The 54,196-nt window shown below is 36.6% G+C and overlaps 3 protein-coding genes across 3 annotated transcripts in view; 2 read left to right on the forward strand and 1 right to left on the reverse strand.

The window, feature by feature from the left end:
• The window catches only part of LOC121426451 (pyridoxine-5'-phosphate oxidase-like), a 12,160-nt gene extending 9,605 nt beyond the window's left edge, over positions 1-2,555 (forward strand). Inside the window, exons 6-8 of the mRNA XM_041622757.1 lie at positions 234-362; positions 927-1,003; positions 1,779-2,555. Of these exons, the coding sequence (XP_041478691.1) occupies positions 234-362; positions 927-1,003; positions 1,779-1,944 (372 nt within the window). The 3' untranslated portion in view covers positions 1,945-2,555. The remainder of the gene's footprint in view (positions 1-233; positions 363-926; positions 1,004-1,778) is intronic.
• A 4,275-nt stretch (positions 2,556-6,830) lies between these two features.
• LOC121426835 (histidine protein methyltransferase 1 homolog) lies at positions 6,831-20,611 on the forward strand. Its single transcript, XM_041623229.1, has 8 exons — positions 6,831-7,063; positions 12,388-12,476; positions 13,463-13,607; positions 14,697-14,860; positions 16,668-16,804; positions 17,110-17,208; positions 17,815-17,930; positions 18,799-20,611. Exons 1-8 carry the CDS (start codon positions 6,997-6,999, stop codon positions 18,864-18,866), a joined length of 885 nt encoding a protein of 294 aa, XP_041479163.1. The 5' UTR covers positions 6,831-6,996; the 3' UTR covers positions 18,867-20,611.
• Positions 20,612-25,125: 4,514 nt separating this feature from the next.
• On the reverse strand, positions 25,126-41,140 carry LOC121426881 (UDP-D-xylose:L-fucose alpha-1,3-D-xylosyltransferase 3-like). The gene is made up of 4 exons (XM_041623285.1): positions 40,961-41,140; positions 35,331-35,467; positions 31,543-31,603; positions 25,126-26,295 (listed from the first exon to the last, which is right to left on the reverse strand). The coding sequence occupies exons 2-4, from the start codon at positions 35,355-35,357 to the stop codon at positions 25,409-25,411; spliced, it is 975 nt and encodes a 324-aa protein (XP_041479219.1). The 5' UTR covers positions 35,358-35,467; positions 40,961-41,140; the 3' UTR covers positions 25,126-25,408.
• Between the last annotated feature and the right edge of the window lie 13,056 nt (positions 41,141-54,196).

The following is a 54,196-nucleotide window of genomic DNA, read 5'->3' on the forward strand; positions in this document are numbered from 1 at the left end:
AGCCATCATCATCTTAGCCATCATCATCTTAAGCATCTTCATCATCATCATTATCATCACTGCCATCATCATCACCATCATCATCATCTTTAACCATCATCATCATCTTAACCACCGTCATCATCACCATCATGACCTTCAACATCATCTTCATCATCATCATCATCATTATGTTTGATATAGCTGGACTTTTGCGTCAAATGTTAACGCATTCACTTTTTTGTCACTGGTAGATTCGTATTGAAGGGCCTGTTGTGAAGCTGACCCCCGAAGAATCAACCGAGTACTTCCATTCCCGTCCGAAGGCCAGTCAGATCGGTGCTGTTGTCAGCAATCAGAGTAGACCTATAGAAGATAGAAATGTAAGTAGCAATAGCTCCATCGATGTTTGTTTAGTAGTACCTAGTTTCCATTGTCTTGTATCATGCCATGACTGAGGGTCATGTGGTCTAGTGGTTAGAGCATTGGACTCATGATTGAAAGGTTGCAAGTTCAAATCCCACCTCTGCCATTATCTCCACTGTAACCAAAAAGGCCCGAGAGTAATTTGTGTCATCTTTAATGTTCAGTTAATGTTTTCTATGTTTGGACTTGTTTTGTCTTCTAATTTCTTTTCTTCATCAAATTCAAAATTTAAGCTAGTAATCAGGTGTTATACAAACTAATGTGAATGGAGAGAAGTAGAAAAAAAATACTGTCAACATAAATATTCATTTATTCCCTGTGTGGAATAAAATGTTGCAGTAAAGATGAATATGTAGCTCCTTTCAACAATCTCAGTGGAGTTGATCATTGGGACTCTATACCGATTTCCACTTTCCGTGATTGATTTGGAAAATTTTGAAATGGTAATGGTTAAAAGTATCAATTTTAGTCATGATGAAAAGGGAAATTAGATTTTTCAATTTTTCCCCATTTTCGGACAGATCCTGACCAACAAAGATGCTGAGTTGAAAGAGCAATATAAAGAGGAGTCTGCTGTTATTCCTAGGCCCGACTATTGGTATGTAATATAAGCATTTCAGAAAGCTACATTATTATTTGTCAAAGGATACATGTTTGTGATTGGTTCTGGGAGTCAGGGTGTAGAATATTATACCAAAATGACATGTTAATTTTGGCTAGATACTAACTTGAGAAAGATGCTGAACTGAAAGAACATATAGATGGGTCTGCTGTTATTCCCAGGCTTGACTATTGGAATAGTGATGTAATAATTTTTAGAATGTCACTCTAGTTTTTTATTTGTCAAAGCTGAAGGGTGCATTTTTATGTATACATTTTATTAATTTAGGGTGTCTGAATGAAAATTCATAACATAATTACATATAATATATGTAAATATTTGCTGTATGTTCAAGAATGGACTTGGGTTGATATCACTGTGTGATTTCAAAGTGACAACCATCTTTATACTCATTAGCAGAGGCTGAATTAAATGGCTAGTGTTTTTTTCATGATCAGCTATCTTTTATTACAGTAATGATTTCAAAGTGATGGCTTTTCGATGCTTGCATAGTGATGATTTACATTTTTTTTTTAGTTTGGTCTCAGAGGTTATTTTTCATTGTACAGATGGTTTCAAAGTGATATCTGTCTTTACACTCCAGTCTCTATGATAGCAGGGGTGGTTTTGAAGTTATATATTGTTCATGCTTTCCTCTTGTTGGTAGATACAATTCAATCTTATTCAGTGTTCAAGTGTGATCCTTTCTCATTGATTGTGTGTATGGTTTCAAAGTGCTAACAATCTTTATTCTGATTTTCATTGATTGCAGGGGTGGTTTCAAAGTGATTCCTGAGATGATTGAATTCTGGCAGGGACAGAGCAATCGACTTCACGACAGGATCGTGTTCCGTAAGCCAAGAAACGGAGAAATCATAGACGGAAAGCTGGTTCACCAGGGAGAGAATGGCTGGGTGTATGAGCGACTTTCACCATGATTACCTCCAATTTAAATGTCATGTTGAACATGTGCTTCTCTCAAATCACTGACAGGGAAGTGTATCAGCTGTATGGGTGGTTTTAATACGTTGTTGATTTGTTGAATACTGGTGTAATATAGGTGTCTCTGTTTGGCGCCAAATAAACACTGGCCAAACCACCTTAATTGAAGTAAGCCTGGTGTGAGGATTAAAGTAAATCGGTAATATTTTCACATTCAAAGTCAGTTTAAGTGTTCAACTCAGCAACCTTATTCACGCTTTCAACACTAATCGTAACCCCCAACAGCTTACTTGCAAGAAAACATTTGGGGATTTCAAATGCTGTGTTGAATTCTGACTTTGGTGTTGAGCAAAATAAACACCAAACCTGATGTGAGGCTCATGCTTGGATTAACACTACCGGATGTTGAGCTATCTTTATTGGGTCTCGTTTATATTTTATGCCCTAAAGTCATTTTGGGGACTCACTTAAGGCTTATTCACGCTCTGAGCTCTAACACCTCCCAACACCATACCGAAAATCACCCATTAGATTGGAAGGCACAGACGTGCTCTTTTATATATCCACTGCCACTACAGGGTTCTCAATTCCAAATACCTTTCATTTGTGTTGTAGTAGGCTTCAATATGGAGCAAGCACCTTTGAGCTTACTGCGTTTTTTGGTATGTGCACTAAACAGTAATTCAATATTGTTATCATTTCTAGATTTAGAAAAAAAATCAAATAAATCCAGATAAAAAAAAATGTGATGACAAAAATTGTAGAGTTGAATAGTCTCTGTATGGTGTATACTAGTATCTATGTCTTTGATCCTCTTGTTATGGACGTAATTTATCTTGCCGTGTATTTACATTTTCCAACAGAGGTATGAACACCATGATTGTGTAACAGTAGATTGATCAAAGAGTTGAAAAAAAATCTCAATTTAATGGCAATTTTCATTGACAAAAAAAAGAAGCATATAGACATGATAGCAGACCAGACCTTGTTAAAACGATTGAAGTTCTTGAATAATTTGTACTAATTGGAGTTTGTTATATATTTGTTAATGTAATCTGGATTGGATATATTCGTGTTTTCTAAAAAAGATTACTGTATGCATGGTACTGAGTAGTGATTATTTTTGATATCACATGAGCAATGATATTTCTCTGAAAGAGAGAGAGAAAAAAGTTATTAAAGGATCCCAGATTGTAGGTATGATATATACTTTTATTCATTTATGTTTCACAATGTTTGATATTCAGGGAATAATTTTGCTTTACAAATTTGAAAAGCATTTTTGGTCATAAGAGAAAAGCTCTCAACTAAGCAATGCACAGTCCTATGTAAAAATATGCTATACAAAAGACTTTGTGCATGGCAGTCTTTCAAAAATATGGAGCAAATTGCGATGCGATACCTGGAAAATTATCCCCTGATTTTCACTTTGTTGACCATTGTTTGTTATCAGAAACACACTCTTTGTTAAAACAGGTCACTTTCACAAATGGACAAATGAATGAAAGTGATAAATGAGTAAAGGAAAGTAATCATTTTTTTTTAAACAAGGAGAGTTATGTGCGAGACTTGTCTATCACTAAATGGAAAAGTCCTATTAATACCCTATAATTAGGAGGATATAATTGAGAGGATTGTCATAATGTGAAATCCATGCTCAGGGATGTCAAAATATTTTTCATTGTGTGTGTACCAGGTAAGTGTGTGTGATTTCTCCTTTATCTTTATATAAGTCATGTATGTTCTGCCATTCCATAATATGGAACTAAAATGCATAATCGAGTTGTTTGTTAATTACATATAATAATTATAATAATAATTGGATTGATATAGCCCTTTATTCAGAGCATACTCATTAGCTATTGTGTTTTATAGTCTATCAGACATTCTAAATGTCTTTGTTGAACTATAATATTGTATATATTACATATTATAAAAATGTGTTCTATTATATTTCCATTATTGTATTACCAGTATCAGTTTTGGTTGTCTTGGGACATTGATTGTATATCACGTTTCTTTTCTTGGACTGGGACGAGGCTTGGGCGATTCCCACCTTTCTCAGAACCGACTCCGGTTCTGACCTAAGGCTTCGGTTCTGAGAGGAGTCGACTCCACCAACACTTAACAATTATGTGGTCAGTAAATAAGAGAAGCCAGACATGTTATATTTGGATTAGTCTGCTTGCACCTGATGTGTGTGTGTTTTTTTTCATATTACATGTACTTGTTTACAATGTATTGACCATTTAGCATGAACTGTTGTGTGTGATGAAGTCATTCTTCTATTTTGATACTCTTCATTTTTTTGTCTTTACTTGTTCTTGTTGATTTATATTATGATAAGTATTTGTACTTTGTCTATTATTAATTTGTGATGTGAAGGCCAACTCCAATCATATTGCTGGTTAAAGAGAGAAAAAAAGGAACGAAACATTAATAAGGAAAAAATTACAGCATTTGAAGCAAAACGTTTTATCATACAGGAATGTTTTACAATTGCATGCGATTGAGTGAGTAAATGATGGAATTGGGTCCCTTCTTACATTTGTATTATTTTACATTATATTATTTTTTGTAAAGATGGGCGTTGAATTACCTGTAGAATCAAGATCTTCCACATTCCATTAAGATTCAATTCATATGTTCTTGCAAGAAAGGTTAATCTGTAATTTCAAATCATATAATACAGAAGTTTGTGAAAAAGTGGGCTTATAGCATCATCAGGAAATTTCCATGTGGATCTGGTAGACAGTCATCATGATCTCAAAAGTATTTCATCAAACTCATTCATTTTCATATCTTTTAAAGCTCTTGTAAGAATATTTTTCATTGTTACAGGTATGTAACAAAGTACTAGTATATTACATCTTTCCACATGTTATTTTGTTTAAACTTTTAACACTTTTAAAGTTAGGATAAATCTGAAAAGGATTCATATTTCAAATTCATAGAGGTAACACCTGTGCTAATGTTAATGTTATTCCGCAGGTCATGGTACCGCATTCGTTCATTTTAATTTGATGTAATTGTACTTTAGTGTTTTCCTCTCATTTATTTGTTCACTGTTTATTGATCGATACTTCATAGCAGTTTGGAATTGGCCTCTTCTCAAATGTTGTAATGATTCCATTCAAGAGAATTTTGATCAATGAAACATGCATGTACCACTCTTGATATCTTGTCTCGTCAGCGCCCATGGCAGCTAAAAGTGTTCAACACTCTAAAATGAATTCAGTATTGGTATTAGGTGCGTGAGGAAGTAGAAACCAAAAATGTATATAAACAAATGTTTACTTATAACCTTGAAGTAATATATCCTTGTTATACTTATTTGGACCCAGAAGGTCATTTCAAATTCAGTGTCAAGATTTTTGGTGTTGGTGTTCGGCCAATATTTACACTGAATGAAACACCATACTTCAATGAAGCTGGTGCTAGTGTCAAGTTGTCAAGCTATCAGCATTGTGATATAGTTTTATGTTTATGTTTGTCAACCCACTTCTGATTGATATTACTGAGTGCTAGGTTAGGTTCATTGATTCACTATCTTTATGTCATTTTGTTAATAGGGACAGATTGGGAAACAAATGAACAAACAAGACAGGTGTGAAAAGATATTGTAGATTAAGAGAAATCATTTTGATCTATGAATAAATATTGATCCATTTTGGGTAGCAAACATGAATTTTGAGTTTTGTTATTGTAAGCTATTAGAATGTAATTATTGTACCCTATTATGCCCTTTTGCCCCCCCCCCCCCTCCTCCCAGGAAAAAAAAATGACTGAACTTGAGGGGATGAATGCAAAAGGGAATATGAGAGGCAGATGCTAGGGAGGGGGAGGGGGCACAGATGATAAAATTATAGAGGCAGACAGAGAGAGAGAGAGTGGGGAGATGGGGTGTATCTGAGTGAAGTTGTTCATATTTGCAATCTTCTCTTACTGAGTACAAGCTTAAGAAAAAAAAATCAGACTACCCGAGCAGGCCGAGGCTTAGACATGAAAGATTAACCCAAATCTTCATGTGACCCCGGCAAAATATACCCTCTGATATTAAGGCAAGCAAATCTCTTCAAGTTTTTTTGTTAACAAGTCCTATTGAACAAGTACATCATTAGGTCAAAATGTATATAGTCTTGGCACCATGATTATGTTTATGTTTGTATGTGCATCTACAACTTTAAAGTTTAGGATTCTGTTGGGGTAGCCGTTATAAAAGGAATCTCCTCCTTTCTGCTACCCCTGACACTCATTATGGGTATGCCTTGTGTTTTGTCATTCTATTTCTTATATTTATCTCACTTTATGTAATACTTGTATAATTTGGTGATGTGTTTGTATGATGAGTGTTGAATAAATTTGAATCGAATTGAATAACTGGAATTACCGGTATAGGTACGGCATGAACACAAGAATAAATGTAGGTTCTTACTTCTGTTCCAAAATGAAAACATGATCGGACCAGAAAGCAGGATGTTAGTCCTTAGAACTTTTAGGGTAGATCCATGGATGTCGATCCCTGGGGACTGGGGGGGGGGGGGCGGGGGGTATGTATCCTCTCCAGTATTATGGGGAGGGATGGCCTGTGTTATCACCCCCCCTCCCCCCCCCCGCCATAATTTAAGGTTGAACATGATATTTTTATATAATGAATCATGGCAAGTATGATCATAATACTATTATTATTATCATTATTATTATTATTATTGTTGTTGTTGTTATTATTATCATTATTATTATTATTTTCATTATCATTACTATTTATTATTATTATTATTATATATTATTATTATTATTATCACTAATATTATTATTATTATCAATTTATTATTTTTATTATCATTGTTTTTATTAACTACCGACACTCATAGGCCCACGGGTCGCAACTCTCTGACTCGCAGCTCGCTAGATATCCGCGTGAATTTCTAGTTTATATAATTTGGAATCGGCGGCACTTCATAGCATTATGCTGACGGCTGCTGGGACGGTTCACGAGGAAGTTCGAGACAGTTACGAGCATAATTAGCCCTCTTTGTGGTTTAAATATGGGAGATTTCAAATTTAGTTTTGAATTAGATGCAGAAGGTGCCGATGTTGAACCTGAATCTGATGGTAGGAGTCATAGAATTGTTTATAAATCATGTGCTATACTGTATACTAGCTAGGCGGCTAGATCTACTAACGCCAAAAGTAGTACATGGGACACAAGCAATCAGCAGCATAATCATTTTTAGCAAACGATGCTAGAAATAGTCTTTATTCTATATTCTTTGAGTGATGATAGCTCATCAATATAGTTTCTTAAGAGACATTCATTCTTCTTGATTTCATAAATGTAAACTTCATGGATTTTCTCGGAGAAAGTTCTAAACATCCTGTATAAAACTATAATAGTTTTTTGTACTGATTGTATGGAATGCCAAATGTAAAAGCAGCACTGCCTGCTCCAATTATAATAGTGTATCCTATTGCTGGACACCTTTATTTCAGTGCTTTATAAGTGACATCTAGAGGAAATACAATAAAAAAAATTGCACTTGCTCTTCCAAATATTATGAAACTTATGATAGGGTGTCTGGAGAAAAAAATTATTTTTCTTATTTCAAGAAAATATCACATTTTCTTTGTGAATTTGAAAAGAAATGACCTTCAGACTTACAGAAATGTAACATTTAAAAAAAAAAATCCAATTATTGGCTGCAAAAAAGAAGAATGAAATAAGGTAATTTTTCAGCATTTCTCTGCCATAGACTGTGTAGTTAAGAAATGGACACACACAAATCCAAATTTTTAGCTTCCGAGGGCAGTTAAAAATTTATTATTAATGCCAAAAACTTGTCCATAAAGAGTCAAATAGGATTTTTTATACTCTTTCTGATGGTATGATTTTTATAAAGATTTGGAAACCAGGGGCGGTATTCTGAAAACGTTCTTATCTTAATTTTGTTCTTATCTACGTCACTTTCTTAAATTGGTATTCTGAAAACGTTATTATCTTTTTCTTATCTTTTGTTCTTATCTTTGTTCTTATCTTGCTCTCCACCCAATGCTGAGCGCGTAAATTTACAACTCGCGCATAAATACCAAAGTGCGCTAAAAGATAAGAACAAAATGAAGATAAGTGGTATTCTGAAAACGTTCTTATCTTTTTTCTTTCTTATCTTTCACGATATTTAAGATAATATTTAAGATAGCTAGAGGGTTATCACATCTCACGATGTCCGCGTTTTTTCTTGCTCAAAATCGATGGCCTCTAGTAGTAACAAGTACCCACAAGTATTCCTCCCACCATTTATTTCATTCACCCTTTATTTTGCCCGTCTCTTTTTTCTATCCCTTTTTTCTTTTCCATTTTTTATTCCTTTCTATCTGTCTGTCTTTCTTCCTTTCTATCTGTCTGTCTTTTGTCCTTTCTATCTGGCTGTCTTTCTATCTGTCTGTCTTTCTTCCTTTCTATCTGTCTGTCTTTCTTCCTTTCTATCTGTCTGTCTTTCTTCCTTTCTATCTGTTTGTCTTTCTTCCTTTCTATCTGTCTGTCTTTCTTCCTATCTGTCTGTCTTTCTTCTTTTCTTTCATTCTTCATTTATATCTTTACTTTTGTTCTGTTTGAATCTTTTAATTTCTTTTTTTTTCTTTTGCTTTGTTTCATTTATACTTCATCTTTCTTCATTTTATATTATCCCTTTTTCTTTTAATCCCTTCCTTTTTTTTCTTTACTGAGTCTTTTTTCTGCTTTCCCCCCGTTTCTCTTCCTTTTCTTTCTTTTTTCTTTCTTTCTTCCTTCACTTGTTTGTAATCTTTATTTTTCTTCCATTCTTTCGTTTTTATACATGCTTTTTCTTTTTTTAATCATTCATTTCATCTTCCCCCTTTTCTTCCTTCCCTTTAATAATTCTTAATTTTTCTCATTTTTTTATTTCTGCTTTCTGACACTTTTGTGTCTTTTTTTACTTTCTTTCTTTTTTTTCTTTATTTTGCTCATTCTTTTTTCGTTCTTTCTTTATTTACTCTTTTTCTTTACTTTCTTCTCTCTGTCTTTCTTCTATTAACTTTTTCTTTATTCTTAATTTTTGATTTTTTTTCGGGTTTTTTTTCCCAACTTTTTATTTTTCCTTTCTTTCTTTCTTTCCTTCTTTCTTTTTCCTATGAATTTACCTTTCTTTCTTTATCTTTTTGTAGTCTTCATATTTACGTCAAATTTCCTTTCATTTTTTTCTCTCATTTTTATTTCTTTGTTTAATTTTCTTTTTTTCTCTCTTACTTCACTTTTTACATATTTATTCCCTTTTTTCTCTTTCTTTTTTTTTCATTCGTTTTTTTTTAGACTTTTTTTTCTTTTTCGGTTCCTTGTTAATTTATTTTATCTTATATTAGTTTGACCTTTTTCTTTTTTTGTGTGTATTCCTTTTAGTTAATTTCTTTTTTTCTTCATTTTTGTTCCTTCATTTTATCATGGATAATTGTTCTATTTTTTTCTTCCTTTTCCTTCTTTTATTCATTCTATTTTCTTTCTTTTTTATTTTTGAATTCTTTTTCCTTGCTTTCTTTCGTTTACTCTTTATTTTTTCATTATTTTCTGCTTTGTCCCTTTCATTTTTTTTTCTGCTTCATTCTGACCCTTTTCTGTCTTCTTTCTTTCATACCTACTTTCTTTCTTCATATTTTGTTCTTTATTCGTACCTGCTTTATTTACTTTTCTTACTTTTTTTGCACGTGGACGTCTCGAAATAATAAAAACAGTCATTGCGTATAAAATGCCTATTTCGCGCAATGCGCCAGAAACGGTGAACGCGCAGCGCCCATGATATTCTCTTCACATAAGGAACGCTTCTATTGGTTAAACTGCCAATATAAAGCGCATTTTGATTGGTAATATCTTAAAAATGGGCGTGTTGAAGATAAGAAGGAGGTAGTCCTTACAGAGATAAGAACGCGTTAAGAAGATTTTCAGAATACCGATTTGCAATGATTTTAGCGTCTTCTTATCTCATTGAGATAAGAACAAAGATAAGAACGTTTTCAGAATACCACCCCTGATCACAATGAAAAATTGCGACAAAGTGAAAAAATTGTGCAAAACAGAAATTTCATTTTCCCATAGAAAACGCATGGGGAAATGGCAATCTCAACACACACAAAAATAAGGGTTTGGAATTTATCTCTAAATCCTTATTTAGAATGATCATATAAACTTGTCCTTACTGTCAAAAGAAGCCCCTGAATTTTCTCTTTCCATACATGCCAAACACAAGTTAATAATCAATTCAGATCACATTTTTCTAATAGCCTGAACTTCCCAAAAAATATGTGCCATATTTTCCCCTAAATCAGCCTGTTTTATGCTGACACTTTTCAGTGTGGCTTCAGACACCCTACTTATGAATACAGTATATATAATAAAATTGTTTTAATATATTATGTTTTTGTTGCATCGCACTTGCCGCATACCCCCGGGGGGGGACTTACATTGACGAGTGGATACCATGCGCGGCCAAAAAAACAAGTGAAAAGGATGTCCTTTTCACGATAGGGCACGTTACGTACGTAACGTGATAAGGGTGTCAAAAACACAAAAATAATGACAAAAGGGTATCTATTTCGATAGGAAAATTACGTGTTTAGGGTGCTTTTCGAGACCCCCTGGTCGCGCATGGTATCCACTCGTGAATGGAAGTGGCCCCCCCCCCCGGGCGCATACCCCTCCACGAAAAAAAAAATTAAAAATTTTGCATGACAAATTATATTGTGTCATGATTCCAGATGCGCACCAGAGGGGTAAAGATATTCTTAATTAAAATGATGTAAGAAAGAATTGGTGTGCATTTTTCTTCATATATAATGAGTAAATTGAAAGTTTTCTTTGCTTTTTTTATATAGAATCTGGGCAGATGTTTATGTGTTTGCTAACTAATTTAATTTTGTTTAACTGCATGATTATGTTCTAGTTCCATGCCCTTGTGGCACTTTTTAATAGTATGCTCATTTGTATCAGGACGCTCATAAAGTTCTATCGATGCGCTGTCGAATGTCGACGGCTCTAATCATGGTAAACCTTGCACACGGTACTGTGAGACGTGAGAACGAGCCGTCGATGATCACCCACAATACACTACTGTACACCTCAATTCTCAACATTCAAATGAAGGAGCGGACGAGATTGAAAATTGGCAAATCAGGCCCATATTTCCTTCAGAAGATATATCTATTGTTAATGCAAAACTAGTATGTTAAGCATGTTCTGTCATTTTAGAGATAGATAAGTTAAAAGTTGGATTTTTTCGCCTTGTTTTTGCAATCTTGTTCTATGTATTCCTCTGTGAAATTGAACTGTAGATGTACGGTAAGCAGTAATATGCGTGTCCAGAATCATGATAGTGTCAGGTAATACAATACGTGAATAACGTGACTATACCAGCAGGTGTATTACGGCAGATGGACATTATGTTTGATAATCCTTTATCATTTTATTTAGTTAAGATACCAAAGCTTTGCATTTAATCAAAGAATATATTCTACGCAAGATGTAGGATAGTTAGTACATGTAGCTTATTAAAGTATGTATTCAACATTTATTCATTTGTATACATCATACAGTTTTCTCATTGTTGTGCTACTTACATGTATATGTGTTGATGGTACCAGAGACACACTTAGCATTTCATGCTATTTTCTGGTCCCATTTATCCTTTTAGTACCTTTGTAAAACTTTCAGTTTCGCAATGTTTTGTTACTACTTGTTTTTATAATTAAACATCAAACTCAAACTCAACATCCTCATCATGACAGATAGTGTATTTATTTTGTTGACTTTCCCATACAACATTTGCATTCTTTCCTTGATCCGACAGTGTCTCCTGCCAAAATTCAGACACAAGAAGTCTTGGAAAAATGAGGACGAAATTTTCAACTGGTACTACTAACACTAGTACTACTACTACTACTACTACTACTACTACTACTACTACTACTACTACTATTACTACTACTACTGTAATACTATTACTACTACCACCACTACTACTACTACTACTGCTACTACTACTACTACTACTGTACTACTACTACTACTACTATTACCATCTTTTGCTTCAAACACTCAAATCATTTCAAAAATGTGAATTTTGTCACAATGTCAGGAAATATGATATGTCTGCCTTTCAAATAAATGCAGCAAGTTCCAACAAATATTTATCATACACATTTCTGTTATACATGTAGATCTAAATCCAATATTTTCTATTTTTGGACCTCATTAATTCCAATGTTAATTTTTTGATGAAAATTTTAAGTATTTTGCTATGTCTGATTTTTCTTTATCTATTGAAATCATATAATTTTTAGCCTGGAGTACCCCTTTAAACTTAAAGGAAGGCATTGGACATCAATACATGTTTGACAGTTTTTTTCTTCAAATTTTTCTTTTGCTTTTCTTGCAGTTCAAGAATCTAAAGAAAAGAATGATGTACGTGTGACCCTTAGACCAGCAAGAGAGATCTGCATTCCGTATGATCAGATTAAATATGAGGTAAATGATGGCATACACTGGATGAAGTCCTTTGAGAGGTTATAGGTTTGTTTGCTTCTCCATGTGGATTCAGAGGGGTTTATATTAACCCCTTTCGTACTGGAAAGTTGGAGAGTCAATGTTCAAATCCGATGAGAATCAACAAATTCAATAGTCAATAGGCTTACAATGGTCTACAAACAGTTGGTCTACTTGTGACGTAGCCTCATTACACCACATGGATTAAACCCATTTAGTCTTTTAGAACTTTGGTCTATTTTCCATTTGGTTTTACGTTTGGTCTGATATGCCCTTAGTCTAATTTCCATTTAGTCTAATCGGGTCCTGTCGGTCTCTAATGATTAGGTGGTGTGAATTCCGCTTTTTCAAATGTAAACTCAGTTCATAAGCATTTCAATGAAAGGAAAATAAAACACTTGGAACAAGTATAAAGCTTGTGTGATTACAGAACATGAGTCAAGGAAACAAGTCGGTGAAAGCTTGAGAAAAATTGAACAAATAATAAGAAAGTGATGAGCATTTGAATGTTCAGATCAATAATGCAAGAAGATCCTCCCATAAGGTGCAAGAAAGGTCTACTGGTGGTATCATGTCGTTTGTCTGTGTTCACCTTTCTAGAATATTTACTGAGTGCAATTGTTGACGTTTGGATTAAGAGATTACTATTGAAGTGAACATTGTGGGGATATTAATCAGGTTGACCTTTTCCTTGACCCAATTTCATGTGTCAAATGTGGTTGACCTTGAACTGTTATTAGGATGATGAGTTTTGGTCAATGTAACTGAACTTTATCCCCATTTTGGGGCTCTGATACTTTTTTATCCATTTGTTGAACTCTATCATTGGATCATGGTGGTAGACTTAAATAGTGTATTACTCAGTAAGTCCATGGTTGAATTGTGTTACTGATCTTTCACATTTTTATATGATAAATCATTTTATATCGATTTGCTTGTCCTTTGATCCTTTTACCTTCGACTCCTAGGATAAGAGAATACTGCAAGTTTCATGTGGTGATTACATCATCTCTTACCTGCATCCTCAAGATGTTGAAGGTTTGATTGATGAAAAGAGTGAAATCAAGGAAGCCATTACAACTCATTCGGATCTACTGCCATGCATTTATGAAGGTAAGTTGTCGGAAAGTAGACCAAATGCTTCAGTCTCCGTATTTTGGTTGTTCCACTGAACTGCGTCAGCTTATCACCAATACATGACATGAAAGAGTGAATGGGGATGATAGCAAAATGTCAGAAATTGTTGAATAAATCCCCAAGAAACAACGGTTATTCCTGTCTAGTCAGAAAGCCACTTTCAGTTTTTTTTTTTTTTTTTTTTTGGGGGGGGGGAATTCCACCTAAATGTTCACATCCAGTTCCATTTTGATCTAAAATTGATTATATACTATATACATGTATGCCTGCTATAATTTCATGCATCTTTTCAAGATCATCTCATTAACATGAAACTTGCAGTCAATCTTCAAAAGTCTAGACGACACCAGATTATGTAAAACATGTCATCTTAGTCAAATTTTTTCTATAAAGTGGAATAAATTTCTGTGGTCCCAATAGCTACTTATAGGCAAAGACACTTTACTACAGTGATTTTTACTACAGTGATTTCCATAGAATTTTAATCTATATTTGAACGGGTGTATTTGGTGAATTCAAATATTCTGATGGTGCTGGCTTTGATGTCAAAAGCACAATTCAGCTTGCTTTTCCTAGCTCAAATATCTAATCTGAGTTTACACCATTGATGGAAATTATATTAATGATAGCTAATGAGTGAGTGAGATTTGCGACTGGACTGTCTTCATTTTGAAGTTTAGTGCTGTAAGGTAATTGTCTTGCTGTACACCAAAAAATCAACTCAAAACCTATCACCCAATATGTGTTTAAACATCTTTTTTTACCTTTGCACCCCCCCCCCCCAGTACATTCAACCTTTTCTCGCAATTTAACCGTAAGAGCTCCAAGGGGGAACTCTTATATATCTGCAAATGCGATTGTGAGTTTGATAGATTTGTGCACAGAATAGAAATGGGCGAGAGGTCCGCTTAGTTATTATTTATGTGTGCACAACCATTTGGAATAGGCAATATTTTAAGGCTATACAATGAACTTATTTGATATGCAGAATTTGATTGCAGATTCTGCTATATTTTACAACCATGTGAAAAGTTGACTTTTCGACTTATTTTTTGGGACATACAGGTGGACTGAAAGTTTGGGAATGTTCCTTAGACTTGGTCCAGTATTTGCAGGACCTGGACCCAGCATCTTTTTCTGGTCAAAACATCTTGGAGCTTGGATGTGGAGCAGGTCTACCAGGAATCTACTCTCTACAGAAAGGAGCTACTGTCCATTTTCAAGACTATGTATGATTATCAGATTATTTGATACACCCTTTTATTATACATATACATGTAACTCTCCATCATCAGGCTCTGTTATTACAAAGTGGAATCATCATCGTAGAGGGGCTTTTAAAATGGACTTAAAACAAGTACCGGTGGTCATCCTTCCATACAGTACCTTCAAACAAATATCTCGTCATGCTCTCCCTATCCTAAATAATGCTTCTAATATTTCACCATTGTGAGAGGGTTGAAGAGTACACTTTGCTGATTTTGTCAATTTCATATGCTTACATTGCCTGTTCTTGAAAAAAATTGCCCTTTACATGCTTTTGGTTGGTTACACTTCGTAATTGCGAAGGTTCCTAATTCCGAAACACGTAAATTACTTATACCTCGATGTTCGTTAATCCGAAAACGAAAAAGGGTTTGTTAATCCTAATATTTGTGGCATAATTCCGAAGGTTCGTTAATCCGAAAAGGAAATGAGAGTCGTAATTCCGAAGGTTCGTAAGTCCGAAAACAGAATGAGGTTCGTAATTCCGAAGGTTCGTTAATCCAAAAAGGAAATGAGGTTCGTAATTCCTAAGGTTGGTTAATCCGAAAAGGAAATGAGGTTCGTAATTCCGAAGGATCGTTAGTCCGAAAACGAAACGAACAACGAACCTCATTTCGTTTTTGGATAAACGAACCTTCGGAACAACAAACCTTATTTCATTTTCGGATTAACGAACCTTCGGAATATCCGAACCTTTGGAATAACGAAGCTTCGGAATTACGAATGTATACGCTTTTGGTCATGAGCATTTCCTTCACCTTCAACAGTGACCCTTGTATTTCTGCATAAACAAAGTAAAATTATATTATCTTTTGTTCAATGCCTTGTCTAAATAGAAATAATTATCTATTTTTAATTAGCAACATGATGGAAGCCACTGTTTTCACATGCAAATTGACAAATGTGTAACTTATTAAAAATATTTTATTAGTCTTTATTGATTTCTGATACATGAGATTTAAAAGGATTAATGAAAGCTGGCATTTGTAGTATTACCAAAATAAATATTCAAAATTGTGGTACTTTAAAAGTCTCCCGGGGGGGCCACTTACATTGACGAGTGGATACCATGCGCGACCAAAAAAACACGTAAAAAGGATGTCCTTTTCACGATAGGGCACGTTACGTACGTAACGTGAAAAGGGTGTCAAAAACACAAAAATAATGAAAAAAGGGTATCTATTTCGCTAGTAAAATTACGTGTTTAGGGTCGAATTAGCGTGGATGATAAAACAAAATTAAAATGTTTTATAAGGATGTCCTTTTTGCCCCAACACTACGTGTTTAGAGTCCGATTTGCGCGAGGTGTAGAAGGTGGGGTCGTACTAAACCAAATAAGGTAAAGCCGACAACCAAAGGACCCATAACAATAAAACATTCCTGTACTTGTTTAGGGGTTCATTTCAGGGAATACTTGCCAAGAGTATCGTTTTGTTTCCAATACTTGTTAAGGGTAGGGTTTCACACGCCAATACTTGTTAAGGGGTGCATTTTCAGAATATGGAAATTACGTGTTTAGGGTGCTTTTCGAGACCCCATGGTCGCGCATGGTATCCACTCGTGAATGGAAGTGGCCCCCCCGGGAAAAGTCTAAAACAAAAAATGAAGAGTATGGACTCAACATGCTGAAGCTTTTCCACTTAGTCTTCAGAGGGAAATGCAAGTAAGAAATGAATTTTGAAAAAAGGGATGATATTTCCATTTTCTTTACATTTCAGCCCCAAAGTTCAGCGATTTTAGTATTTGCTTTTGTTTTTTTTTTACTCATAGAATGAAGAGGTCTTGGAACTTTTGACCATTCCAAACGTCCAACTGAACACCAAACCAGAGGTCTACAAAGAAAGATGTCTTTTCTTATCTGGGGATTGGAGTTTAGTGCAAGATCTATTACTGAAGGGAGCCACCAGGTAACATATGCACAATTTCTATAACAGATTTACCATCAGCCAGTCAGATTGAAGGATTTCAGTAGCTTTTAACTGTTATTGCAAATTTGTAACGAGTTTTATGAAATGGATCACTGGTCGGTATAGCCTAAATTTAGATAAGGGAACCTTCACTAACGAACTGTGCTTACCAGGTTTAGTATGTTTTTCCAAATATTGGCTGTTGCTATTCCAAAGATCAAGGTTCGGCCAAACCTAATTGATTGCTTTAATTCTCATTATTTATATGCCACAATTTGTATTCTAATCTCTATGCACTGTGGTAGGTATGATGTTATTCTGACTTCAGAGACCATATACAGCTTAGACTCACAACCCAGGCTTTACAACATTATCAGAAACTTACTCAAACCAAATGGCATAGTGTATCCTTTGAATAAATTAGTTAAATTTATTGGTCATTATACTGAGAAGTACACAGTGTATGTATTCAATAAGATTTGATTATTCATGATGATGATGATGATGATTATGGTGATAATAATGAAGGTGAAGGTGATGAGGATGATGATGGTGATAGTGACGCTGTTGTTTATTATGATGGCGATGATGATGATGATAATGATGATGGTGATAGTGGTGATGATGATTGATAATGATGGTGGTGATGATGATGATAATAATGAATTCCCAAAGAAATGGTGGGATCAGCTAAGAGAGTAAGAGTTTGCGATGGTGATTTTGATCTCTATTGTCTGTATTCCTTTTCTGCCCTATGTCTTTATCTAGGGGGGGGGTCATTTTCTTTCAAGACTCAAAAATAACATACATGGAAAGAAAAGAAAAATAATGAAAAAGGCACCAAGAAAGCTTGTAAGGTTAATATTAAATGAAAAAAATAACCAAAGAATCTACAAGCCCCAACAGGTGACTGGGGGCACAGTGATATGACGAAAAGTAACTTTGTTACAAAGACTTTCACATGAAATTATTTGCTGCAACTGTTAGTTTGGCCTTAACTTTAGCCACAGATATCTTGCTGCTAAGACGCATTACTTTGGTGTAGGAGGCGGAACAAGGCAGTTTGAAGAGTTTGTAAAGGAGAAGGGAGAGTTTGAGATAGAATCTGCTAAAGTTATCAGGCAGGGTAAGAGCAAAATATGATTTTCATTTCTTTGTTAACCATACCTGTTAATTACAAAAGCACTCTGGCCCAGTGGAGTTGTCTTCTGACTTCAAAACAGAGGGCCATGGGTTCGAATCCCAACCTTGGCGTGATTTTCTTTAAGCAAGAAATTCATCCACATTGTGCTGCTCTCAACCCAGGTGAGATGAATGGGTACCTGGCAGGAATTTATTTCTTGATATGCCACCGTGTTGTAAAAGTCTGCAGGGCTTAAGTCAGGGTAATAATATCCAATTGCTTTGGAAGTGCATAGGGACGTTATGACATGATGTGATATGATACAAGAACTGCATTAAGTTGAATTATATAATTTTATTAAAATTGGGTGAAGTTCTTTGCAGGTGCACCATGTTACAAGTCTTCATTAAAGTGAACTGTTTTTATTTTATTTTCAGTAAAGTTCTGAAAAAATATAGGAAACATGATCAGTCATTGCTTGACTCACAAAAAAATCTGTGAAATCATCCTTACTTTGAATTATTCTGATTTATTGAAAGCCACTCATGCACACCTTTCAAGGTAATGAAATATTTTGTGTTTATTACATTCTTCCTAAACATTTATTCATAATCAGGTAAGAACAATGATGATCTCACAGATTGATTTATTTGAGAGTTCTGTATTGAGAATTTTTTTAATTAAGAAGAGAGTCTACCAAGATACAAATAAAATATTAACAAATAGGAACATTATTTTAGCAGGCATGACTCATATTAAATGAGAGAAAGATGGGGGAAAGAAATTGTGTATTGGTCTGTATGAAATGAAAATAAAATGGATTTTTCTTCTCAGTGAAACTGATTTCATTTTTCTCCAAATTCTTTCGCAGGAGTGCAGAGAGAGATACTCGAAATGCGATTATTACAGCCGGAGAGGAAGGAAGTCAAAACTTCATAGCAGGTTGTTATTTGTTTGCTCCTTGAAATTGATATTTGGTTGTCTTCATGCTTGCCCATGATGAATGAGGAGGCATGATATCTCAGTCAGAAGATGGGGTTGGTACGTATTGCAATCCACTTAGATTTCAACACAGTGCACTAAAGCCAATTCGTTTATTCTCATTTCCAAGTCCCTCGGAGCTGATCTTAAACCTTTGATCCTCGGGTAGCTTTCTTAGAAGTCGGTTGATGAATCATTACCACCCTACTAATACTCATGTGAATGTGTAGATGCAATCTGCGTTTCAGGAGGACTGTGACTAGACTGCACATGATAAGATTCTCTCTGTCAACGGTCATGTGACTCTCCTGGGCCGTCACATCTGAAAGTGAAACAACCCGAGGTTGATGATCTAAATACATTTCTAGGTTCCATTTCATAAAATTGTTATAAGAACGAATATGCAATAGCAGTTAAAAGCTACTGAAATCTCTCTGTCTGATTGGTTGACGTTAAATTTGTTATAGAAATTCTGCATTTGTTACTATAGCAAGGCGTTATGAAACGGCAACCTGGCGTACACCCTGTAAATGAAATGGCATCTTCGATCTGAAAAAAAGTAAAAAAAATCTTGGAACCAGCAGGATATTGAACCTGCCATTTAATGCTTGCAGGACAGTGACGCAACCACCAGGCCATCATCACTGGTTCTTGGGATGATCATGATGCCGTATCCATGAACACATCTCCTTGACTTTTGGAATGAGGAAGCCTGAGCACAGGCTGTCAGCGGGTGTTCTGTCGGAGATTTAAAAAGAAAATGTTTGAAGGACAGTCTCATATCGAGTTGAAGCAGTGCCAGATTTGACAAAGAGTAATGGACTGTGACTGTGCCAAGGATAAAAAGAAATGGAGATCAGCGGTGCATTTGAAACTCAAAGAAAGAAGCAATGTGATGATTAGACAGGATAACCTTTTTTTTCTGGGGATTTGCCAAAAAAAATTCTGACATTTGACTACCATCCCCACTAAATCACCGGAACAACTGATGTTGCTGTCAGAGACTGAACTTTTTGGTTAAACACAATCTTTCTGCAACGGGACCCACATAGGTTAAAAGATGAATACCAGTTTTGATTTGATCTCAAAATGTGTTTGAACAGAATCCAATGAATTGACCACCCAAGTTTTGTATGTATAAAATAATGCAAAAAAAAGGGCGAAATGGCTCTGGAGAAAAAGTAATTTCTGATAAATGAGCAAAATAAGCACGGAATTCCATATGTCAGGTATTTTTCCAAACAATATTAACTCACTCGGATATATCCACGCGCTCTTTTCAGACCACCGGAAATATTGGCAAAGTACTCCCGACCAAAAGGTCAAGCGCGCACAGAGTTCCACACTTTTTTTAATTGCGTGCGAGCGTGCACACAAGCCCCATCCAGCTCATGGATATCGATGGTCTTAAAGGGGAAGCTAACCCTGACAAAAATTTTATTGTAAAAATAGCAGAAAAGACATAATGCGGAAGGTTTTAAATAAATCCATCAAAGAATTAAAAAGTTATTTGAATTTGAATCATTTGATTTGTGACGCCATATGTGAGCAGCATTCCTACAGTTTTATCGACAGTGCCTTTTTATCCTACATAAATAATATATGTATTTAAATGCCATATGGTATTTGTGTGCATTTATTAAAAAAAAACTGTTTCCCCTTTTCCAGATTCTTCCTCCGTGAATGCATATCTCATAATCCTATTTATTTTAGCATTGAATATTTTCTCTTTCTGCTTTGGTGTAATGTAGAAAAGCTGGGGTGGTATTCTGTAACTCTGTCATAACTTATCATAAATTTTGTCATTTCTCTCCGAGATGTGACACCGCTATGATTGTCACAAATCGGTATTCTGAACATTGTCTTTTCCCTGTCATATCCCTCAAAGTTCCCACCCATCTTTTCGGAAGCAAACCAATCAAAATCATCGTTAGTTCCCAGTTGGAGCCCTTCTAGCCAATAGGAAAGCCCCGTGGCAAGTAGGGCGTGTCCCCAAAACACTTGCTGGCAACGCGCAACTACGCGTATATTGATGCGCTTAATTACAAAGAGAGACAGGGAGCTGTGAAGAATTTTAGAGGAGAAGTATGCAAGTAAGGAAAACAGAGAAAAAAAGGAGGAATAAATATGTAGGGCCTAACTAATTGTAGCATGAAAAAATAATTTTGAAAATTGTCATGGAAGATGAGTGAAACTAATACCACAATCTAATCTAAATAATATAATTGTTTGCTTGACATTCAGTCGGCAGGGTATCGGGATATTTGGTACTAAAAGATATGACAAAATTTATGACTGCTACCCCCTGTCATAACTTTTGTCAGATCTTTTGCTTGTATAAAAGGATTACGCGAATTTAAAGCCGCGTATTTTTGCTGCGCGCTAAAGAGAAGAGACAAAATTTATGACAATTTTTGTGACAAAAGTTATGACATCCACCAGAATACCGATTTTGTCATATCTCAGAGATAAGATAAAATATGGAGAAAAGACAATGTTCAGAATACCGCCCCTGAATTAAGTTGTGGTCATTCAATATACCATTCGAGATATGACACCCATTGTGTTGGACATTTTGGTTCATTGAGTGATACAGGAAGTTGGGGGGTGTGCACAAATGTGTTGGTGCGTGTGTGTGCGTGATGGGTGTTTGTGGGTGAGGGTTGAGGGTGTGTTCGTGAGAGTGAGTGTGTGTGTTAAGAGATCGAGTTACTGAGAAAGTGGGGATGCGCGGATGGCAGTGCATGAGGGTGCGTGTGTGTCGCAATGTGTGTGTTAGAGCGAGAGGGTGGGAGCAAGGGAGGATGGAAGCACTTCTAATACTTCTGCTCGCTCACATCCAGTGGAACCGCTGTTACGATCTTTAAGCGAATCGTGCTTATAGTGTAACTCGTCGGGTAAGTTCGCGTAAAAGTGTTCTATTGCAAATATAATGTACGAGCGCACAGTGAATGGGTAGTTTATGCGAAAAATCACTTCAGTACAAAAATATTCCAGCACAAACACTCTGTATATTTCTTTTTTCCAACTACTTAAGTTTGGGATGGGGGTTGTAGTCCGTTAAAAAACACATCTTTCTCATCACAAAATAAAAGAGATCTAAGACATATAATAACCTTGTAAAAAACTGCAGCATATTTTTCATTTAGAGCAAATCATAGGCGATCGTGTACGTTGTGCATGCAGTGGATCCTATGCGTGCATCCGGTGCGTTGGTGTACAAACAAATAGTACCAAGCAACACAGAGGCAGTGCGTGCATACACTGGACACATCTTCAATAAGCTAGGGAGCGAGTTACACTATAGCAGGAGTTTACAGTTTAAGACCGTAACAACCCCGCTATCAGTCCCCAGATGGATTCCTCGCATTCATATTGAATACCGGGGTGGGGCGGGGGGGGGGGCACTTTGTATGTATAATACCTACGTGCCGCGGTCGAGACCCCCATTTCCAGCCTAAATTTCCGTTCCAGAGCCAGGGACATATCTACGGGGGGAGCCGGGGCACGCCCCCGGCCCCCTCCCCCAAAAAATATTCTGCTGGGAAAAAAAAGAGTTACAGCACAATTTCATTTTTTGCTAAAGTGTTATATTTCTCTGACAATGAGAGCACAGATGATAGGTAGATCCAGCCCCCTCCCCTTTTTTTATTGGCGGAACAAAAAAAAAGAAGGGGAAACAGAGGAGGAAAAAGAAGAGAGAAGATGAGTTAAAAAGATAAAGTGAGAGGAAGACTTGCCCCCCCCCAAAAAAAAAAATCTTTATGTCGCTAAATAAATGTTTGCTCGCGCTCGCATTGTCTGTTTGATATTCATATCGTGCTCTATAGGCTGACATGGAGCTTAGAACATCAAGTTTTAAAGTCAATATACAAAACATATTTCAGCTCGGACATCGAGCTTTCATTATTGTCTTTCATTTACAAATTGATTTTTTAAATGCTCTGTAAAATGTCAATTTTATGGTCTAAATAATTTCTTTAAATTCTCTCTTCTTTCATATTGTATATTCGTGTATTTTACATGTTCTTATTTTAAAATCATTCATGAAATATAAAACATTTTTTGTACTACATAAAGTATATATTTCAGTAAAAGATTGTAGTAAATCATGTGTTGAAAGTAATTTTCAAAAATTGCAACCAAAAGTACAAAATCGAATAAATTGTCTAAAACAATCACGATTTGTTTGACTATATCAACATATTACAAAGAAAGCTTGAAGTCAGATATGAAATTTTAATGATGAAATGTTATGATGGTGAATGACGATGATGACGAGGGTGACGACGATGATGATGACGATGATAACTATGACGACGATGATGATAATGATGAAGAGGAAAAAGAGCACGACGATGGTAATACTGATGAAAGGGGAATAAAGATCAAGCCTACATTCTTTGATTATAAAAAAAAATCATGTTATAATTTGAAACATCGACACAGAAAGTTTACTCCTGGGGCCCGTTGCATAAAACTTTTTACCTGAGAAAACTCAGGTTGTTTTTACCTGAGTTTTTCCCTGTGTTAAAGTCAATGGCAGAAATTAGACTAACCTTAGCATTCAGTTTTTACCAGAGTTTTCTCAGGTAAAAAGTTTTATGCAACAGGCCCCAGATATTCTAATAATTAAAAAAGGTACGTTTTATGTCGGTCGTGAACGAGTAAAAGGATATATATATTTTAATATAGGTATGAGGTCCTTAAATATTGACAACGGTGCCTTGGATCTCTTGGCAATAAATACTAACGAGATAACTTGAAGAAAAAATGAAGATGTACTGGAGAGGCCTTAGAAATATACACTGCGTCCCCCCCAAAAAAATTCCTCTGACATAGGGCTGAATTAATTCTAAAAAGTGGTAGTATTCTCAAATTAATGTTCATGAGTGGAAAACTCATCTCGTGATCTAACTTTTATGAAAGTTTCATTGGTCGCGCTTCAGCGAATTTTAATACACACTCTGTTACATAAGAGTGGTGCAATTTAGCCCATTCCAAGTTTGCAGCATTGATGCATTTATGCATTGTCTATGAAATATTAACCCCCATTTTTACATCCAGGATCTAAGCAGGGACATTTCCTTAATCATATCCAAGCTTGTTTTATGATTGATAGGGGGAATCAGTGCACCATCTTGGAAAGAAAATGTGAATGATGGATGAGTAAAATAAGCTGAAAATAAGGGGAATCCACAGGTTAATCACCCTTTGCGAAAAGGAACTTTACCAGAGAAATATTTGACTTTTTTTCTTTTTAAAAGGTACATTGAATAAACTTAACCACAGTAGCTTATTAACTAAAAAAAGGTAATGAAAACAAAAATGCAGTATTGAGGCATGAAACAGACATGACCTGTTGTCCTATTGTGCATCTCCTGTTATCAAACACGAAATGGACTGTCAAATATTGTTTTTGCCCGACTGAACATGCTCAAGGTTTTGATTGGATGAGCCTGGTTAGATCATGGAAATTTCCCTGGTCAGATCAGGGAATTCCTTGGTCAGAATGTTCAAAGGGGATTGATATCCCAGAAATAAAAGTGCAGAACAAACTTGGAATGAGCTGAAAAACACCACTGTTACATAATAGACTGTGTATTCAAACTACTGAAGCGAGACTAATGAAATTTTTATAGAACTTAGAACATGATATGAGCTTCCTAGTTCATTTCATTGAGAATAATTTTCACTTTTTTAAGTAATTTAGCTGCATACTAGAGGGGCATTTTTTGGGGGGACGCACTGTATATACTACTAGTAATGTATATCATGTGCAGATCTCGGACCACACAGGACACGTGCCCCTACCACAAGTGACCCTAACTCGAACATAGAGATTTTTCGCATTTACTATACGGAGCTGCTCTCTACAATGCACCAATACCTTTGAAAATGCAAGTCAAATCACAATGGAGAAGGCTTTTGTCGAAAGTTGGTTGACCGGGATAGCAGATCATCCGAATATTTGCACCGGACGAACAATTGCCCGTATGTCGTTGTTCAGATCCTTTGACACTACGCTGCTGTCGTACGGTCCACCAGTTTTCGACAAAGCCTCTCAGATCTCCATTGTGATTTGACCTGCATTTTCAAAGGAATTGGTGCCTTGTCGAGAGCGGCTCCATAGTAAATACGAAACACTCCAACAGTTACATTACCCTGTTGTTTACAGCTCCCTGTCCTCTTCTACCCCACCCCCCCCCCCCGGCCCCATCCTCTCCCTCCTCCTTGACAAGTGCATTATTTTGCCAACAACTTGCCCACTTCTATAAAATCCTTGATAAGTCCCTGTTGTATGCCTTTTTGGCGTGATTCTCTTCTTGACAAAATTGAGTTTATTTACCACATCCCATCATGCCTTCACTAGTCTTCTAAACCCTTCTTCTAATTAATGTGTCAACCCGGATTAAATACATAAACTACACCAATAATTCTTTTTTCTTTGAATACTCCATGAATACACGATGCTGTTTCGAAACCTGCATTTCTTCACATCATAAATACCATAAGCTAACATTCTTAAACCGTTTTATCTTGACATCGTGTCCTTTAATCCAATTGTTATGAACCACGATAGGTTCGACGTCGGCGTTTTTCATCCTCCATTTTGCGTTGAAATAATCATTTCCGTTTGGGAACTGTCTTTGATCCAGATACTTGACATTGAGCGTCTGGCGAGTGGCATGGTTACGTAACCAATGATTCAGGAGTTCTTGGTCAGGTACTCCTGGCCTATCGTGAATGCTACGAATCCATTTTAAGAGCAGATCAATGGTAGCGTTCGTGGCGGAATAGTATACGAACCCTGCGCACGCCACGTCTGGTGCCTTTGGGTTATCGTATATATCCCTTCCGATATACAAATCGTAGTCGCCCGTGAAGAATGACAAAGGGTTCTTCAGCCAAACTGTATCTACATCAGAAAAGAGGACATCTACGCCTTTTTCTAGGTAAGACAGGATGTAGCTTGGTCTTTTGTTAACCAGTCGGATGTAATCGCGAGACCCGAAGGATAGGAATTTGGAAGGGAGATTCGCATTATCCGTCAGCAATATTTCAAGTTTGATATCCTTCCGATTGGCGAGGGCTTGACGCGTTGCGTTGTCTTCAGCTATTATAGTCACATGGTCAGTGATGTTGCTTCGCTTCAAACTCTCGAGCCAGTTCTCCGTGAAATCCAAGAAGGCTTGATTAGTGGTTGCTAGTATCACCCAAGGTCTTGGTGTTTCCCTAGATTGGGATGAAGTGGGCTTCACCGTTTGCAAGTGCTCTTTAGACGTACTATTCCGCCGTGGTGATTTGATGAGAAGTGCTGTCGTCGGTCTTGTTGAAGGTTGGCTTACGTAGCGCAGGTTTGGTACCTTTCTATTCGAGTCAGCACCTTTATGATAAGCAACAGATAAAAAATAAGAATAAATTAATGAATAAATGATAACAGTTAATGGAGAAACGGAATACAGTTAAACGTACTCCAAAAGGACGTGCGCGCACAATTATTCATGTTGTTTGTTACGTGTTTGTTATGCCTCCATATACTGTTAGTGCCATGGAGTACTTGTCATGTAGCTTCAAAGTTGTTTGTGCAGTCCAGTTCGATTAGGTTTACGATGTACTTTCAATGTGTTTTGGCCATTTTGGACTGGTTGCCGGTCGGCCGGACGCCCGTGCTCATCGTCCAATGGCCGGGGCTCTCAGCTATAGTAGGTTATTGTGCTATTGTCCGATGTCTAACCCATCCTTGACACATCGTTCAAGCATAGACCTAGTATACACAGTATAGTATATAGGTCCATGGTTCAAGTATCGTCCGATGTCCGGCCGTGAACCAACCGATCTCTAGCATCGGAAGTCAAGTCCTTGAGAGCAGATATCGGACAGACATCTACCGATTATCGACCGATGTCTGTCCATAAATTAGTCACTAACCGTCTGATTTCCGACCGGTATGCGAAATTATTTTTCCCTCCGCAGTTCCGGACGCCAATATGAATATTCGTGACTTGCGTCTTCTGAATAAGATTACGCACGTGCGTGGACTTCGTAAACATTTTATCAAATTTTCATTAATGACAAGTCATGCATATTCATATTAGTGTCGGGAACTGCGGTGGAAAAAATAATTTCGCGACCGATATATGTACCGTCGCGAAAATATGCGAGGCCCGGGTCCGAGGCCTTTATACCCCCATCTCACTAGATGGCGATTCCGCTGCGATCGTCAAAAATCGACAAAGCGTGGTAAATCGTAGCTTGAACGTGGCTTGATCTTTTCAATCTTCTCCGTCGTTCCTTGATCTTTTCTGAAGCGGCAAGGATCGCCACCATCTTCCTGGTCGCCACAAAATTTTGAACATGTTCAAAACTTACGTAGCGAGATCGCGGAGGTGCTAAAGCGCATCATAATCGAGTCAAGAGCGTATTACAAACGACATATTCGTAGCTGTAACGGAGCTCCAACGCACAAAGCGTAGTAGAAGCGCATTAAAAGCGGCACCGATCGCCCGTGTTTTTCAGGCCCGTTCCCAAGACAATTCTGCTACGCTGCTTCCGTTTACGAGGCGACTGCCTTGCGCTCGACACGCTTCACACCGTTTCCACCACGACGCTTTCTCTTTGGGTGGCATGTGGCACACGTTCTCAGCCCGCTGCAGGCATTCGCGTTGCGCTTTTGCTGCGCCGCTGATGACTGGCCAGCGATTGAGCAGCGACCGTCTGCGCTGCTATGAAACAACGTGCCGATGGTAGCGGATTATCACATTTTCAACAGATTACGAGGCGACACCACGACGTTTTCAAATATACTTCCCAGAAAAAGGACCAAAAAGGGAAGCTGCCCAATCTGTTATGCCGGCGGTCCAAGAGGAAGCGAACAAGAGGTTATGGTGGTGGTAGAGGAGGAGGAGGAGGTATAGTAGGAGGATGAAAATCTAACTGCTGAGCCAGCTTGAAAGAGAGAAAAAAAAGACGCTCGCATGTCTTGATGACGAAATGGGTTACCTCCGCAAAAATATATAAATTGAATATGTTTTAAAAATAGAATGAATTCTAACTACAGTGACAGTAAACAATATTAAAATTTTAATGATTCGATCACTGATGTATTGATTGGGAAAGCACACTTTATGGGGATTCTGGCATTGTGCCCCCCCCCCCTTATGAGTGCTCTCACATCAGTAGACTACTTCTTGAAAGCAAATTTGAAAGGAATTTACCTAACAATTTTGAGTGACAAACTTTTATGGAAAAAAATCAACAAAATATAAAACATTTTTATGCTCTTTTATGAAATTCTGTATGCATCCCTCATATTAACTATTAGGCCCATCGACATCTTTTGAGTGAAATTTTAATATATATTGTATATAATGACTTAAGTGACAGCCATGATCGGACCCAGTATCTTTTTGGCCTCCTCCTACTGTCCTCGTATCAGGTCCTCGTATTCAACTTCTAACTGAAGTTGTTGTATACTGCTAAGATGTATAAGTCCAACCAAATTCTGGACATCCATCTTGGTCGGAGGTTGGCAGTCGACTGAAAAATGTCTCATGTGCCGCGATCAATATGCCGATTGCTTGAAATCGTTTCAAGAGCCCATCATGAACGTAACACAATCGTTCCATTCATGGCACCACCGTACCGAGGTCCTAATTAGCGTATGGGCCTCGTTGTACGGTCGCTTTGATCGCAGAAGCAGCGCATCACATCTGCCTCAAATCGTGGCAAGAGAGTGGCAGCGTCGTACTATCAGCGTATTACCATCGCCTTCAGCGCAGGTCCGTCGCAGTGAAGTTGTAGTGCAATCGCCTCGCAGGCTAAAAATAGAATTCGAGGACGATTCTGCGACGCTTTGCGGGATTTAGACAGATCGCCATGATCGCCATCCTAGTGAGATGGGGGCCTTACGCATGTACAGCTCTCAGCGCGTCTGTACACTACACAAAACAAGATGCGAAGTGTAAAGGTAAATCGGCCGACAATTGCCCTGGCATCGTATGATGTCCGTAGCATGGGACATCTCAGGGGGGGGGGGGCGTGTCCCCCCCTACTAGAAATAGTATGGGGAAACAATATCAAATGCTCCCCTACTATTTTCTGTCTTTAACGGTAATAAATACATCATTCTAAATCGAAATAAAACATGAGTTGGGACGAGATGACCGTACTTTTGGGATGATAACCTTTTTTTTTTCCTTGTCAAATTTTCCCGCCCCTTGTCCCCATAGGCGGATCCAGGGGACCGAGGGCCCCCTCTTCTATTGTTGGAGCAAGAATCTTTCTTGCCTCTATATCAAATTTTCCCTCGCGCTTCCCGCTCGCATTGCCTGCATGTTAGGTGATTTACATAATCTTGTTCAATATGGAGCTCAAATATCAAATTTGGAAGGCAATATACAAAAAAAATTCACCTCGGAAATCGAACTTTCATTATTTTGTGCGATTTACAAATTGATTTTTTAAAATGCTCTGTAAAAATGTTACTTTCATGGTCTGAAAAATTTTATCAACAATTGCTGCTCGCGCTGCGCGCTCGCAAATTTTGATTTATCAGGTACTTATCATTTTCGTGTATTCCATAAAACTTTCAAGATAAAGTTCAGGTGTGATTTTCCAAACGTATCAGCTAGCGCTGCACGCTGGCATTTCAGTTTGCATATTGATTATATAACAAACTACTTAAAATCCCCTTTTATAAAAAAAATGTTAGCCCGCGATTTGCTCTCGCATTTATGGTTAAAATATATAAACTTAGAAAAGTGAAATGTCCACTTTTTATGCCATAATATCATCAGACTTCCCGCCCTCATTAGGCATTAAAAATATGATATTAATTCAAGAATTAAATTGTCCCTTTTGTTTCATCTCGCGCTCAGCAAGAGGAATAGGAAGACAGTCATCATTTTCATGACATGTCGTATAAGGATGTCCTGGTCCTATGTCAAAACTCATAGTATTAATGATGAAAATTTTAGCTCCTTTTTATAGGACAAGTCCACCCAAACAAAAACTTGATTTGAATAAAAAGAGAAAATTCAGCAAGCATAACAGAAAATTTCATCAAAATCGGATGTAAAATAAGAAAGTTATGGCATTTTTAAGTTTTGCTTCATTTCACAAAACAGTTATAATCTCGGTCGGTATGCAAATGAGGGACTAATGACATCATTCACTCACTATTTCTTTTGTATTTTATTATATGAAATCTGAAATATTTTTATTTTCTTGTCATTGTCATGTGAAATGAAGTTTCATTCCTCCCTGAACATTTGGAATTCCATTATTTTCACATTTTGTGCTTCAGGCAAGGATGTCCTAATCGTCAAATTCGTAAAAATTGAAATATTGTATAATTCAAACAATAAAAAAAAATTGTCAGTGAGTGAGTGACATCGACTCTCTCCTTTGGATATAACTGACTCGTTCATTTAACTATTTTGTTGAAAATAAGCGAAACTTTGAAATATCATAACTTTCTTATTTTATATCCGATTTTGATGAAATTTTCAGCATTGTGCTTGTCTGATTTTTCTCTATTGATTTAAATCAACATTTTTCTGAGGTGGACTTGACCTTTAAGTGCGAGACTATAATATAGGCACTACTTTTCCGCTTGAATCATAACTTTGGAAGTTTGTAGACCTAGTTCATGAAACGTGGATATGTAAAATTCGAGTAATACTGAACATCCTGCTCGAGTTTCAGGTCACATACCGAGGCCAAAGGTCATTTAGTGTCAATGAACTTAGGCCATGTATGTTGGGGGAATCAACATCGATATTTCAACCAAGATTACGTTTCTGAAATGTCATAATTGTAAAGGTTTATGGATCTAGCTCACGAAAATTGGACTGAATGGTATCGGTGTGTGACTATACATTCTGCCTGAGTTTCAGGCCACTTGATTAAGATGAAAGGTTATAGGGTTATAGGGAACTTTGGCCATGTTGGGCATATTTGTTTAATTTGCAATAACTTATAGTTTGTAGATCTGATTTTAAAAAAAACATGGACATATTAGATCAATTAGGTATCGCTGAACATGCTGTGTGAGTTTGAGGTCACGTGAGCAAGGTCAAATGTCATTTATGTCAATAAACTCTGACCATTTTGGAGTATTTGTTGAATTGCCATCATAACTTTTAAAGATACTGATCTAGTTCATGAAACGTGAATATAAGCTAGGGTATTCAATCATCACTGATCGTATTGTACGAGTCTTGTCAGTCGCATGATCAAGGTCAAAGGTAAATTAGGATCAATAAACAGTCTCTTATTATTATGAATGGTATTTTGGTTAATTCATTATCAATCATTGTTTTCAAAATCAGCACTGCTGCTATATTGAATTGCGTAATACAAGGTAGACTTCCAGAGGCGTTCCACAGGCTGAAAGGTGTATTTGATATCAATACGGATATTTTCGTTGTTTTTCTTCCAAATTAAACACCATGTTTATTGCATTTTGATCCAAAAATAGAGCATATTGAGGGAACTAACCCTAATTGTATATTCTTATGTTTACTTATTTATTCATATTTGATAAATAATCATACAAGACAATGTAAGCATATCAAAATCTAGGATCAAATTGTCTAGTCGGAACAAAAGAACAAATAAAAACATGTACCTGAATGCCATCCCAAGTAAAAACTTGCCGCAGCCAGAAATACCACAAGAACGACATTTATCTGCATGGGAACAAGATATCAAGAGAAAAACAAACATTAGAGTCATGTAAAGCTAGTCAATGTTTCGAACCGTATTGAAGCAACGCATGTTTACCTTGTCCTACATGTTGCTAGGAATGCTCTATATTAGGGTGAAGCAGCCACACCGATGTACCAAACTCCAAATTGATTGAAGATTATGCCATTATGTGGAGGCCTCATGGTGTAGCGGTTCTGACTCTCGCCTTGTAATCAGAGGGTCGTGTGTTCGAATCCCACCATGGCCTAGCGTCCTTTGGCAAGGCGTTAATCCACACTTTGCCACTCTCCACCCAGGTGTTAAATGGGTACCCGGTAGGATGTGAAAGCCTTTAATATGTAGTATGCCTAGCAATTGAGTCTTGGAACTGTTGTTGGAATGCTCCCCAGGGAGTGGAGAAGGTGCATACATTGTATGCGGGCATGCAAGGATCCGATGACCGGGGTAACAAATAATATGTCTGTAAAGCGCTTAGAGACGTCGTGCCGATGTATTAAGCGCTATATAAATGCGGAATATTATTATTAGTCAAAATAACGCAATATCTTTGATCGGTTTGGAATTAATTTCGTTGGTGTGACAAAGCCCTTGATTATGTTGGTTCTTTTGCATGGTTGATGTTAAGATTGAGAGAATACTATTAAAGGGAATACATTTTTTTCGTAGGCAATACATGCCATGTATAGCTGAAACTGCAATGCAATAATATTCTTCATAAATCTTTCAGATGTCGATAACAAAAGTGATTACTGAGACAAAATGATATTTAAATAATTCAAAAAGTTTAGATGATTTTTATCCTTCAAAGGGATTATTCTCGTCTGAAATAATAATGATGATAATGATAATAATAAATGATACACTTCATTTATATTGCGCCTTTTTATCAGATACAAAGCGCACAGAAATCAGGTTTTACCTCTTATAGGACCCGTTTCATAGAGGCTTGTTATAGTAAACAGTGCACAATTTCTATATTACACGTTTATAATCAGCCAATAAAAGATGATAATTTCAGTAGCTTTTAACCGTTATTGCAAATTTATTGTATTATATAGTTTATTGTAAATATAACAGATAATAATATGTTGCTTGTAACAAAATAATCCAATAATAATAATAATAAAAGCGTTATATTTACCGACACTGTAAAAAATGAAGTGTTAATTTAGCACTTAGAGTGCTTGTATAGTGACAGCACTTCGACTGCTGACTTTCTAGCTTAAATTTGAACTAGAAAATCAGCACTGGTAATGCTGTCAGTGCACTATACAAGCACTGGAAGTGCTCAAATTAGCACTTCGTTGTTTTTTTTACAGTGGAGGGTAGCCACTTCAGTTCCGAAAACTGTTCTCCCAATGGGCCCTGCTACTATTACCCCGGCTTTAGCTGGGCTGCCTAGGCGCTCAAGCATTCGAGGAACTAATCCTGCCGGGTGCACATTCACCTCTCCTGGGTCGAGTGCAGCACAGTGTAGAACAATTTCTTGCTAAAGGGAAACACGCCATGGCTAGGATTCGAACCCACGACCCTATCTTTGAAAGGCAAGAGTCAGAACCACTAGACCACGACGCGTCAAATATTGTTGTAGGTTTGCAGGAAATCCACCAATAATTAAAAAATTGATTAAAATGTTATATTTTTGATTTGTAACGTAATATGCGACTAGCTTCCCCATTATACTGTGTAGTAAAAAAAAAATCAATTAAATACAATTTTACCAAAAATGGAAAATGTTTTTTATTGTATCTTCAGTATATCAATAGACAAATGATTTCTTACCCGCTCCTGATAGGGTTTATACCGAGATTTTTACTTGACTGCTGAGAAAGCAACCAGGTGACCAACGGCTTAAGGTCTTTTCCGAGGGACCTGGTAATGAGGATAAATGCCTTACCAAAGGGCATTAGCACACCACTTGGGAATCGAACCCGGGTCACCAGAATCCGAAACTTCCGCTCTACCGACTGAGCTATCGCGCTAGGAAAGACGTTTAGTCATCATTACAATTCAATTCATGTATTTTATATTAGGGCCTACATAATATGGGACAGCTGCACGTATAATGACGTAACACATCAAAAACTTTTAAAATTCTACTTTCTTTATTAATATTTGATGGATTTTCCTCAAAACGTCGAAATTGTATTTTATTATTGGATGTGGGGGGGGGGTATGTTCGCATGAGACAAACTTTTCTTCAGGGTGAACTTCCCTTTTAATGAGTTTGCCATGCAGTTATAATGAAGTTTATTTCCTTAAAACAAGTGTTGCAACTGATCAAGTCCCAAAGACAAGCTTCTAATTGGTCACAAATGGAGTGGCGTTTGGTTTGGAGGGGGAGGGGAATCGTGTTTGATTGTAATTACTTCTTCGATGGGGTTTGCTGGGAGTGAGTTTAATTGGCATGGGGATCAGGGGCGGATCCAAGATTTTCCAAAAGGGTGCACACTTTTCCGAGTTTCCGAGGAAAAATTTGACTGCAAAAAAGGGGGGTACATTTTTGTTTAATGGCATTTTTACATTACAAATTTTAATTTCGCTTCTCAAAGGGGGGGGGGGGGTGGTACGGGCCGGCTTCGGATCCGCCAGTAATGGGGTGTTTCGCAAAGACTTATGTATTACTTATTTAGTCATGCTTAATGGCTGAACGTTTGCTACAAGTTTTTGTTTGGTCAAAGTGTTTGATTTGGAATTATAGGCAAGTTTCTTGAAACTATAGTCACAGAGCGAGGGAAAATCCATGTATACAAATAAAAAAAAGGTGTCTCAGTACAGGTTAAAGACATGGTGAAATCTTGCTAACAATGTCACAGTCACACGAACAAAAAAAAACAATCGCAGAGCCCCATTATACAAAGTTGTGATTGATCCGATTAACCACAGCTATGGAAAGTCGGCAATGCCAACATCTAAAATACATATTCAAGATATATACATTTTCATGCATCCATCGGTTTTTTTTTCAATTGGAGTGTTTTTCGCTTTCTTTACAAATGACCTTGTGCAAATTTTCAAGAAAACGTGCCATTGACGGGATGTAGTTAAGGCCGATCTGATCAATTGTAAATCTTTGTTAGAGGAGGCCCTGGGCCCTGTTGCACAAAGAGTTGCGATTGATCCGATCAAACATTATCAATGGAAAGCCGGCAAAGTCAATATACAACATGCATGTTTGTTTGAAATGTTTTCTAGATATGATGTGTACAAATATACATACAGCCATCGATGTCTTGACAATTCAGGGTGCTTCTCGTTGTTTTCCTATAGAAAAATATTGTCTGGATGTATTTATATACTGTTGAGATTGATTAGATCAATCTTAACTCATTGTAAGACGGAATCCTGAACTATCAAAGCCATTACTGTATTTCAAGCGCTGCTACAGCTGTGCTACCTGCAGCCGCCCGGGCATTCGAGAATTTTCTTCCTACCGAGTACCCATTCATCTCACCTGGGTTGAATGCAGTACAATGTGGGTAAATTCTTGCTGACTTGCAGTGGCCCTGTATGAGGAGACAATGATTTGAGGGGCACTATATTGTTTGTGAACAATGCTGTGCCCCTCCGATGTTATGTCTCCTCCGGGTCAGGGTCCGCCTCTGCTGACTGGGAATCGAACTCACGTCCCTCACATTGAAAGACGAGAGTCATTACCGCTAGACCACGACGCCCCATTATATATGTTCCGATAACTAGTATACTTACTCCTGCATGCAGTGTTGTTCTTCTCATCTTGATTTTTAGCCGATTTTTAGCAACCACCCAAGTCCAGTGCTGGGCATTCTTTCGAATCTGGGCAAAGTTATCCAGCCAATCCCCATAGAGGATATACGTCACACCATCTGTAGTGGCAAGAATGTCGGAAAGTCTGAGTGTATAGGAGGCCGTGTTATTCTCATGATATCTTTACGAGTGGGTAAAGTGAACTAGCGATTCCCCGAAATTATTTTATTATATTATATATCTTTTTATTATTCTGCCGGCCATAATGATGTTAATATTTCCAAAGAACTCCACTTTGATTTTCATTTTGTTCCCGGAATATCTCGATGCAGCCCAATCTATAATATGTGAGCTCCGTGTGATCTGTGGTTAGGATAGTGCTGTATATCTTTTTACCCCCCCCCCCTCCCCCATTAATTGTTTAATGCTGAAAAAGAACCTGGATAAAGTGACTATCTATGCTTGTAAAGGTCATACGGACGAACACCACCGAATTTTTGGCGAAAATAACCCTACCACGTATTTTAGTTTGTGTCGTTTGTCAATCACCATGACGTGGTAAGTCTTGAGACAACTTTTACTGATATCTTCATATCTTTCTAACGATTACTCGTTCTTGCTTCGTTTGTGCTTTTGAATTTTCAGTGAACTTTTTTATTTGAGCCGTTCTGTGCATGCATGTTTGGCGCAAATATGTTTATCATTATTCAGGGCCGAATGGGAGAACAGTCATTGATGAATGGGCTACCCTGACAAAATATCAGATATTATTAAATGAATGAATGTTTAATTAAAGACATTTTAATATATTCAACTTTATTCGGCATGATGGTACACTTGGAGGCATGGGCGGAAAATCCCAGGGGGATGTCCCGGTTTAACAATTGTCGACAAAGACCCTCCCTGCTGTTCATTGTCGTATGACGGTCATTTTCGATACATTTAGGCCTAATTCTGTGTTGTTGTACTCTGTAAAAAATGAAGTGCTAATTTAGCACTTACGGTGCTTGAATAGTGACTGCACTACGAGTGTTGATTTTGCATACTTTCTCCCATGCGTGTACTGTATCAAAGCAATGGCTTCGATCCAGCAGAGGCATGGCCGCTTGTCATCGTTCAAATCCCATCTTCACCCGACAAAGGAAATTATATAGTTGGTGTCGAAAATCTGTCTCTCTGACGGTCAATCGGATCGGAATCGCCCTAGCCACTTACCAGTCTCTGTGGTCAAGTGGTTAAGACACCAGTGTTCAAAGCTGGGGGCCCGAGTTCGATTCCCGGCAGAGGCATTTTTTCGGCATCACCAATTTTTCAAAAAGGGTAAATAGCTCTAGAGAACCTTGATTTAAGATACGCCTTCCTTTGTTCTCTTCATCCATTTGCTTATATATATATGTGTGTGTGTGTGAGGCTATACATGTACAACAGCTTTGGCAACTCTTTTATTTTAGATATTGTGTAAAGAAATGGATGAAGAGAACAATGGTAGGCGTAGCTTCAATCAAGGTTCCCCAGAGCTATCTACCCTTTGGAAAAATTGGTGATGCCGAAAAAATGTCTCTGCCGGGAATCGAACCCGGGCCCCCAGCTTTGAACGCCGGTGCCTTAACCACTAGACCACAGAGACGGGTTAATGGTTAGGGCGAGCCTGATCAAATTGACCGTCAGATTTTCGACACCATACCAATTATAATTTCCTCTGTCGGGTGAAGTTGGGTTTTGAACAATGACAAGCCGCCATGCCTCAGCTGGATCAATGCTATTGCTTTTATACAAAGCTAGTGCTTTGATACAGTAAACGTATGGGAGAAAGTATACAAATGTGTGTGAGGCTATACATGTACAACAGCTTTGGCAACTCTTTTATTTTAAATATTGTGTTAAGAAATTATTTCTTTACACTATACTTTAAAATAATTTCTTTACAAGAACCTACGCCAGCTCCTCGTGAAATCCGAGCTCATTCCAATCAATGCTACATGTGGTGTCGGAAGCAAACCATGCAGTAGACCTCGCTGCAACACGTGTGGTGTCATTTCTTCAGTGACAGAGATATCCGGACCAAAGGGTACTTGGCATATCCACGGCTCTTTTACATGTGTCACCAAGGATTGAATATATTGCATCTACTGCTCGAAGTGCAAGGAGATCTACATCGGAGAAACGAAGAGGAGGCTAGCTGACAGAGTGACCGAACATCTTCGCTCCATCAGGATCAAGTCAGCAGAGTTGCCGGTAGCCCATCATTTCAACCAACCAGACCATAACATCGGGTACTTCAAGGTGTGCGTTCTTCTGGCTGGTTTTCGTTCAGATGGGATAAGGAAAGAGAAGGAGGAACGCCTCATCCACTCACTCGGCTCTCTCCAACCTGATGGAATGAATGCGTCTTTCCATTCTTTTCCCGTGATGTGATATTCTTTTCTCCCTCTCTCTCTCTCTCTCTCTCTCTCTTGCTTCCCTTTCTTGTTTTCTTCCTTTGATTCTGTTGTCCTTCCCTTTCTTTTTCTTCTCTTTCTTTCTCCCCAGCTGTCCTCTATTTCTGCCCCTTCTCTCCCCCTCTCTCTCTTTTCTTCTAGTCGGTTTTCTTTTTCTTTTTCAGTTTTCTCTCTTCCTTTTGTCTCCCCGGCTTTCTTCTTTTTCTTCCCTTCCCCTTTCTTTCTTTTTTCTTTGTTTTCTCTCTTTCTCTCTTTTCTTTTGTACTGTTGCGCTTCGCGTCTTACCTCTTAGCGCGTTGTTTTTTACGCTTTGCGTTTTGCGCACTGCGTTTCTTGGTGTTGTTGACTAATAAATTCATCATTTCCTGATGAAGCCCTATGGGCGAAAATTTGATCAACTTTTCTATCTACGGTTGTTTTTATTCACATTGTATTTTGCTTTATACTACCACAACCGACGCAGGACCTTCTTTTTTATTCTTTTTTATATATATTTTAATCTTCAGGGTACCTATCCATTATTTCAACAATATTTATCAAAATATTTGTAATGCTAATTTGTTTGGGGTTTTTATCATTATTTGTTAAATGTTTGCTATTGATGATTTTGTACATTTGTATGTTTTTCTCCAATAGCCACACTATGGGCGATATTGGAACAAATGCCCTGGTCATTGTCATTTTCAAGCGCGTCATCACAAAAGACTTTAAAACAATAAGTAACTGCTTTTATACATGGGGAATGATGCACGTTATCAGAGAAAATGAGTTGCTGGACAAAGGCAAATATATTTTAATTCCATCCGCCTTTTTTCTTATATACCCTCAAAAAAAGTTTTGCAACTCAGTTTTTGGGGATGATATCTTTTTGATTAATGAAGTATAAAAGATGAAACTGGTATCATTGGAAAGCTAAATTATTCTTCTTTACAATGATATGCCATTTGCCATGTTTGCTGTGATTATGTAATCATGGAATATGCAATCACCCTGAACATCGAGAAAAGTCAGAAGTGAAATGTTGCAAAATGCATTGATTTCTAACAAGAGTCTCCATTTCTGTAGGTGACAGTGAATGCACTCGGTCCATCATCGAAACAATTGGAAATTCGCTATTGCAAACGACGCATTTTGCAACATTTCATGTGTAACATTGCTGCGTATTATCATGTCTGTGTATTTCATGATAACACTAGCATTACAAATGACATATGATTGTAAAGAAGAATAATCATGCTTTCTAAAGATATCACTTTTACACATGATGATGGCACATTAAGAAATTTATTAGCACTCAAACTTGCAGTTTGAGTTGCAGAACTCAAACATGACATGGCAACGAATTTTGCAACATTTCATTTTTACATTGCTGCATATTTATCATGTCTGTGTATTTTATGATAGTATAGAATTACAAATGACACATGATCGTAAAGAGGAATAATCATACTTTCAAATGATACCACTTTTACATATGATGATGGCACACTAAGAAATTTATTAGCATTCAAACTTGAGTTGCGGAACTTTTTTTGAGGGTTTTATATTTTGTCAAATGACACGATTCAGAAGAGCCTCACCCCTTCACACCTTTTTTCCCAAAACCGTGTACAAAAACGTACACGCGGTCCCTGACACATAAGTTTATGTGGTATATTGTTTATATTGGTAGGTTTGAGAAATTTATTTTCAGATTGTCCCTATTATCTTTCAAATTGCATACTTTCTTATTCTGAGCATAGCATATGTCGTAGGAAAATAAAATTTACGCCACATATATCTGGAGATGATGAGACGTGTGATCATTATTGACAACAATCCAAATCTGAGTGAAGAACAGAAAGTGGTTGTAAACAGAGTCATATAACATTTTTTGTCTCACCTGCATAGCAGGGTGAGACTATATGCGCCGTTTTTCATTAAAACAAATAAAATCTCTGCATTTTACATTACATAACAAATGGGGCAGCTGCTCGTTTATGACGTCACAAAATAATCAAAAACTTGAAATTCTAATAACTTTCTCAATATATAATGCATTTTCCCCAAACTTTCACCAATATTCTTAATTATTTTTCTGCTTTTTAACAATAAACTGTTTGTCATATAAATAAAGGTGAACTTCCCCCTTAAAAGTTGTTTTACAATCTATTCCCGCTGATAATCAATTTATAACTATACACTCCTCGTTTTAGGCCTACGTGTGTATATTTGAATTTATATTGAATTTATTATCAAATCTCACGGTCAAGTATATTTACATGAAGAACTATACTCACGAGGGAAATTCTATAGGACACTTCTTTCATACACAAATACAAACTGTCGTATAGGGCTTTAAGCTATCATAAAAAACGCGCGTATTCATGACTTGTCTGTACAATGGCAGTCTATTTTACGATGCGCCGAAATTTGACGAATTTAATTTTAAAGATCTATAATATGCAATATCGTGCCGTATTACACGGGCTTATTAATAATCATTAAATATGATTCAAATTATATAAGAAGATGAATTTTCTTCATAGAATAGACGAAACATTCCACTCTTTAGTGCCAATATTGCTCGATATGTGGACCATTCATAACACAGTAAAAACACTGTTTGAATTCGTTATGCAACGCTGTTTTACTATACGAACTCTTCAGTATATATTGTAGCTGTTTAACTGCTTGTTTAAACAAATATTTAACATTCGAAACAACCATCGTTAAGTTATTGAAGTTTAGATATTTAAGTAATGAATTGTTGTTTAAGATTTTAAATAACTTATTGAATAGTACACGATTATAGTAAACAGCGTTATAAATATTAATAAAAAAAAGTTTATTTTGCTCGTGGATTCTGTCTGGTATCGCTTGTATCCCATTCGATGAATTCCATGGCAATACAATGTTATTCACACAAAATTTAAACTCTAATTTATCTTTATCTGAACCCAGATCGAGTAATAATATTGGGCAATTCCATAAAATATGTACGTCCGACCCCCTATCGTTGGGGCCTTCATAAAATTGTCTGTCTCTGATTTCTTGTTCTCTTGACAGTCTGTAATATTCTCAAAGGACCCTGACTTGGTCTATTTATGAAGTGAAGTAAAACTTGAGAAAAATTGGGGGTCGGATGTACAAAAAGGTGGATTAATTTAAGGAATTGCCCTCTTGTTAACTTACGTGAAGATGTATCGCTCTCCTGTCCCGTCGTTCGTATCGTCAATTGAAAATAGAACCTGAAAAACACACACACACACCTCGGAAGACTTTGTTTCAGTGGCGAGTTGTGTTACACATGCTGCCACAGACACACTGGATGAAGGTGACACAGATCGATCCAATCTATCACACTATTTGCCATGTTCAGTGGCGTAACTACGGGGGGCATGGGGGGCACGTGCCCCCCCCCCCCCCCCCATCGGCTGACCTAAAAAGGGGAAATGGAGAAATACATATCCGTTTAATGGCACTGTCCTTAAAATGTCTCTATTAGGTCAGTATACCTGGCAACTGGGCGCGCTTCGCGCGCTCACTAAGTGACTCAATTTTTTTGCTGGTGCCCCCATGCCATGACCCACGGTACGCCACTTGCCCTGTTAGACCGGAATGGAAGATATGTATTATTTAAATGTTACATTCAAGGTTAGAAATTAATTCTTGGGAATTTTTATTTTTCCTCCGAGAAATAACAAAAGCGACCGAATACAATTCGTTATATTTGAATAATTTAGAAGGAAACCCATTAGCGCTTGGTGCTGACTTCGCTGTTTTCAGAGATGTGAATTTAGATTATTCTGGACAAATAAAAAAAGGAACAAAATTCAATAAAAAATAAAAAATACAAGACATTTTGGACACTTTTTTCATCAATTGATATATACATTTTTTTATAATTTCCAATTATTTTGATTTGATGGTATTGTAAAGGGAAAATAATACTGTTCAACTTGAGATATATCTATAGATTATAATAAATATGTTCGTTTTTTTATAATTATATCCATGGGGGTTTCTGGACCATGTAGAAGATTGTATTTTGTATTATAATATTCCCTTTGTGATTATAAATTGATAAATAAATATATAGATTGATTCTAAGTTTACCTTGGAAAATACCACTTAATCAAAATTAATTTAAATTGTTTTTGTATGAATTCTGATTCATGTATGTAATTGATTTCGTGCTATTTATCATTTTTACATGTTATCTATAATGAGCAAGAAATAAAATGTGATTTTAACCCCCCCCCCCCCAAAAAAAAAATAGAATCTGGCTTGAATTGATTTCTTACGTGTGACTGTATCGATATCAAAGTCCAGCTTGTGGCGATGCTATTCGGTTGTTTACATAATACCTCATTGACTAACCACCAACCAATGTTTGATTATCTAATTGATTTTCTTCTTTTTTTATTCTTGTCTTTCTACACCCCCACTGGAATTATAATCAAACCTGTTCCCCATCTTACAAAGAGTTGCGATTGATCAGATCAATCGCAACTATGAAAAGCCAGTATAGCGTCTGGCTTATAAAATGTACGTTGGTTCAGAGTATCTTATTATGTTTTATTATATTTTATTTTGTTTTATTCATACATTCATTGTTTTCTTAACCATACCGTATACTTCTCTTTGTTCACAAAGAACATTGTACAAATTTCCTGTAGAAATAACTATGGCATTATAGGATTTCCATACAGTCGAGGTTGATCGCATCCATTGTAAGACGAGGCCCTTAATTATGTAGGGCAGTCAGTAGCAAAGTTCACTGCTTCACCCTTGGCTCTGAAGTGCCAAAGTAAATGTCACATCAGAGGGACTACTTGACATTAAGTAAAATATTTTGTTAAGGTAATCCTATACGGTCAAGATGGAGAAAAGGAGAGATGAATTAGTTAAATGAGGCAACAAATCAGAAAGGCCTAAATGTCTTGTTGCTTCTACGATGTTGGGAATTATTACTGATAACATTGATCAAACATGTCAAATAATGAATGAAAGTCATGTTACGTAAATTGAACATAAATTATTTCATATTTTTCTTGGTTATAAGGTTTCATTCATATCTACATTTCACAAAGATAACATTTCATGTAAACAAACCAAACGAGGGGAGAGGGGCATCATGCCCCCTCCCCCGTCCTTTTAGGGTTAAGCATCTTTTGAGACCAAATTTGCGGCGCCTGGGTGCATTTTGTAAGTGCATGTAAGACGCAAAGTTGCTCAAAAAACGTGATTCCGTGTACAAGTTTGATGCAAATTATGTTTTCGACCCCAAAATCATAAGTTATGATTATTTATACTTTTGTTGGTTTTTAAATTGATTAATTTTATGCTATTTATGATCGCAAAAGTGTCCCCGACAAAGTTCATTGAAAAAAACAATAGAAAACAAAGTTTTAAAAAACACAGAAATGCATAAGAATTGAAGAAACAATAAAATACATAGGAAATTAATTATTTGCATAAGTAATTAATAAAAATATAAACAATTATTTTTTGGGGGGGATTTAAATCTACAGTATTGTAGTTTACATCCGGCTCTAAGGACGTGCAATCAGCGGCCCCTGTATATTCTGGTCTGAAATATCCTATTAGGGTTAAAATACTTTTTTAAGATGAACATCACTAATACACAGGATAAATTAGTCTACACACTCTAAAAAAGGTTTACACAATATTGGGTAAATTGGGAACATGCATGTTTGTTGGGTAAAAGTATACCCAATATTTGGTAAATTTTACGCAATGTTGCGTTGAAATAGCCCAACATGGGGTTAAAAAAATACCCAGCAAACATGCATGTTCCCTTTTTACTCAATATTGGGTAAAATTTTACTCAGTGTTTTTAGAGTGCAGTGCGTATCAAAAAAAAGTTTACACTTTAATAGAAAGTATCCTGTAAAATTATACATTTCTAATATCCTGAATATTTTTCCACATTTTAACATTGGTACAGATCCATTTAAGCAAAAACTGCCGAAAAATATTTCCGCTTGAGTGAGCACCACTTTTGAAAAGTTAGTGAAAAACGATTTGCGCAGAACTTTGAAATAGTTATGCGAATGAAATAAAAGTAGACCTTGATCATGAAGAACACGTGGAATTTAGCTTGTAAAATTGATTTAAAGATATCTTTTACCTTTTAACTTCTTTCCTTGCCCAAAACACTTCAAAGAGTGCATTGCGCCCCACCCCACTCCCCCCACACATCGAAGCCATCGTGATGACATTTGCTTCACACTAAACTGTGATTTACATAAAATGGCTTAGACTTGACTTTCATTTTGTAAATCATTGTCAAGCTTGGAAAAAGTGTGGAGAAACAAGTATTAAATGAAAAATGAAATGTAAACCTACTTTATATGATAAAAACTTAGTGAAATAATGCTAGAGATGTCTGATATAAACTTTTGTTATGATTCAGTTATGTCCTCAGATCCAGCTGGCACAAAAAAGGGTAAAGGTTGTGTTTACTAAGAGTTAAAAGTTCAATTTGGGTGGCAAAATTGTTACAAAATGCTTGAATGTATCCGGTTTATTTCAATTGACTAAAAGAGCAAGGGAAATGTATGAGAAATGTTTCGCAAGGTAAGATTGATTTCGCCCTTCGACACCGCATAGACTAGAGCCATTCTGGAAAAAGAGGCCTGTATAAACTTTAAGAAGCATTTTGGGGTAAAAGTTGGGAACCGGACTATTTCACACAATTCAAATATGCTGAATCTGATAAGATCGGTTCCCAAGCTAATTTCTCATGTTTTGACCACCTAATTTGCATAAACAAAATGGCTGCCGAATTGACAATTCAGAATATTATTTCGACAATGTTCTTTAATTATATTCGCTTTCACAGACATGAATACTGCAAAATCCTGCATACATACGTGTACCTTTCGGGAAAAATTGTTATTTTTGTTTCCGGCTAATGAATTATGCAAATTTATGCATATTTTGGATCATTATGCTTTAATTTGTTAATTTAAGGTAAAATGTTTATATTTTTGGTACAAGTAGTATTTGCATCATTATAAATAATTGTACGGCCCTTAGAATATAATATCACAGTGAATATTAATGTATTTTATTGTTTTTTTAATTTCTTATGTATTTCTTTGTATTTTGTACCTTTTGTTTCGTGTATGTTTTGTTATGGGATCTGTCAAAGTATTGATTATCTGAATCAATGGCAGAGAATAACAAGTTTCAATGATTTTTACATGTTTGTATTCGTATACATCCATGGGCATTAACAGATGCACCTACTCCCACACTCACATCTGCATAGGTAAATTCCTGCAGGGAGGGCCTTCGCATTTAAAAGCACACTGGTGGTGATCCTACGAATTTCATGAACCTATCTGTATTCAAGCGAATGTCACTATTCATTGCTTAAATTTTGTATGTAAAATGGTTTTTTTTTAATTATTATATCAATCAATTCATATTTACAGTTTTAGATGATGGATTATTAAATTTGAATCATGACAGTACTGTAAATCTCAACTCCTCAATCAGTAACATTTAATATCCTTTGGAGTAGTCATGTTCCCCGACCAACAGAATCTCATCACACATACATGTGTGTGTGTATATATATATACATGTATATATCAGGAATGCGAAACAAATTCACGAGTAATGCAGTTTTTGCAATGCCAACAATTAAGTTCTTTTATTCACTCTCCAAATTTTCGGTAGACCTCTACCATCTTCAGGGAAGATTCGTGGATTGTGACAAGTTTGAATGACAGTTGTTTTTATTAAAGCGTGCGCGATCTCAACGGGACTAGGGTAACTGCTGCTAGGTGCGCAAAATGCTGTTAAAACCAAGATGCTTATACATGTGTATATATATATATATATATATATATATATATATATATATATATATATATATACACTCAGCAAAAAAAGTTCTTGGACACTTATAAAAGTTAAAATATTCCATATAGATATTTGATTAAAGGCAAATTATTGTATGTCAACATGACCAGACAATATTCCTCTTCCAGTATGACATGAAATTTTCATGTGAACAGTCATTCATAGGTGGTTAAATGCTTTAAACAATAGCAATGTCAGTAAAAGAAAATTGCAAGAAATGGATCAGTCAGTGCATGGCTGGTTACAGGCACTAAACAATAGCAATGTCAGTAAAAGAAAATTGCAAGAAAACGATCAGCCATTCTTTCAGTTGTGAAAGTTTAAGTGGCATAAATATCCATCAAACGATAAAAGCAAACTTTAAGTTTTTAAGGATTTTGCAGTATCCATATCGGTGAAAGGGAATATTATATAAGAATATTGTAGAAATATGATTATAAATAGTCAATTTGGCAGCCATTTTGTTTATGCAAATTAGGTAGTCAAAACATTAAAAAAATTGGCTTGGGAACCGGTTTTATCACATTCAGCACATTCAAATTAGGTGAAATTGACCGGTTCGCAACTTTTACCCCAAAATGCTTCTTGAACTCAAATTCTCCCCATATTGGTCTTGTCTAGCATGAAAATAAGCATTTCTGCCAAAACAGATTTCTGCGAGCTTTAAAAATGGAAAGTGCTAACCCAAGTGTAACATTCTGTCAAAACTTGAACTTTATTGGATAGATGAGACCCAAACCCAAGATTACATTTACATGTGAAAAGAATTACCAACATGTATATATTTTAAATTCCAGGGCTTTTTCAAAGTGCAACTTTTTTTGATACGCACTGTATATTTTTATTCATACATGAAAACTGAAACTGTAAGGAAAGAACTGCATTTTGCTGATTTGGTAACATAATAATTAGTGTGACATGAAAGTATTGAGCAGTGAATTACTGCACATCATTCATGTGGGACTCAGCGCAGAAAGCACCATTATCGTGGGGATAAGGCGAGTACTTCTATAGTGTTTAATAATAATAATGATAGAGGCATATTTACCCAGGGGGCCACTTCAGTTCCGAAAACTGTTCTCCCAGCGGGCCGTGCTATTATTACCCAGGCTTTAGCACGGCTACCTTGATCGGGCGCTCGAGCATTCGAGGAATTTCTTCTTACCTGGTACCCATTCACCTCACCTGGGTCGAGTGCAGCACAATGTGAATAAATTTCTTGCTGAAGGAAATTGCGCCATGGATGTGATTCGAACCCACGACCCTCTGTTTCAAAGTCCGAAGACTAATCCACTGGGCCACAACGCTCCACGGTCCGTGTTTAGGACTTGAGGTGGCACCATTTGGGCCTTAACAAAACGTGTAACATATTTCCGGTACCAATTTTATATTGCTGATTGACAAGAGTGTAAGAATAATTCTGATTTGCCATCTAACGCAGCTTACAGGGAGGGCAACTACTGAACTTCCTTTGCAAAAATTGGGGAGATATATTGATGACTTTGGAACTCTTTTTGGCTGGCGGAAGTTCAAGGGCTACCTTACTGTTTCAGGTGATGAATTTGATCCCGTCGGATGTCTTCGTAAATGCAGATTTATTTTTAAAATGAGATGGTCGAGGTACCCTTTCTGGTTAAATATAGAATGCCAGATATTATGTCCTATCCACTGGTAATAAAAAAAGTCGACCCTCTATTTTCAGGGATTTTCATCTGTATTTTTATGATTTTTTTTTTAACAGTGCCATTTTAAGACGAGTCTATGGGAAATGTTATACGTGCGTGATTCCTTCCCCCTGCTTTTTTTTACAACTGTCAACAGAGGGAGACATGACCTTTTAAAGAGCGTTAAGGGATTAGACTCATTCTCTCATTGTTTTCTTGAAAATTCACTGTGCTTCTCTTTGAAATTGCAATTATTCACAACTTTGATCTGGTTTATATTTTTATTGGACTTATATATTATTTGTCTTGCTATTTACAATTTTTTTTATATACATATTTTTCTAGTTTTAAATATGATATTTAAAAGTGTAAATGTTAATTTATATATGTTTTTGATACTCGCAACTTTGCTGATTTGATTTCGATGATAATAGTTTTTACAATGTTATAATTTCAATCAATTTTAATCTTTTTTTTAAATTGTCCAAAATTATTTTTTGGTCTTTATTTGTTGATTATTTGTCTATGCACTAGAATTGTGATATATTGTAATCTTTTGATAATATACATGTACATTTTTACTTTGTAAATATGATGGTATGAGTCTTCGGACTTTTGTCATACCATTTTCACAATAAAACCAGAATTGAATTGAACTGAATTGAATTTGTTTACAAAGGACATCGCGCAAATATCCTGGAGAAAAAATTATGACACTGACACATTGTAAGACGAAGCCCAGGTGTTACACCTATGAATATTTCTCTTAGACTCGTGTGTTCAATGACAATAATAATGAACAACATTTCAATGAAATAATCAAATTATAATGTCAGCGAACATGAATCTGAAATTGCATATCTGGGTCCCGTAACACAAAGGTTAGCGATTAATTGTACTCTTGATTTTCGCGTTTGATTGTACTTTATAGTCAATGCAATCAATCGTAGAAAAATGTTCTACGATCATTGCTAAGCTTTGTTTTACGGCCCCCTGACCATAAAATGATATATTTTGGGGAATTTCATTAACATGCAATGTGTGGAAACATCTCGTGACGAAATCTCAGTCATCGCCTGAAACAATGCAAATAACCTGGTTCTTCCGCCAGTCTAATAGCTCCAAAAGTAACGTGACATATTGCCCATTTGAGCAAATGAATTTTTAATAGTGATTACCTTTGCTAGAATCAGTGAGAGATTGTGAATCATTGTGTATACACTATTGTCAATCAGGGGAGTTTCACAATCCATATGCATGCCCACGAACAGACGCGTTTTTCACGACTGTTTCAGAAACGGATTTTGAATTCTTTTTTTTTTGTCACATCATGGGCACTGACGAAGAGAGTGACTTTACCTTTCATTTTTAAGAGCTATGCTCCCTTTAAAATCTACAATTTTTTTTTCTACTGCACTTTCTAAACCATTTGTGATTATGTTATTCCATATGCCGAGCAGACTATTTCTATTTTACTCAGGTACGTTTTACTGCTAAACTTAGACTGTATGTCCACAAAGATCACAAAACAATTCAATATCAATTTGTAAAAACTTGAAATCCTAAAGAATAATTAATTATCTATGACAGGAGTGGAAACTGGCAATATTCTCCTTTTTTTAATATCGGGTTTTTTTTGCAAGTATATTTTGTGGATGGGTGTTGTTCCTTTTTAAGTGCCAACCAGTTCACCCCTCCCCCTTCTAACCCCCCATGACGCCCATATACGCCCCAGAATATACAAGTTTCTCCAACTAATCATGCATGTTTATTTGTCATTATCATTATTAATATGAATATTCCCCCATGCATCTGCAGTGCGTCAACCAAGCTAAAGATAACAATATCGATCCCACTTAAAGCCAATATGTGCACTGGCGTTCAGACGGGGGCGAGGGGGTGGGGGCTTGGGGATTCATGGACGAAAAAACGAAAGAAAATGGTGATAATACTAATGATATTTTTATTAAAATTACGTCACGACGAAAAAAAGGAAGGGAAAAGTGTGAAATTTGATACTATATTAATATATCAAAAATAATAAATCAATGAATTTATTTTTGTATAGAGAAACGTCTTTTTTGCTCTCTCGCTGCCTGTCTAACCCGATTCTGATTCACTTTTATCGCGCTACTAAGCCTATATATCGTCATTAACATAAGTAAGATTTCCAGTGAAAAAACAAAACAGACAAGTACTGTTACATATATGAATAATTGTAAAAGAATTTTGAAAGCAGTTACATTAATCTATTAGTTATTTCCTCTTTAAGAATAGCCTAGAATGATCAAGTACATTCCACAGCATGTTTGTAAGAACTTTCCAGATGTCTTTTTATTATGCAGGCCTTGCCTATTTAAAGGCCAAGGAGTTTTATTGTTGAATAAGGAAAAGCCAAACAATAGAATTGTATTGGTAGTGGAAATGAATAGGCTTAGGTATTTTGTTTACACTGTTGATTTCAATGAGGTCATTCAAGAGTGTTCTGGATTTTGACTGCTCCTGAAAGGAGAAAGTTCTTTTGGAAGACAATTTTAGAAGCTTCTAGATTAGTTGAAACTTAGTATATATAGCTGCAGTTTCTTTAAGGACATCATCACATCATCACATCATATTAGATCACACCATCACATCATATGAGATCACTTCACCAGATCAGATCAGAGCAGTTTATGCATCAAAGAACTGTTTGCAGTTATTTTGAGAGAGAAATTATCAGTTCTCATCGAGATCATCAACATCATCAACCTGTTCAATGAACACGCTTCAACCCATGGATTGCTGAAATTGACTGTTAATCATCATCAACATCGTCTTCACGGACATTTCAACTCGTTGCAGTGACTCTTATTATTCATCGGACTTCAACATCAGTTTCATCATCGCCATCATTGTGAATTTTCGCCAGTCAACTGGGATTTTATCATTTGGATTATTACTTGGATATAGTATCATCACTTCGGGATTTTACATCGGACACTTCAAGAGATTTATGTAAGATCATTATTTGTTTTATTTATGTATAATTATTTCCTGTAATAAAAAAAAAGGAAATTAAACACAAAGAAGAAATTAAACACTTGTTATTTGTTGCAGTATCGTAACAAATAATTTTGGGGGCTTGTCCGGGAAACGAAAACCAAATTTGTACAAGCCAAGGCAATTTGAACCAAAAACCAAATTTGTACAAGCCAGTTTGAAATTAAAACCAGTTTTTCAGGAAACGAAAGCCAATTTGAGACGAAAGTCAATTTGAAACAAAAGCCAATTTGAATTGGAAACATTTTGGAAAGTTCTAGAATATACTGTACTGTGTTATTACTTGCTTGTATTTGTGTATATTCACTATGGCTACATTTGATGTTGAAGAATTTCTTGCGAGGACAGAATTGTCATATGATCATTTGAAGTCACTGAAGAAAGATGATTTGATAACAGTTTGTGATCATTTGGGTGTATCTCTAGCCCCAGGTTTAAAGAAGGCAGAGATAATTGACTTGTTAGCTAGTCACATGAAGCTTACAGAGGGGTCTGAAACTTCTATCAATATTTCAGATGATGCTCAGATTCAACTTGCAAAATATGAAATGGAAATGAAAATGAAAGGAAAGATTGAAATGGAGAAAATAAACATTGAAAAGGAGAAAATGAGATTGGAGTACCAGTTAAAGTTGAAAGAAATGGAGTTAGCTCATGCAAATACTAACTCTACTAAAGATAAATCTCCCCAAGGCTTTGATGTGGCGAAAAATATTCGCCTTGTGCCAAAATTTGATGAAGAGGGAGTTGATACATATTTTGTGTCATTTGAAAAAGTGGCCAAGAGACTGAATTGGCCCAAGGAATACTGGACTCTTCTCCTCCAAAGTGTTTTTGTTGGAAAGGCTGCAAAAGTCTACTCTTCGCTCTCTGAAACGCAATCATGTGACTATGCTACAGTAAAAGAAACAATTCTCAATGCATATGAGTTGGTACCAGAAGCGTACAGACATAAATTTAGGAACATGCAAAGACAATCAGGCCAGACGTATGTTGAATTTGCTAGGGAACAAGAAATGATGTTCGATAAGTGGTACAGATCACTGAAAGTTGACAAAGATTTTGTTCACCTTAGGGAAGTTGTCCTCCTAGAAGAATTCAAAAAGAGTCTTCCTTTTGGCATTAAATCTCACTTAGATGACCATAGAGTTACTGAAGTCAGTAAAGCAGCCATAGTAGCTGATGAATTTGAGGTCACACATAAAGGTAGTGGAGATAGGCCTCCTTTCAAGAATTATTGGAAAAAGAAAGGTAAAGGGTCATTTGAATCCCACAATAAACCTAGTGAGGGAAAATATGCAAGCAGGGATAAAGACGCTAACAAGAATCAGGCTAGTGGGGGCACAGAATCAACCAAAAGGTCTGAGAGTCGTAGTTCCAAAATTTGTACTCATTGTCATAAATCGGGACATTTGAAAGAATCATGTTGGAAATTGGTTGGAATGCCAACCAAAACTAAGAAAGACATGGGTTTTGTCAAGCAAACAAGTGTTCCCTCGATGGAGTTTGTTCCATCAGAGCCCAATCAAGATGTTGAGAGTGTTTCTCTAGTATTTGCTGATAAAATCAAACAGGTTGATGAAACTTTTAGGAGTTTTTTGCATGATGGTGAAGTATTATCCCCTTGTTCGACTGGTGCTGCTGGTAGGTCAGTGGTGATCCTTAGGGATACAGGGGCTGCACAGTCCCTGATGGTGCCAGGTGATTCGGCTCTTCCTCTGGAGAGTTCAGAGAATGCCAACGTCTTAGTTCAAGGTATTGGCCCAAATTTCATGTCGGTTCCTTTGCATAAGGTCGACTTAAAGTGTGACCTAGTTAGTGGTCCTGTGACTGTTGGTGTCGTTCCAGAATTACCCATGAAAGGTGTTGATTTCTTGTTAGGTAACGACTTGGCTGGAGATAAAGTTGTTGCATCTCCAGTGGTTTCGGAAAAGCCCGTTGAGGTAGCTGAAACTGAATTGTTGCAGGAAGATTTTCCAGGGATTTTCCCGGATTGTGTTGTTACTAGGTCTCAGACTCGTAGAGCTGAAAAGGATGATGCGGAATCTGCTGATGTAGAGGAGAGTACTGATGTCTGGTTAGCTGAAACCTTTTTCAAGGATTTGAATGGGGATAGTGTTGAAGGCTCTGTTGCTAACAATGATAGTTTGTTTAGTAAATCCTCCCTTGTACAGGCACAACAGGCAGACCCAGAATTAAAAAGCTTGTCACAAAAAGCATGTTCTGAGGCTGAGGCTGATAAGGTTCCTGAGTGCTTTTATGTCAAAGATGACATTTTGATGAGGAAATGGAGACCTCCCCGGAGACCAGCTGATGAAGATTGGTGTATAATTCACCAGGTTGTAGTTCCTCCTTGTTACCGCACAGATATTCTGAAAATGGCTCATGAGTTACCTATGGCAGGTCATGTCGGTATTCGGAAGACAGAAGATAGAATTATGAGGCATTTCTATTGGCCTAAGATGCACAAAGATGTTGTGCATTTCTGTAAGACATGTCACACATGTCAGATTATTGGTAAGGCACAGCCTTCTATCAAGCCTGCTCCATTAATACCCATTCCTGCATTTGATGAACCTTTTACTAGGGTTCTTGTTGATTGTGTCGGACCCTTACCCAGAACTAGGTCGGGTCACAGATTTCTCCTGACGATTATGGACTTGTCTACACGGTTTCCAGAGGCGATACCTTTGAGGAGTATCACTGCGAAGACAGTGGTGCAGGCGTTAGTGCAGTTTTTCACTAGGTACGGTCTGCCGAAGGAAATTCAATCTGATCAAGGGTCAAATTTCATGTCAGGAATATTTCAGCAAGTTATGAAGGAGTTGGGAATAAAGCAGATTAAGTCTTCTGCTTATCACCCACAGTCCCAAGGAGCGTTAGAACGCTATCATCAGACTTTGAAGACCATGATTAGGGCTTATTGTGAAGACTATCCCGATGACTGGGATAAAGGGATCTCATTCCTACTGTTTGCAACTAGGGATTCCCCGAATGAGTCCACAGGTTTCAGTCCATTTGAATTGGTCTATGGTCATGAGGTTAGGGGTCCCCTAAAGCTTATCAAAGAGAGGTTTATGGTTCAGGATGATGATGTAAACCTTCTAGACTATGTGTCAAAGTTTAGAGAAAGGCTCTCAAAAGCTTGTGATGTGGCTAAGGAACACTTGAAAGAGTCGCAGGGAAAAATGAAAGCTCAAGCTGACAAAAATGCAAAAGAGCGAAGTTTCAAGCCTGGAGACAAAGTATTAGTGTTGTTGCCTTTGCAAGGTGAGCCCTTGAAAGCTAGGTTTAGTGGTCCCTACATAGTCAAAAAGAAATTGAATGATGTCAACTATGTGATCAGTACCCCTGATCGAAGAAAGTCTCAAAGAGTTTGTCATGTAAACATGTTAAAAGAATACTTTGAGCGAGAGGCTAGTCAGCCAATAGGTACAACACAGGTCAAAGAAGAAGAAAAACATGTAGATGTACATGAAGAAGAATGTTATGGAAAGACAGATAATGAATTGTCTTATACAGATGTATCTAAGAATGAACCATGTGGTGTAAAGTTGTCTAACTCAGAGATGTTAGGAAATATGGATGAGGCATTAAAACACCTGCCTGAAGATCAAAGAAATGATATATCTGGCCTGTTAAGAGAATATGAGAATGTATGTAAAGACAAACCAGGTCGTACACCTTTAACTGTACATGATGTAGACGTAGGTGATGTAAGACCTATCAAACAGAATCCTTATAGGCTCAATCCAAGCAAGTTGGAAATGGTGAATAAGGAAATACAGTTTATGTTAGATAATGACATAATCGAACCGAGTCAGAG

The sequence above is a fragment of the Lytechinus variegatus genome, chromosome 13, assembly GCF_018143015.1.
Source record: "Lytechinus variegatus isolate NC3 chromosome 13, Lvar_3.0, whole genome shotgun sequence".
In the NCBI taxonomy this organism is placed as follows: domain Eukaryota; kingdom Metazoa; phylum Echinodermata; class Echinoidea; order Temnopleuroida; family Toxopneustidae; genus Lytechinus; species Lytechinus variegatus.

Excerpts from the sequence above, each read along its gene's own strand:
- LOC121426835 (XM_041623229.1), top strand. The coding sequence starts at position 6,997 with ATGGGAGATTTCAAATTTAGTTTTGAATTAGATGCAGAAGGTGCCGAT. Across the intron at positions 7,064-12,387 it reads TGTTGAACCTGAATCTGATG|TTCAAGAATCTAAAGAAAAG; the intron begins GTAGGAGTCATA and ends CTTTTCTTGCAG. Across the intron at positions 14,861-16,667 it reads CTGTCCATTTTCAAGACTAT|AATGAAGAGGTCTTGGAACT; the intron begins GTATGATTATCA and ends TTTTACTCATAG.
- LOC121426881 (XM_041623285.1), bottom strand. The coding sequence starts at position 35,357 with ATGAGAAGAACAACACTGCATGCAGGA. Across the intron at positions 31,604-35,330 it reads GAACAACACTGCATGCAGGA|ATAAATGTCGTTCTTGTGGT; the intron begins GTAAGTATACTA and ends GTTCCCATGCAG. Across the intron at positions 26,296-31,542 it reads TTACTTGGGATGGCATTCAG|GTGCTGACTCGAATAGAAAG; the intron begins GTACATGTTTTT and ends CTTATCATAAAG.